Here is a 72,089-nt window from a genome sequence, read left to right as displayed (position 1 = left end):
ATATAGATGGCCTCGTCGAAGGTAACATCCAATAAGTTATCGGCCTCCTCCTTTTCCTGGCGGGTCGTCTCATGCGCCGCCTTCTCCTGAAGCAGGGAGTCGCCCAATTCGCAAACTTGGGCTTTCAGGGCCAGGATCTCCTCCTTGTCCAGGGCGGACTGTGCCGCGGCCGTCTCCAAGAGCGTCGCCCTCTCATCGGCTACTCTTCTCTTCCGGGACAGCTCCTCTTCCAGCCCAGCCTTGGCGCAGCCAATCTCCTCGCGCTCCGCCTTCAGGCGGGCCATTTCTTCCTGGAGATGGGCCGTTTCCCGGCTAAAGGTCTCCTTGACGGCCTCCCTCTGGTTCACGGCCGCCTCCAGCTCCAGCTTGGCCGTCTCCATCTTTATGGCAAGCTCGGCTACTAGGTCGGCACTCCTCTGGGACAGTAAGTCAACCTGGAGCAAAGAAAAGTTAGAAAATAAAACCAACAAATGACGGAAGGAATGTAAGTGAAGCGAACATTACCGCGGTGGCCTGGTGGCGGAGAGCCTGAGAGATGAACAGCACGTCCGGGTTAGCTATCGTGGCGTACCTCTTCAGCTGAAGGTTGGACATAGTGCTCCCAACCTGATCCAGCAAGTCAGCAGCCATGGGGGCGATGTCTTGGCCCAGCTTGGGGCGGAAGCCCGCCTCGGCGGCTAGCCGATCCATGATCGGCTCGGGAGCGCTGAACTCGGCAAGACGGTCCGAGAACTCGACCTGACGACGGATTGTTAGGGCCTTGTAAGCGTCGTCCCTCCAGCACCGGCCATTTTCGCAGGTCCGGTTGATCAGCCGGGACTGTTCGTCCCGCAGGGCGATCTCCCCCTCCTCGAGAAGAGTTGGGCGAAGGGGAAGGACTGGCGGAGCGGGGATCTCTTTCGTGGTTAGCCGACTCTCCCCATGCGACTCCTCAGTTGTTTCCGACCGTGTCGTCCGGGGCCTCTTCGCGCATTCGCCTTCCCTGGCGTCGTCTTCCGGGCCCCTCTTTCCTGAGCTCCGGCTTACGGCGTCGCCCGCCTCCAAATCAATCACCGGGGGCCGGTCCGAAAGGACGTCTGCGGCCGGCTCCACGGCCTGGAAGGGGACCACTGCCAGAGCCTCGCCGGGACAGGGCACTGACCCGGGTGTTTCACTGGTGGGGAGGGGCTCCGAGCCTGCCACGACGTTTGACCTCCTGGCTGACCTTTCCTTGATGAGCCTCCTCATCTCGCTAGCCGGGTTAGACATATCGGAATCCTCTGCAAAAGTACAGGAGAAAAGAGTTAGTATGATAAGCCAGACAGGAAAACACAGCAGTAAAAAAAGAACAGCCCGGGACGAACCCTCATCTAGGCCCCGGGCGAGACTCAATTCCCTTAAAGCGAATGAGTATATCCGGTCTCCTACGTCATCCGGGGTTAGAAACCCCCCATATTGGAGGAACCCGGACAGGAACATTAGGATCCCTGATCCTACAGGGACGGGAGATGAAGGCCTCATCTCCCCATCAGCCCTAAACGCGGGGTCCGGCGGCTCTAGCCTATCCCTAACTAAGTCCCCGACTTGGGGAGCATAAGTTAAGATCAAAGGGGAGTTACCTCGCCCCGATACACTAGCCCCGGGGGTCCCGGCGTTTGGTAAGGCGTCTTCGAAAAGCTCATCCAGCTCTTCCGAGGCGGCCTCTTCCGCCGGAAGCTGATTCTTCTTACGCTGGGCTGCCGTGGCCCGCGCCGCTCTCACCACCTCGGCGATGTGGTCGAGGGCCAACTGCTCTCGGACCTCGTTGTCCTTCTCGCACGGGATGCCTCGGAAGCTTGGGACGACAATGGTCTGGGTGGCCGCCAGCAACCCTATTAGCCGGAGGTTTTTATCATTGACATAGCCCCCAACGTCCAGCTCCTCCACGGTCAGCTTGGCATAGAACCTCCTCCTTTCCAGGAGAAACTCGGTAAGGGGGGTTTGAATGAAGGGACCTGCGATCCGGAAGATACGATAAGAGGTGGAAGCAAAAGATGAGTAAAAGAGAGGGTCCGGGGGAATACTTACCCACTCCCTGGAAGTCTAGCAGCAGCGTGGGGTTCTTGTCAATAAGGAACCCGGATGTCATGAACCAGTAATGCCTGACATCCGGAGGGTGCTTCCAGGTGCTGGTAGGAGCAGGGTAGCCACTCCGCGGCTGCAGCCTGTAAAATCCGTCCAAGCTCTTGTTTTTAACATTGACTTGCGGCACCAACTTGTAAAAGTACAAGACTTCCGCCGGAGTGGGCTCCGCGATCTCCTTTGCGACACAAAACACCTTCCACCCAGCAAGCAGACGGTACGCTTGCGGCAGCAGTTGGAAAGGTGCGATCCTCACGTATGTCAGGAACCGCACGAAGTAGTCATGAAGTGGGAGCGTAGCTCACGCGCTAATATGTCCGGCGCTCCAAGCCCCGAATCCATCCACGGACGTATGCGCCCGTTCCTCTAGCCTAGCCATGCGATTGTGGAAGAGGCCCGGAGTCGATTCGATGCCCAGCTTCGTCTCTAGGAGCAGCATCATCCAGTAGTTCCGGAACGAGTTGGCCGTTACGTCCATTTCCCACCTGTTGCCTGTGGGCGTCTTGGATCCGGGAGCGACTACAGGGGCCCTATTGACCTCTTCTTCGGAATGGAGTGTAACGCCCGTGGCAATGATTGACGATATGGGAACAGAGAAAGAATGACCAAGCAGTCAATACCTAAACCCAAAAAAGTCAGTCGAGGTACAGGGAGTCTCCTAAGGACTGCTTGGAGTCCCGTCGGACCAGGCCCGGGACCCCGAAAATCCCCGGGTCCCTGATCGGGAGAGAAGGCTACTAGGGTCCACCCCTTGTCCGGGAAGCATCCGAGCACGGTGCCACCCAAACCAGGCAGCCTCCCTAACAAATTCTAAAGCACAGGGCCTAGGTGCATGCATCTAGAGAGCATAAGTTCACAAAGTTGGTAACGGAATTAGAAAAGACTTACTGTGTGGTGTCGACCGCTGAGGCTGGTGGCTGTCCGATCGTAAGGATGGCAGAACTTCGTTCTTGAAGTGGCACAGCCGATGCAGTAATTCGTCGACGGGACAAACCCGAGAAACGCCGTCAGGTTGAGGAACGAAGGTTGAGGCTCTGGGGAACAGGCGGTGGCGCAGAACTAGCAAGCGACGGAGTAGTTCGTCGGCGAGGTCGGACATGCAAAGCTCTAACAAGCGTTTGGGTTTTTTTTCTTAAGCTGGTTCGAATATGGAAAAGTGCCAAATGTTGTTCTCTGGGAGTCTTTGTATCAGCCCCCAAATTCGGGCCCACGATCCAACGGTCGGGTGCCTCTTCATCCGACGATCAAGAATCGCGCAGGGGGCATTTATGAGTCCTTTTGGTCTGGATCCTTGACGTCTAAAATCCGACGGCCCAGGAGTGGCGAATGCTAAAGGACGCCCCATCCTATGGTCCACCTCGTTCCAGGGACATTAATGATGACTCCCCCCCGTGCGGATGTGACGCCTTGTGACATGCGCTGACCCCTAGTCTAGGCCTAGCGGTCTCTGGGAGGCCTAGGCGACTCTTCAAGGCCCTTGCAACAATCACATGGCGACACGTGTGTCGTTTTTCTTAAAGCAGGCCAAGGGTAAACATCCCCGGATCACGGTAAACGATTCGGGCTGAGCAATCTATCACTGCCACGGCCTTTCGGCCAAGCCTCCTAGCTCGGGCAGGAACTGGGGAGACAACTTGGAGAGCGCCGCGAGGGGGATGCAACCCTCCTCCCGGCAAGCCCGGGTGAAGGTTTGGGGGGTAAATGTTATCCCCATTTCCTGGAAGGGCCTTGGGCTTTCGCCCTGGCCCACGGTCAAAGGACCGGATTGGCGTATGGGCCTGGCCCATAGTCCCTTGGTTTGAATATCGCCCAATGGAATTGGTACTGACCAGGGACCCTAGACTGGGCCCGTCTGGAGGGGTCCGGGACGTACCTCCGGGTTCGTCTTCATCTTAAACGGTCCCGGCGATGTCCAGAGCGCCCGGACCGTCGCGGCCTACGCGTCCCTATCCCGGAGCCTGGTATGGTCCGGGCCCGAGGTAAACGGAGCGGGCCAACGGTAAACGGATCTGGATCACCTCCTCCCCAGTTGAAGGGCCAGGCGTCCAGGGTCCTGAAACCGCCTCATTTCGCGTGGGTATTGTCCCCCACTTTTCGCCTGCGGAAAAGGTCGCCTCGGGATTGCCCACTGGAGTGTCAGGACTGCGCAGCCAAGTACCCTGACCGGTCTTGTCTCTTGAATCAGCCTCGTGACTCGAAGTGGTCAGAGCCAAAGCGTTGTTTTGTCGGGCGAAGGCTTGTGTCACAGGTCAACTAATTGGGCCTTAGCTGGTTTGAATTTTGTGTATTGTATACCTTTTTATATTGGGCCTCCCCTAGAAAGACCCCTGGGGCACATTCCTCTGATGGGCCCAGGTCGGATACGGCCCAGACCCGGTGTCCCCCACAGCTTATAAATATAAGCTGTAGAACAACGTAAGAAAGGGGGAAAAGGAGGGAGAAGGCAAAAACTCTGTTCAGATATAATGAGAAAACTCCATTGTAAAAGCTTCTTCTAGCTCTAATATATGGACTCGTGGACTAAGGCTAGTTAACGCCCCAACCACGTAAAAACCTCGTGTCGATCTTCCACTTTCATTATTATTACTAGTAAATATCATTCATTAATACAGTTGCCGAAAATCTCGGTTAACAGGAATGTCTCCCTATTTCACCTTCAATTGATGGTACCCGGATCGCAGATCAATCTTCGAGAATACTGCTACCCCTTGTAGTTGATCAAAAAGGCCATCTACCCTAGGAAAAGGATATTTGTTCTTAATGGTGAACTTGTTGAGTTCTCGGTAATCGATGCACGTCCTCATGCTCCTGACCTTCTTTTCACAAATATGACTGGTGCTCCCCATGGTGAATGGCTAGGTCTTATGAACCCCTTGTCCAACAACTCTTGTAGATGGTTCTTAAGTTCCTTGAATTTCGTAGGTGCCATTCATTAGGGGCGCTTTAGAGATCGGTGATGTTTCTGGTGCAAGCTCGATCACAAACTCAATTTCTCTGTCCGGGGGTAATCCTGGTAATTCTTCGGGAAACACCTCCAGGAACTCACAAAAAATATGCACATTTTCCGATTTTAGTTCTGACTCCTTGGATTTATCCACCACACTAGCTAGGAACGCTGATCAACCGTGTTGCATCATATTCTGTGCTTCCAATGCAGATATTATAGGTGTTCAAAAACTCGCTACTTCTCCACAGTCTTCTTCCGACAATTTATTATCGCCCCATGTTTGGATAACCAATCCATGCCAAGTATGACATCATAATCTGGTATACTCATTTCTATTAGGTCTCCTAGGCACTCCCTGCCCCTTATCGTTACAGGCACTGATGGTAACCACCTAGTTGACAACATCATGTCTCCCGATGGCAACATTGTACTAAAGTTATTCTCAAACAATTTATAGGGCATACTCAGCTTATCAATCACATTCATGGAAACATAAGAGTGAGTCGCTCTGGAATCAATAAGAACTATAATGACCCAACTATTTCTAAGACCTTGGACCATTAAAACTACTAGACATAATTACTACTTTTGGAGAAAACATACAGAAGAAATAATCATAACTTTATTAAAAACTCAAAATATTGTATCAATTACACGATAATATAAAATATGGCATGGGTACCCATTGTTTAAAAGAAAAACATAAACTTTAATTTAATTGTTTAAAAACTAAATGTGGAAAAACATGATTTAAAAGACTAAAAATAAATAACTTCATCCTCGATCGACAAGCAGTCTATTCATTCCATTCATCCTCAATACACAAGCCAAGCTACCAAGAATCCTTCTGCCTTCCATATCATTTTCCTGCATCACACTAAAAAATAAAGGAATGAGCCTAATGCCCAGCAAGGAAAACCTACTAAAAACATACATCATATATCATAAGCATAAAACTACATCATAAACATAAACTATAAAACATATGACTATAAAAACATATATCATATAAGACTACAATGGCCATCATTCTTCTTGGGGCTTGCTATCTAGGGAATCATATGCCCATAAATTTACGAGGCTTGTTATCTAAACAAGTCATATAAATTTTGGGGCTTGTTATCTGAACAAATCATATGCTCAAGGAATATATTCTTGGGGCTTATTATCTGAACAAGTTATATGCTTGTTATCTAAACAAATCATATACCCAAGAACTAAAAACATATCATACATATACATATCATAATATAAACATATTATAACATAAACATAACATATAAGCACATAAAATCTATCCTATTTTCCTTACCAAAAGTCGGGATATTTGAGAACAGGATTAGAAAACTCCTATAAACCAACAGTAGAAAAAGGTGAGAATCTCTAAGAATAAAGATGAATATGAAAACTAAACCATCAAGAAAAAATTTACCAAGAAGGACCTTAAGTTTCAAGAACTTAAATACCTAATCAAGAATCATAACAAGAGTTAGGATCTGAATAAAAGAAACTAAAGGATTATAAAGAACTGAACTTAAGGAATAGGAATACCTTGGTTGATCTTATAGATTGATCTAAACCTCAACACTGAAATCACACTATATCTCACTTCCCAAGTGTTTAGAAAGCTTAGAATGATAAAGCTTTTATCCCAAACTCAAGTGTATCTCTCTATACTGATACTAGCACCTTGGAGGCTCTGATCAAGCACTTGAAGAATGAAGAAAATGGCTGAGCACTAGGTCCTATTTATAGAGTTTGAGGAGTGAAACTATCCTATTAAAAAAATACTTAAATCCTTAAATAAATATGATTATGACAAGTGTCATGCTCTTAATGGTTCTGGAAGGTTCTAGAGTTTCTAGATCTTTCTTTTATTTAAAAAAAATACTTAATTTCATTCTAACTATAATCCAAATTTAAATTTAAATAAAATAGAATCCTAACTTCTGTAGAAAATATCTCTAAATTATCTTATTAATATTTTTATTAAATAATTGAGGAATAATCTAACATAAAAAAAAATATCCCAACCTCTAACTTCCTAAATCTCGTAACTCTAAACTCACATGTATTAAAATCAACATAACTGGAGCTGTAAGATTCCGATTTAGATCATCTTTCTACCATTAGAAAACTAATTCAATTATCTACAACTTTCTCGAAATACTATTTTTTGAAATTCATAATATAACTGGGTCAAAAATAAGTTGGAAGTTACAGTACTCTAAAGTTACGAAAAATCTATTTAATTATCTAAATAACAACTTAATCCACAAATATCTTAACTAACCATAAAATAACAAACTCTAATTCCCTAGGCTAATTTCGAATTTACTAAGCCCAAAATCTTATTGGGCTTTTGGGTTTTATGTAGGCTCGATCCATAACACTTTTTAATAATATCATAATTAATTTATTCTTATGCAATCACCCCTTTTTCCACAAACAAGGCTACTAATATCATAAACCTATACTATACTATAATAATCATAACTACTAAAAAAAAAATAAACCTTATGTTATAATTAATATTCTTAAACTATAGGTTAAACTTATAAAATTCATAACTGTTGCCACGAATTTCCAACTAAGTCCCAACTTGAACCAAAATCCACGGAATCTAACATACTACAAACTAATACAAATTACGTAGCTAGTTAAGTAAATATTCTGGGACTCTACAAGAACTCTACACATCATACCAGATATAGGGAGCTGACATGTGACTACGATGTTGCTATTGGCTGCTTCATTCTGAGTTAAGGAAAAAACTCTTGCTGGCACCAGATTGTTGTTATTATTCTGTCCCGCCTTCCATTGTGGGCAATTCTTCCTCAGATGTCCTGCCTAACCGCACTTAAAACATTTATTGGTGTCGGCCTGGAATTCTCCCAGGTGTCTTTTCAAGCATTAGGACAGATGGGGTGCTCTACTCGGTTGCCTTGATGATTCCCACGGTTCCAGTCATTGAAGTGATTATTGCGGTTGTTGTGATTCTGAGTGTTATGGCTGTTGTTATTCGTGGCTGGAGGTCTTGGTCTCTTATCAGTGCCATTGTTCTGCCCTTCATTAGCTTTCCTTTTGTTACCCTCATTGAAGCCCTTGTTTTGTTAGTTCTCCCTTCTAGCAACATTATCCTTCCATATCCGATCTTCCAAATATTCAGCTTCAAGTGCTCTATCAAGTACTTCTGCGTAACTGACCACTTCTGCATTGGTCATCATAACATCCCTAGCGATCATCGGATTGAGTCCCCTTACAAACCTTTGGATTCGCAGAGTTTCAGTTGGCACAACTTCAGGAGTAAATTTTGCCAACCTATCGAACTTTTGTGCATAATCAGTGACAGATAGTTTTCATTGTACTAGAGTTTCAAACTCATTTACCTTGGTTGGTAGCACGGTCGCACTGTAATACTTCTTGTTAAAAGCATGGACAAATTATGCCCAAGTCATGGTATTCAAGTCACGGGTCTGTTTAATTACATCCCACCATATCTGTGCATCCATCTTGAGTAAATAAACTGCACAGGAGACTCTCTGGCGATCATTCAACTCCATATGATTGAAAATGGCCTCGACCAATCTTAACTAATCCGCTACCACTATTGGATCAACTTTCCCTTCAAAGGTTGGTGGGGCTTGTTTTCTGAAACGTTCATACACTGGCTCAAACCCATAAGTTACAGGCAGTGGTGCAGGTGGTGGGGTTGGCGGCTGAGGCTACGCTACTGGCACTTAAGGCACTTGGGACGTTTGGGGCATTTGCGGTGCTTGCCTAGCATGTTCCAATTCCTCATCTCTCAGCCTCAATTGTTCTCTCAACCTTACTACCCCTACAGCTAGGTCCACAGATGGTGTTGCTGGAGCTGCAGGTTGAACTGATGGCATTTCTATGTCAGGGGTTGTTGTGGTTTTAGACCTTGTGGAGACACCCTTTCCTCAGCCTCCTCCTTTTCCCATGCCTCTTCTTCCTCTAGTCGACATTATGAGATTCTAAGGCAAACAAAGGAAAATCATAAGGAAGGAACATCGCATAATGGTTTGATAGGTATTTGCAAAATCATACATTCAAACCACGTCATTTAGAGTTTGCAAAAATATTAAACCATAGCATTCAAAGTGTTCAAATTATTCCAAAAATTTAAACAATCCCATAAAGTGTTTAATGACCGAAACATAAATCCTTTAAGGTCTAAAATATTCCATCTTAATTATTTGGGTCTCATGGAACGATTTACGCGACGGACTCTAGTCCTCAACCGTGGACTCGTCCCCTGAGCTGTAATCAAAGACGTCTTCTGGGATGTGAAAGTAACCGGGAGTGCTCGCCATTATCCTCATCCTAGCGATCACGTGTGGTATAGCTCGAGTTACTTCCTCAATTTCGAAGGCTCCTTCCACATCCTGTACAGTCTCCAAATGCTCTTCTATATGTCCGTCATCCGTCTTCACCAACACCAGCTCCAAACGACTAAAATTGTAGTTGTCTATAAGATCGTAGATTACGTATTCCATGGTACTAAACTCTAGGTCATCTTGAATGATGTCGTGCCATGCTCTGTCCAACTGGAGAAGAGCCTCAGAGTACATTGACAGTGCTTCCCTCAACACCCAATATTGCTCCCTGGGCCAAAGCAAAGCTCCTCTTTTGTTCATGATCCCTTGAATACGATCACAAACCACTATTGTCATTTTTAACACCGCAATCTTCCAATCGTAGGATTCCTCCTCAAGCTGGACCTTGGGTATTGCGCGAATTTCCTTGTGTAGTTGTTTCTTAGTAGTTTTCAAAACGGGAGGCATCTTACTATACTACAGTTACAAAACTATAAAATTAAATAAAACAGAAACAAGTAATAGCGCATAAGACAAAAACTTATGACGCGGTGAGGTGAGATTTTCCCATCTTTAGCGTGTATGGGGAGGGTCCTTAGAAACATGGACGACTAACTCTGATACCATTTGTAAAACGCCCTAGTCTAATACTTTGTAAATTATTTGCATGCACGTAAGTTACAAAAGAAAAGCCACTTATTATAAAAAGTCCTAGTGGGGCCTTGCTAAAACAAGCAAGTTGGGCCCAATAGTTTAAAAGAAAAATAATAGTTTTCATGCAATGTTTCTAAAAATAACTAAAATTCAAGTCCCACTGATAAGTTCTAAAAAATTAAAATAACATAACATTATTCTTTAGAAATTGGCATTTAAACTGAACGTTTCTCGTCCATAGGATGCCCCATGCCATACACACTGTAATGACCCAAATTTCTTAATAAGGTTTAGGACCTTGATTAAAAGGCCGGGAGGGCCATAATTGATTTATTACGCCATTAAATTATTATATGCATGTTTATGTAAATTATATTATTATATGATGATAAATGCATGCATTTGGGTCCACTTTTAATTATAAGAGCATTTTGGTAATTTGGCCTGTTAAGGGCGTAATTGTGTATTTTCATGCATGTTGGTGAATTATGAATAAGACCACATCATAATGTGGATTTGTTTGAGCCATTTGGCATGAGACGCTCTTTGTGACAGTCAGAATCCCGTGATCCGTGGGGGGGGGGGGGGGGGAAGACCAGGTAAGAAGCTGTGCAATCCCACACCGCCTGGGGATGGTCAAGTGTGATGATTATAAGACTGTGTAGGTATGGGACTACACAGTTGAAGAGGGCTTAAATGGATTGATGGGTACTACCTATATCAATAACATGCATCTTCTTTTCGGTAGCCCATCACTTGAGAACTCCAAAGTTAAGCGTGCTTGACTTGGAGTAATCTCAAGATGGGTGACCTCCTGGGAAGTTTTCCCAGGAAGCGTGCGAGTGAGGACAAAGCACGCTGGAAAGACTCGTGTTGGTTTGTAAGGCCAGTCGTCATTCTAGAAAGCAGCCATAGTGGCGTGGGGCGTTACAATCTTTAAAGACAAGTTATCAGTCTGGTCATAACGGCGTTAATTTTGGGGCTCAGGGTGAGTCTCGGGGTAATTTGATGATTAGAACATTACCGAGAATAAAATGGTGATTGGATATGATTTATTAGCATTTGATAATATTGGGAATAATGGGAATTGGAGGGTGTTAATTATGATTAACGTAATAGGCAGGAAAGGACGATTTTACCCTTGGTGGCAATTAAGGGTTTTAAATAGGCTTGGGGGCATTTTAGTCTTTTCACCTAAGGATAGATATAAACCTTTGAGAAGGTTGTGGAAAGCTAAGAAAAATATAGCATCACCTTCTCTTCCCCCGTTCATCATTTTCTTCTTCATTTCTCTTTGAATTTTAAAGCTCTTTTTGAGGAACCAAGCTAGGGAACCAAGCTTTGATGGTCTAGGGTTACGTTATACCATTGAAGAGGGTGTGATTCTGAGATTGAGGTGAGTTTCTATCCATTTAAACTTTGGTTCTTGCTCTGTTTTCTTATTGAGTTTCAGTTGAGATTTTTGGTTTGAAAGTTGAGAATTCAATGGGGTTTTTGGCAAAGTTTGGTTAGTTTATGATGCCTAGGACTTGTGTATATGGTTTTTGGGTTCATTTGGGAGTTTAAATGAGGTTTGGAAGCTTGTTTTGAAGGTTGGAAATGGAGGAGTCGAAGGAGGGAAAAACCAGGGTTGAAAACCCTGGTTGTAGTGCTATAGCGCCCAGCTATGGGCCCTACAGCGCTAGCCAGGGGAATTCTACCCTGCTTGTAGCGTTGGGGCGCTAGGGAGATAGCATTGTAGCATTACCCTGCCTTTCTAGATTCCTGTTTTGGGCACTTTTTAGGGTTTTTGGCTCGAGGTTTCAATTCCTAAGGCTCGAGATCGAATCTACTCACCGTTTGGGTACGATTCAGGGTTCCGGGAGTGAGGTTTAGGTCAATAACCTTTTATTGTTGATTTCATTAATTGGAATCCATATTTGGTTACGACTAGGTGACCGTTAAGGAATCAAAGGATCGATTGTTCTCAAGGGTCATTCATTTGTTATTTCTCGCTCAAACTAGAGGTAAGAAAACTGCACCCAGTATGTGATGCATGTGATGCATGAGAAACATGTGATTAGGGCATGACATGAATATTGATTATGAGAGTGATCAGAGCTTGAGTCTCTATATTTGTGCATGATCATAATTATGCTAGTGATTGTTAAGTAAGCATGCAGAATGCCCTACATTTGGATATTTGACAGATCATATATGTCTGGTTGCATTGCTTACTTGTGTATGGCAATGACCCATGAGTCAGAAATCGGAAATGGTGTCAGTATTAACTGTGAAGCTGTGACTCATTAGTCAAGTTCGTCAGTAGTACTGATCACTGGTCATATGGTATTGGCTTAAGATTCAAGAACGGTTTTTGCGTGTTTAACGTAAGCCGAAAAGATTAGATCTAATCGACATCAGCATTGAATGACTCAACAAGAGCATTAATGCCGGACCGACCTCAAGTTCGATGAAAACTATAAGTGCTTCTCTAGTCTAATGGCTAGTCATTTAGTGCCAAGGCCAAAAGGCCCAGGTGACTGCATTGTCACGTGGCTATGGGCTTCAAGCCTCAGCATGGTTATCAGAACCTCAAAGTGTTAAATCACTCATCTGATTAGGGCTATACGCTCCAGCATGGTTATCAGAATCTCAAAGTGTTAAATCACTCATCTGATTAAGGCTATACACTCCAGCATGGTTATCAGAACCTCAAAGTGTTAAATCACTCATCTGATTAGGGCTATACGCTCCATCATGGTTATCAGAACCTCAAAGTGTTAAATCACTCATCTGCTCATGGGTGCAATGTGGTGCAGGTAAAGGCAAAAGAAAGTTGGACCATCCATGAGTTAGAGAGCTTAGGTGACAATGTGTACATATGCGGCTGCTCGACCGCCACAGTCGAGGGTTTAAAGAGGAACTAGGGTTAAACCCTATTTTTCTGCTTAGGTCGGCTGGTTGTAAATATTTTGTTGTAATTAACCTTTAAATTATATTTTTGGGATCTCAATGTATATAGTAAACATTTTAGTGAAACGTTGTATCTTAACCAAAAATTTTAACCCTAAACTGCTAATCATAATTAGTTACACAATTATGTCCAAATGACTCGATTAGCGAGTTTAGCACTGTTTAAAATGCACACAGTAACGGTCCCTAGGTAGTAGGGCGTTACAACTTGATATCAGAGCGAGCCAAGGTTAAGGGTTCTTGAAGACAAGTTGGGCATGTACACTCGTCATCAAAGATAGGTGCAATAAGGGAATGGTAACTATTTCTGTAGTTATGTACTTAACTGTAACACCCCGGTTACCCCAGGACAGTTACGGTGAACGATGAACCGTGAATTTAACTCGCTACCCGAGTTCTTTGGTTAAAAACGTGCTTCTATATGTTATTAACAGGTTAAGGTGAAAAATCAATCAAAAGGGAAGGATATATTTTATTTAAAACATAAAACTGTTCATGTGCCCATAAAAACGTTTACAAGTTATTTACAACTCAAAATGGTCATTACAGTTTAAATTTACAACCCGCCAACCTAAGCGGCAAAAATAGGGTAAACCCCCTAGTTCCTCTGAGAACTCCTTGGCCGTGGTGGTCAAGCGGCCGCATATGTACACAGCACCACCTAAGCTTTCCACTCAAGGCTGGGTGAGCTTTTCTTTCCCTTTACCTGCACCACATAGCACCCATGAGCCAAAGCCCAGCAAGAAAACACAATAACGCATGAATATAATATCAACAATGATCATAATAATCATTCAGGACTTTTAGTCCAAAATAAAGGAGTGACAATTGGAAAAGTCACTAAAGTGGGTTCCGTTCTCATTAGCCATGTGACGATAGGGTCACCTGGGCTTTAAAAATAAGTGATCCTTTCACTAGCTTATCAAGATAGGTGCTCGATGAACTAGTCACCAAAATAACCTACCGCATGACCATAGAGTCACAACCATGGGATTCCGCTCCCTAGCCACGTGACAAGCAGTCACCTAGGCCTGAGGCCCTGGCTCTGAGTAACTAGTCCTAGACTAGTCAAGCGCTTATAATTTTCATCGACCTTAGGGTTGGTCCAGCATTAATGCTCCTAGAGTCATTAAATGTTGATATCGATTAGATCTAATCTTTTATCGGCTCTGCGTTCTCAACGCTTATGTCGTTCCTGACTCTTAGGTCAGTAATATGCGACCAGTGCCAATTCCAAATAGTCAGTGCCATACACAGATAAGCAAGATTTGCTAATCATTTAATATGAAATCAATGTCCACATTTAATAACCAACATGCCTCAACAACAACCATGCATGTCATATACTCAGGGTGTAGTTTTCTTACCTCTGGTTTGAGCGAGAATGAATAAAGGAACGACCCTTGAGAATGATCTGACTTTAAGTCCTTTAGCGGTCACCTAGTCATAACCAAATATAACCTCCATTAATTAAAATCAACAATGAAAGGGTCTTGACCTAACCCCACTCTCGGGACCCCAAAACGTACCCACACGGTGAGTAGATTTAATCCCGGGCCTTAAGGATTGAAACCCCGAGCCAAAAACCCTGAAAAACACTCAAAACGGGATTTTTTAGGAACATAGTTGTACTACAGCGCTACTCACTAGTGCCCCAGCGCTAATCTCAGTACCAAAAACCACCCAAGCCTCCCCTGGGTAGCGCTGTAGCGCCCCCTTGTGGGCACTGTAACACTACACCCAGCCAGATTTGCCCCTGAATCTTCCTCCTTCAACTCATTCATTCCCAACCTGATTCCAATGCTTCCAAACCTCAAATTAAATGCCAAATGAACCCTAAAACCATCACCACAAGCCCTAAGCATCACAACCACAAGAACCCTAGCCAAAAACTCCCAACAAAACCAATTAACCAACCTAGAAATCTCAACTGAATTCCATAACTAAAATAGAACAAACCAGAGATTTAGTGGCTAGAAACTTACCTCAAGCTTAGCTTATGATGCTCTTCAATGGTGGAACACACTCCCAAGCTCTCAAGACTTATTTCCCAAGCTTGATTCCTCAACTTAAGCTCAAAAATCCAAGAAGAAAAAGAGAGAAAATAGGTACGGGAGAAGGTGCTTTCTATGCTCTGTTTTCTTCAGGTTTCTACAGCCTTCATGGCTTAATACTATCCTAGGGGTGAAAAGACCAAAATACCCCTAAGTCAAATAAAGGTTTCTAAAGGCTCCCAAGGGCAAAATCAACATTTTCCACCTATATCATTAATCATAATTAACGCTCTCGGATTCCCGTTAATCTCAATATTCTCAAATACCAATAATTCATATCCCGTTACCCTTTAATTCTCGACAACGTTCTAATCATTAAAATCACCCCGAGACTCACCCCGAGTCTCATGCCGAATAGCTCGAACAAATCCACATTATAATGTGGTCTCAACAATATGTCACCTACATGCATACAAATATACAATTACGCCCTCAACGAGCCAAATTACCAAAACACTCCTGTAATGAAATGTGGACCCACATGCATGTATTTAACATCATATTATAATATAATTCACATAAACATGCATATAATCATTTAATGGCATAATAAAACAATTATGGCCCTCCCAGCCTACTAATCCAGCCATTAAACCACATTAGGGATTTTGGGGCATTACATTAACTGCTTAAATAGAATGTAAATGCTTTACCTACACATTGTATTAGGGAGCATGAGATTTTGATAGAGCCTGGCTCTTGACTATATGATTACCTGCTCCATGAATATATATAAATGTGATAATTGCATGCTGGAGTTGGAGGCATGGTATGAATGTTGGAAGAGCAAGGATTATGATTGATGTATGAATGCCATGAGCATGTGTTTACCACTATAGTGGGTTTGTGAATGTAGTGTGGTAAGATTGTTCCCGTGGGGAAAGCTCTCGATATGCTCATCATATTTAATAGGTCAAGTTATTGACTGTAGATTCAATCAGAGGTATGTATCCAAGGCAGATAATGAGACCCGGTGATGATTATACAGAGGCTGGGAGTTTCAACCAGGGTTTGAGTTCTTCATCTGCCCCTTAGAATTTTTAGCAAATGTCTACAGATTTTCAATTAAGATTTCAGAGGCAAGAGGAAGAGATTAGGTGTTTGAAGCAACAGCGAAACCTGTCGGGGAACACATCTTCCTTTGTTACTCCAGGAGTGGCACCAGTTTTGGCTCAGCCTAGGGTTGAGAACAGATGGGAATTTCTCTGTGGAAGATTCCAGGAGTATTACCCTCCAGTCTTTGAGGGAGGCCTAGATCCATTTAGAGATGAGCAATGGATGGGCTTGATCAGTTCCATTCTCGATGGTATGGGGCTGGTGGGTCACGATAGGGTGATCTATGCGAAATATGTATTGCGGGATGATGCCCGGACATGGTGGGAAGTAGTATCCCAAACACGAGATACAACTGTGATGGACTGGAAAGAATTTAGGCAGCTGTTCAATGAAAGATATTACTGTGATGCAGCCAAGACTGCTAAGATGAATGAGTTTATGAACCTCGTTCAAGGAAATGCAACAGTAACCGAGTACGTTAACGGATTTGATGGTCCAAGTTTTCTTTTGATATGGTACCCATAGATGTAGCTCGGAGGAAAGATTTATCCAGGGATTGAATCCCAGAATAGCTCAGGGCATTAGAGTTTCCCCAGTGCTGAAATATCTACCTACACTCAGGTGGTAGGGAAGGCTTTTGATGTTGAAAGCACAGGAAATGAAACTATAAAGGAAAGTGCTGGAGAGCACAAATCTCAGATAATGGCACCTTCGATTATTGGAGCGAGCAAGAATAAGAATTGGAGGACTTATCCAATATGCGCTCAGTGCAAGAGGCGTCATTTGAAAGGGTGCCGACCAAATACATGTTTCTTATGTGGAATGGTTGGGCATATCAAGAGGGGTTGCCCAAATCGAGAGACAGAGGAGAAAAAGGGAATGGACAGCTCAACTCCAGCTTGAGTGTTCATTCCGAGGCAGTCAGAGTCGGAGACTGAGACTGAGGCTGGTTCCTCAGGGGTGGCAGGTCAGCTTTCTAGTTTGATTCTTTTTGTATTATGCTAGCTGGTTTTGGTATCGTGTTGTTTCTTTGCTTGTTGCATATAGAGAGGCATAGAGATGATATGCAGATTGCATGGTTATGTTGTGATGGGAATGTGATACTCTATTGATAAATTCTAAGAGATGAGGTAGATTATGGTGGAAAGGACTCATCAGTGGTTTTGATAAAGTTGGTTATGACTGACTTTAGTATGATCCTGGATTTGGATTGGTTAGCCAAGTGTGAGGCAATGCTAGATTGCAAGGAAACGATAGTAACTCTTGGGTTTGAGAGTCGGAAGCCCTTGTGGTAGTTGGCACTGTGCATGGATCTTGTATGCTGATGACATCTGTATTGAGAGCTAGAGATCTATTGTAGGAGGATGCATAAAACTCTTAGCTAGTGTGGTGGATACCACTTAGGTTGTGCCAGTGAGACTAGGATAGACTGGATTAGTCTGTGAGTTTTTGGATGGATTTCCAAGGGATTTGCAAGGGTTGTCTTTAAACAAAGAGATAAATGGTGATTGGATTGGTGCCAGGGATGGAATCTAGTCTAGGGCACTGTATTGAATGGCTTTAGCAAAGTCGTAAGACCTAAAGGCTCAGTTATTGGATAAGGTGGTATTCTCCAAGATGGATCTTTGATCTGGTTAGTACCAGCTAAAGATCAGGGAGAAGGATAAGCAGAAGACTGACTATTGTATCAGATAATGGCACTAGGAGTGTTAAGTGATGTTTTGAGGAAATGGTTAATGCTAAGTTATGTTTGGATGGATTAGATGATTAGAGTATTCAAAGGTTATCTGAATTAGATTTGTGATCATTTTGATCGATGGTATTGTGATATATTCTTGGTTGGAAATTTGCTAAGGTCAAGGAACACCTCAGAAGGTAGGAGTTTCCTTGGATGGGCAGGATATTATATGTGCTTTAGGAAAGAGTTCTGAGTCTTCTTGCAGATCAGAATAAGTTTATAGGTTGTTATGACACCTCAGTGATAGGGAAAAAGTAATTGCCTATCCATCATGTTAGTTAAACAATCTGACCAGGACTAGAGTAAAGTATCTAGTGGGCCAGGTGGCCAGTTGTATACTTGAGTTTACTCTTGTAGAGAGGATCAAAGGAAAGACCGTTAAGTGAACCACAGATAGGAAAATTGAGGGGAATGTCTTAGCTGGATTAGCTAAGGATTATACAGTGTCAGGTATTGGTTTATTGTGGTATAAGGATCGAATTTGAGATATGATGGACATTGGGATTAAATGGGAGATTCTGGATGAATCTCATACTACTCTCTTATTATTTTCATCCATACGTCAAGAGAAGGTATCAGTGTCTGAAAGCTTTATATTGATGGCCTAGGATGGAGAGGAATGTAACAAAATATGTGGCAAAGTTCTTAACCTGTTAGTAGGTCAAGACAGAGTATCAGAAACCAGTAAGGCTATTTTAGCCTTTGAGTATTCCATAGTGGAAGTAAGAAAACATCGCGATAGGTTTCGCAGTGGGGCTGCCCAGGATGGTGGGTCAGCATAAGTTGGTCTAGATCATTATGGACTAGTATTTAAAGTGAATTCACTTCTATCAGTAAGGACAAGTAACATAGTTGATCAGTATTCAGATCTTTGTGTGAGAGAGATATTACACTTTCATGGAATTCGAGGTCTATCTTATCAAATGAAGACTCTGTTTTTACTTCCAGGTCTTGGAAAGGTTGAGGAAGGCGATGTGTGTACAGTTGGAATTTAACACAGTTTATTATCCTCAGACTGATGGTAAATTAGAGAAAGAGTTTATCCAGTTATTGGAAGGGCATTTATGAGATGCTGTATGATAGAGAATGTATATCACCATTCATTGGAATGAGATGGGTGAGATATTATGTAACGCCCTGGTTACCCCAGAACAGTTACGGTGAACAATGAATTAGAAATTTGACCTGCTACCCGAGTCCTTTGGTTAAAAACGTGATCTAAGTGCTATTACCAGGTTAAGGTGAAAAACCAGTAAAAAGGAAATGATATATTTCATTAAGGATATAAACTTGTAACGCCCTGGATAGCCAGGACCGCTACACTGTGTGTTTATAAAGTGCTAGACTTGCTAATCAAGTCAATTTATTGAAGACGTGTTACTGAAACTATAAAGGAACTAGGGTTAAAATGTTTTGGCCTCAAAAGCCACGTTTTCATTATGAAACATTTCCTGTTTACACGGGATCCCAAAAATTATAAGTTTAAAGACCGTTTACAAAAGTCATAAGGTTTAGATACAATAACTAGCCATATTAAGGCAAAACAAACAGTTAGGCAATCCCTGTCCTAATCCACTCCTCGACCATGGTGATCGAACAGCTGGCTATGTACATTCCACCCCGCGGCCCTCCACCTCAGGGTTGGTCCAACTTGCCTTTGCCTTTACCTGCACCACGTAGCACCCGTGAGCCAAGGCCCAGCAAGAAAACACAACAACAGAGCATAAGCAATCAACAGACAAATCAATATCTCATATCGCATCACATATTCTCAACCATATAATCATTCAGTATAATCAAGTGTTCAACATACAAAACATATCAACTCATATCATATATCAGTTCACAGATGATAACTAGGGCTAGCGCCCTCAGGCCGCTCCCTCCGTTATCCCACTGACTCCGGCCCGCTTAAACCGAGCTCAGTGAATATTAAGCTGTCCTCGGCTACCAGTGGCCAAGCCGCGCCCTGTGCACAAATATTGTGTACGGCACCCTTAGGCTGCTATCACATGTCCCATGGTGTGATACTATCATTGACATAATACAAATATCGGGAGCACTTAGTCCCATCACAAGCATATAGTCGGGTGCAATTTTCTTACCTTTCGATACGCTAGCTTTGATCACTCGACTCCTTGAGCACGATCCCCCTCGAGCCCTAGCGCTCACCTATACACAGCCATAGGCCAAAGTCATCATCAAACCTCAAGTCCAAAACCTATCCTCGGGACCAATCCCGAGCCCCCGGGAAGTCCTAGTTCCACCAAACAAGGTGGTGGAATCAAACCCCAAACCCTTGGTCAAAAACCCTTGCAAACAACCCTAAAATCCCCTTCAGAAAACAGGGTAGCGCTACAGTGCTCATGGGAGGGCGCTACAGCGCTACAAACAAAAGCAAAATCCCCTCAGCATGCATGGCCTAGCGCTACAGCGCCCAAAGGCTAGCGCTGTAGCGCTAGTCATAGACAAACAAACACCAGTTTTCCCTTCCTGCGATTTCCTCAAACCAACCTCAACCAAAACTTCTCCAAACCTTTACTAAAGTCAAAAACAACCTTATTAACATACTCCACTCATCCCAAGCACCCCAAATACTCAAAACCCAATCACATGCATCTCTAATCCCAAAATTCACCATAGTTATCCCTAAGCTCAGAAACTCAGCAAAACCAGTCAAAACATCAGAGTTAGAGGCTTAGAATTTATACCTTTGATGGAACTTCGACCTCAAGTTGTCTCTAGACCTCCTTGGCTTGCTTTTCCTCAACCCTTGGGTCCAACTTTCCTAGAATTCCCCATCAACAGAGCTTAGATATCTTTGCTAAACACCAAAACCAGAACTGAAGGAACTTACAGAATTTTACCTCAAGTGTTGATGAGTTCTTGCTAAACCGCTGCCAATTCCTCAAACCTAGCTTAGGATCCTTGATGCTCAGCCTAACCCAGCTCTCCTCTGAACTTTGCTCCAAAAATCCTCAAGAAACTGATGAAGGAATCATAAACCGACCTTAGAAAACTCTCTCTGTTTTCTCCCTTTCTTTTTCTCCCTTTTCCTTATTTTCTCTCTCTCAGACTTCTACACTTTTCTACAATTTCCACTAACATAAAGCCTCAGTAATTCCCATCTTTAGAAAGCCAAATGACCTTAGTGCCCTCCCCTTTATTTCTAACCCTTTAATCCACTTAAGGGCATTTTAGTCATTTTACCCAATTCCCGCTAATTCCTCGAGTGTCTCTAATATTTCCCGCTTAACTCCCGATACCTAATTAATCACCAATAATATTCCTCAATGTCAAGATAGACTCCAGTATACTCACTAAATTCCCATTTATACCCCTAGGCTCACCCCGAGCCAGGTATAAATCCCCGCCTCGACTTTTTCGCTACTTTTGCTCACTAGGATCGTCTCGAGTCACAGATCATGAATATATCCACATAATAATGTCGTCTCAACAATTATCACATATATCAAAGCAGTTATGCCCATAATGGCCAAAATTACGATTATGCCCTTCTAACCTAATCAGGGCTTACATGCATACTAATACACATAGTCATGCATTCAAATATTCAAATAGTCATATAACATGCTTTAAATCATAATCATGCATTTTACTCATTAAAGTCACACATAATTCCCATTATGCCCTCCAGGCACACTAATCAAGGCCCTTAAGCCTTATTAGCAAATTTGGGTCGTTACAAAACTACTCATGAGCCATTCAAAACGTTTACAAGTTATTTATAGTACAAAATGGTATCTACTGTTTCAAATTTACAATCCCCGCTGACCTAAGCGGCAAAAATAGGGTAAACCCCCTAGTCCCTCTGAGAACTCCTTGGCCGTGGTGGTCAAGCGGCCGCATATGTACACAACACCACCTAAGCTCTCCACTCAAGGTTGGGTGAGTTTCTCTTTCCCTTTACCTGCACCACATAGCACCCATGAGACAAGGCCCAGCAAGAAAACACAATATAACATGATATAATATCAACAATGATCGTAACAGTTATTCAAGACTTTCAGTTCAAACGAATAGGTGACAGTCACAAAAGTCACAAATATGGGGACAACTCCCTTTAGCCATGTGACGATAGGATCACCAGGGCTAAACAGATAAGTGAAAATTTCACTAGCTTTAACAGGATAGGTGCATGGTGATTAGTCACCAACATAACCTTCCTCATGACTCTAGAGTCATAACTATGGAACATCGTTCCCTAGCCATGTGACAAGCAGTCACCCGGGCCTTATGCCCTGGCTCTCAGTAACTAGTCTTAGACTAGCCAAGCGCTTATAAATTCATCGACCTTAGGGTCAGTCCAGCATTAATGCCATAGAGCCATTCAATGCTGATATCGATTAGATATAATCTTCATTTGGCTCGACGTTCATGACGCTATGCCATTTCTGACTCTTAGGTCAGTATCCCTGACTAATCAGTGCCATAAACAAGTAAGCAACATTCTCTAGCATTTAATATGCAATCGATGTCCACATTTCTCAACCAACATGACTCAATAACAAATCACGCATGTCATATACATATACAGGGTGCAACTGTATTCATACACTGTTTTCTTACCTCTGGTTCGAGTGAAAATTAATATAAGAACGACCCTTGAGAATGATCAATCTTTTAATTCCTTGACGGTCACCTGGTCATAACCAAAATATAGGTTTTATCAATGAAAATTAATAACAGAAGGTCCCAAACCAAAACCTAGCCTCCGAGACATCGAATCCTACTAAACCGAGTAGTAGGATCGATCCCGAGGCCTAAGGCTTGAATCCCCAAGCTAAAAACTCATTTCTGGCCAAAAATTCCCTTATGGGCTGCGGCTCACTAAAGCCATGCCACGACTCACCCCTCTGACAAAGGCATTTCCCCCACAGAAATCAACACAGGCCGCGGCTCACCATAGCCGTGCCGCGGCCCTTTACGCAAAACAGCAAGCAACAACTTTTCTTCCCCTGCGTTTTTCCCTCGAAACCAAACCTTCATACCAGTCCCAAACATCATTCAAACACTCAATCCAACCCCTAAACATCATCTATATCAAACCCTCATCAAAACCCAAGTTGAACATCAATCAAAACTTCCATTAATCCAAACTATCCTCAACACAATCATAAGCTGAAAATTAAAAGAAAAACAGGGTATGGCTAAAAACTCAGGTTCAATTCCTTACCTCAAGTTGGTTTGAATCCTTCCCAATGGCTGAACTAAGTCTATAATCCCCAAGCTTTGATTCCCTAGCTTGTTTCTTCAGTTTGGGACCAAAAACCTCCAAGGGTAAGAAGAGGAGATGATGCACGGGTGAGAAAGATGTAAGGGCTCTGTTTTTGTTCTATTTTTTCTACAGCCTTCAAAGTCAATATAAATCCAAACCTAATGACCTGAATTCCCCTAGGTCATTAAAAGTTTCTAAAGCCTTCCCAAGGGGAAAATTTTCCTTTCCAACCTATACCGTTAATTATAATTAACGCTCTCCAATTCCTGCTAATCCCGCTAATCTCAAACACCAATAATTCATATCCCGTTACCCTATAATTCCTGGTAACGCTTTAATCATTAAAATCGTTCCGAGACTCACCCCGAGCCCCGAGCTTAAACCTGTTATGACCAAACCGATAAATTATATTTAAAGATCGTCTCATGCCGAATAACCTGAACCAATCCACATTATAATGTAGCCTCACAATATATCATTGATATGCAAACAAATATCCAATTATACCCTCAATGGGCCAAATTACCAAAACACCCCTGTAAACAAATGTGGACCTACATGCATACATTTAACATCATATTATAATATAATTCTCATAAACATGCATATATTCATTTAATGGCATAATTAAACAGTTATGGCCCTCTCGGCCTACTAATCCAGCCATTAAACCATATTAGGGATTCCGGGGTATTACATGTTATATCTGGATCCTGAGGTAGTTCAGGGGATCATTGAGGTTATTGAAAAGGTTAGAGCTTGGATGCTCACTTCATAGAGTAAATGGAGAAGTTTGGTTGAATTGAAAAGCAGGAACATGGAGTTCCAAGTAGAATATTGTATCTCCCTTAAAGTATCACCACGAAAAGGGGTGAGGAGATAAGGGCAAGTTGAACCCTAGATTAATATGACTGTTTGAATCCTGGATAGGATCGGTCAGGTTACCTTTGGATTGGATTTATCTTTGGCACTGTTTGATGTACACAGTGTATTTTATATTTCCATGTTGAAGACATGGGTTAGAAGAAACTCATGAGTTGAGTTATGAGAATCTAGAGATTGAGGCTAAGTTTTCCTTTGAGGAGTAGCCAGTTTAGATTTTAACAGAATGAATAAGGTTATGAGAAACAAAATTGTACCTTGAGTTAAGGTATGTTACAGAAACAGTGAAGTCGAGGGAACGACCTGGGAAACTGGAATTAGTTGTGCGAAATTTATATTTCGAGAGGTTCAGATAAATTTCGAGGACGAAATTTTTGTAAGGAGGGGATAGTTGTAATGACCCAAATTTTCTAATAAGGTTTAGGACCTTGATTAGGAGGCCGGGAGGGCCATAATTGATTTATTACGCCATTAAATAATTATATGCATGTTTATGTGAATTATATTATTATAGGATGATAAATGCATGCATTTGGGTCCACTTTTAATTATAAGGGCATTTTGGTAATTTGGCCTGTTAAGGGCGTAATTGTGTATTTTCATGCATGTTGGTGAATTATGAATAAGACCAAATCATAATGTGGATTTTTTCGATCCATTCAGCATGAGACGATATTTAAAGACAAGTTATCAGTCTGATCATAACGGGGTTAATTTCGGGGCTCGGGGTGAGTCTCGGGTAATTTTGTGATTAGAACATTATCGGGAATAAAAGGGTAATGGGATATGATTTATCAGCATTTGAGAATATTGGGAATAATGGGAATTGGAGGGTGTTAATTATGATTAACGAGATAGGCGGGAAATGACGATTTTGCCCTTGGTGGATGTTAAGGGTTTTAAATAGGCTTGGAGGCATTTTAGTCTTTTCACCTAAGGATAGATATAAACCTTTGAGAAGGTTGTGGAATGCTAAGCAAAACAAAGCATCACCTTCTCTTCTCCCGTTCATCATTTTCTTCTTCATTTCTCTTTGAATTTAGAAGCTCTTTTTGAGGAACCAAGCTTTGATGATCTAGGGTTATGTTCTACCATTGAAGAGGGTGTGATTCTGAGATTGAGGTGAGTTTCTAGCCATTTAAACTTTGGTTCTTGCTCTGTTTTCTTATTGAGTTTCAGTTGAGATTTTTGGCTTGAAAGTTGAGAATTCAATGGGGTTTTTGGCAAAGTTTGGTTAGGTTATGATGCCTAGGACTTGTGTATATGGTTTTGGGGTTCATTTGGGAGTTTAAATGAGGTTTTGAAGCTTGTTTTGAAGGTTGTAAATGGAGGAGTTGAAGGCGGTAAAAACCAGGGTTGAAAACCCTGGTTGTAGCGCTACAGTACCCAGCTATGGGCGCTATACCACTAGCCAGGGGCATTTTGCCCTGCTTGTAGCGTTGGGGCGCTAGGGGGGTAGCGCTGTAGCGCTACCCTGCTTTTCCAGATTCCTGTTTTGGGCACTTTTGAGGGTTTTTGGCTCGAGGTTTCAATTCCTAAGGCTCGAGATCGAATCTACTCGTCGTTTGGGTACAATTGGTGGTTCCGGGAGTGAGGTATAGGTCAAGAACCTTTTATTGTTGATTTCATTAATTGGATTCCATATTTTTTTATGACTAGGTGACCATTAAGGAATCAAAGGATCGAATGTTCTCAAGGGTCGTTCATTTGTTATTTCTCGCTCAAACTAGAGGTAAGAAAACTACACCCAGTATGTGATGCATGAGAAACATGTGATTAGGGCATGACATGAATATTGAATATGAGATTGATCAGAGCTTGAGTCTCTGTATTTGTGCATGATCATAATTATGTTAGTGATTGTTAAGTAAGCATGCGGAATGCCCTACATTTGGATATTTGGCAGATGATATATGCCTAGTTGCATTGCTTACTTGTGTATGGCACTGACCCAGGCAATGGTGTCAGTATTAACTGTGAAGTTGTGACTCATTAGTCAAGTTCGGCAGTAGTACTAAGCATTGGTCGTATGGTATTGGCTTAAGAGTCAAGAACAGTTTTTGCATGTTTAAAGCAAGCCGAAAAGATTAGATCTAATCGACATCAGCATTGAATGACTCATCATGAGCATTAATGCCGGACCGACCTCAAGTTCGTTGAAAACTATAAGCGCTTGTCTAGTATAATGGCTAGTCATTTAGTGCCAGGGCTAGAAGGCCCAGGTGACTGCATCGTCACATGGCTATGGGCTTCAAGCCCCAGCATGGTTATCAAAACCTCAAAGTGTTAAATCACTCATCTGATTAGGGCTATATGCTCCAACATGGTTATTAGAACCTCAAAGTGTTAAATCACTCATCTGATTAAGGCTATACGCTCCATCATGGTTATCAGAACCTTAAAGTGTTAAATCACTCATCTGATTAGGGCTATACGCTCCAACATGGTTATCAGAACCTCAAAGTGTTAAATCACTCATTTGATTAGGATTGCTTGATAGTCATCCTTACAGGAGGGCAGGATCCACAACCATCATTGTTTGGACTTATTTGCATGCATGACTAGGGATATTATTGCTAGGCATGCCTGTTATGATTTGGTAACATGTTATTACTGTTCATGAGCATATTGAGTTTTCTTGCTGAGCTTCGGCTCACGGGTGCTATGTGGTGCAGGTAAAGGCAAAAGAAAGCTGGACCATCCTTGAGTTGGAGAGCTTAGGTGACGATGTGTGCATATGCGACTGCTCGACTGCCACGGCCGAGGGTTTAAAGAGGAACTAAGGTTAAACCCTATTTTGCCGCTTAGGTCGGCTGGTTGTAAATATTTTGTTGTAATTAACCTTTAAATTATATTTTTGGGATCCCAATGTATATAGTAAACGTTTTAGTGAAACGTTGTATCCTAACCAAAGTTTTTAACCCTAAATTGTGAATCATACTTAGTTACACGATTATGGCCAAATGACTCAATTAGCGAGTTTAGCACTATTTAAAATGCATACCGTAACGGTCCCTGGGTAGTAGGGCGTTACACACACCCTGACGATAGAACTCCTCACATCATCACGCGTGCCAAAGATAGCCTAATGAACATAATGGGTAAGTTTCCTACTTTTGTATATTTTATTTTTATTTTATTTTATTTTATTTTATTTTAATTGGTATGAAATAAAGATGATAACATCTCTTCCATTTCTAACTAAAATTCACCCAAATAAAATAGGAATTGAAATCCTCCTTTCCCACTATGCTTACACGTCCAAGACCCTTTCCCTTTCCTTTTTTTTCAATTTAACTAATTAAATAAATCTAGATTTAAATTCCAAGATCCTACAGATGATTATTCTCGATTTTCTTGGGTTAGATTTCTTAGATAAATATCTGACTCTTTTGAGAATTTTAAAGGATTGTGTCTCCTTTGCAAGCTGATATGGTTGAAAATATCAAGAAAGTGATTCTTCTTCGAAGTGACCGTGGCAAGGAATTTGAAAACAACATATTCGCCAATTTTTGCAATCTAGAAGGGATAGCTCATGAGTTCTCAATGCCCAAAACTCCTCAGCAAAATGGAGTTCTAGAAAGAAAAAAATTGAACTCTTCAAGGAATGGCTCATGTTATGTTGAATGCAAAGAAATTATCCAAGAGACTTTGGGCTGAAGGGGTGAGCACAACTTGCTACATTAGCAATAGGGTGCATCTTCATCCTAACACTAAACAAACATCTTATGAGCTGTGGAAAGGCAAAACAACAAATTTGGCTTATCTTCATGTGTTTGGTTGCAAGTGTTACATTCTCAATGATAGAGAAAAGCTTGGAAACTTTGACGCCAAGAGTGATGAAGGAGTGTTTTGGGGGTTACATTCTCAATGCTCATTGAAAAATTGCACAATTTTTTTGGGTAGTTGGCGGTTGCCATTTTTAATTGTCCATGATATATATATATATATCTTAAAAACTTTGTTTTATATGGCTTGAAATATATATATAAATATTATTTAAAAAACGTATATATTAAAACCGTATATATTAAAATTTATATATGTTTATATATTTATATATATAATATAAAAGTTAGTTAAGATATATTTTTTGTTTTTGTTTTGCTAAATAAATATCTAAGTATTCAATTTTAAAAATATGAGATATTTTCTTTTATGATAATTAAATTAATTTTATGTTTAATATATTAGGTTGTAATTTTTCAATTGGGAAAAACTTTATGGTAATTAATTAATAAATTAATTAAATTTGATAACTCAATTAGTTGTTTTAGATATTGATTGATTTATTTATTTTAGCAATTGATTTATTTATTTTGTTGATAAATGTAATGATGCATAAAGTTGTGTAATATGCCATATATGTTTTCATGCTAGGCCCAATTAATATATCTAGCTTCATTATTGAGTTATTTTTTTCATTTGGGATTTAAATATAAGTATAGTGGTGACCCATTTTTTTGTTTAGAAAAATGTGGGAAAACTCAAATAAAACTTTCATAAAATATTAGGTTTTATTTGGGCCCAATTGAACATGTAAAGTTTAAATTTCTCTCTTGTGGGTGATCCCACTTGTGAATGCCCATTTGCTTTGCATTACTAGATTGAGCTTAATCAATTGAATAACAATTAATAAAACGAAGGTTCATAATCCTATCTTTCTAGGCTTTGTGTGGAAGTTAGGGAGCCTTAGTAGTGGGTCCGACATACTGAACTCAGCTCTCCTCCATGCAAGCTCGAATTGTTAATGATCATTTACCTAAGTTGAACTTAATTGTATTAGGTTATTCTTTTAGTTGGACCTAATAATTAATTAGAAACAAATTAATTCTAATTTTTGGATTAATTTTCAATGGTAATTTTAGAATTAATCGAAAAATTATAAACTATGATTTATTAATTTGGCAAACCTAAGTTGGTTTATTGATTATTTTTATAATTTGGCAAACCTAAGTTGATATTTTTCAAAAAGAATAAAATACTAAAATATTTAACAATGAGTTTTAAAAATTTGAATTCGATCTCCACCGTTGATTTAACAATGTTAGAGTTCAGTGGAGCCTCATGGCGCTTTGATTTCGTCTCCCTACGGAAGGTGTTCACTAAACTTCTTAACTTGGTTAAATTTCTTAGGATAGATGGTTATAGATGGACCTTCTATAGACTCATCCCTATGGTGACTATAGGAATTAAGTCTATAATAATCGAAATCATGGGTTAAACTCATAAAGTAAGAAATATTTGTGACTATCGCCTACCGGGACACAAGAGTTTTTGTTACTTTGATCGGATGGAATAGGTAGTTAATAAAAGTCTATGACGTTTTATTAATTGAGATGTTTCTCTATTTAACTAAGTGAATATTTGTGACTGTCGCTTACCGGGACACAAGTGTTTTAGTATTTTGCTTATCTCAAAACATTTTGTATGTTATGCTATTTCTAAAAATTTAATGAATAAATGTTTGTTAAGCAATGCGTTGATTTCTACTTAGTTGATAATCGTAGCTCTAGGCTTCCCACCTCATACTCTCTCTAATCTCTAAAAGGTTACTTTATGGTGAGAACCTCACAAAATGTTTGTCCAACACCAACATGGTGTTTATTATGGACAACATCGAATTCGTGATAATCAAAGATATTCCTATTTTTCCTATGCAAAGATCACTAATCCTACAAAAAGGATTATTGATGGTGATTCGAGCAAAGGAAAGAATGTTAATACTACTAAACAAGCTCAAGGAGAAGATGCTTTAAGCTTCATCTTCAAAGAGCAAGAGAGGAAGAAATTCATAAAAAAAAAAAAAAAAAAACAAGAAGTCCATTGGCAAGGCACCAAATGCTGCAAAGTATCTTGGAGCAAGGCCTGATTATAAGTACACAAAAAAGGGGAGTATTTCCAATTGCAAGGAGATTGGGAATTGGAACAAGATTGCCCAACACTCAAGGCATATGGAACCCAAGATAATTAAATTTGTCTTGGATGCATGTTATTTTAGAGGATGATACTTCGGTTTTGGATCGCTGAATCAAAATTTACTAAACATGCATATACCTTTTTACAATTTTTTAGCACTAGGAATGCCATGAAGGATAAAAAGCCACAACTTGGAATCCATCAAGGGTTGTTCGTATCAAACAAGGCAAAAGGATAAGTTTGAATGAATTTTGGAAATAAATATATTGTTTTAAGACAATGTTTATTTTATTCCGATTTTAAATGGAAATTTTTAATTTCAGTTTTTCTTATTACTTCAACAACAATTTGTGGTTACTTTCACAAGTAATAAAATCCTATTGCTTTAAATGGATGTGAATTGTGCGGTGGATGTATGAAAAACGTGCTATACCTATTGCAACTAAACAAACCCTATGTTCTAAATAATGAGTTGTTTAAGATAGCTAAATCTAGGACCGTTAAATGACAAAAGGACAATAACGTTAGAAATGACGTATCTTTGGCATTTTCACTTTGGTCATATTTGCTATGATAGGATTCAAAGACTAACAAAGGTTGGGCCTTTGAGGGAACTCGCCTAGAGTGACCTACCTGTTTGTGAATCTAGTCTTGAGGGCAGAATGAAAAAGTGTCCATTCTTTGTGATAGGAGAAAGGGCCAAAGAACCACTAGAGCTAGTATGTTCAAATGTCTCGGGACAAATGAATGTTCAAGTGAAGGGTGGTTATGAGTATTTCGTCACCTTCATCGACAATTTCTCTAGAGACTCGTGTAAGTACCTAAAGCATAGGAATTCTAAGAATTTGTTAAGAAGTTCAAAGAATTCAATGCTATGGCTTTAAAACCAAATTAGGTAAAATGTTAAATATCTTGCTATCTGATAGGGGTGGAGGATATTTGGATAATCAGAACCAAGATCATTTAATTGAACTTGGAGAATTGTCTAAAGCAACTGCCCCACGGACTTCACAACAGAATAGTGTTGTTGAGCGATGTAAATTGCACATTTATGAAAATGTGTGTTCTATGATAGGCTATTCAACTCTACCAACTTCTTACCCAAATCTTTTCTGGAGACATACTACCTAGACCGCACGTGACATTTTTTAAATGTTGTGTCGTCTCAAAAGATGTCTCCAAAACACCACTAGAATTATGAAATGGTCGTGAACCTGATTTATGTCATTATGGAATTTAGGGGTGTCTTGTTTATGTCATGAGGAAAAAGGTAGGAAATCTAGAACAACGAACTGAGGTTTGCTTGTTTGTTGGCTATTCTAAAGGTACTCAGGGTGGTTTGTTTTATAGTCCAGTAGACAAGAAAGTGTTTGGCTCTACAAATGCTACTTTTCTGGATAAAGACTACATAATGAATTTCAAGTCTCATAGCAAAATAGTATTAGATGGAAAAATGATCAACTATTGTTCCATCCTCACCGATGCAGGTCGATGAAAACAAGGTAGATTTAGAAACCACTAATCCAAGTCAGAAAGATACGATGCCTCGTCATAGTGGGAAGGTTTCTCGGAACCCGGTACCTATGAAATGGATAGTGAAAACCACAAGCTTGTTGGGGACACAAGTAACAATGATATGTTGGCCTTTAAACAGGTAATGGATAAGTCTAAAAGGGATCTTTGACTCGATGCCAAGTACCAGGAAATAGAGTTTAAGTACTCTTAATTTGTCTGAGATCTTGTAGATGTGACATTGGACTTTAAGCCCATGGGGTGCCAGTGGATCTATAAGAAGAAGAAGAAGAAGAGAGGAGTTGATGGAAAGGTCGAGACATTTAAGGCTTGACTCGAGGCAGAGAGGGAAAGTTGACTTAGAGAAAACTTTTTCTCCGGTAGCCATGTTAAAATTCATTTAGTATACTCTTATCCATAGCCACAACTCTTGATTAAGAGATAAGGCAAATGTACATCAAAGAAGCATTTTTAATAACTATCTTGATGAGACCATTAACATGGATCAATTAGAAGGATTTAAAGTAGTTGGAAAAGAAAGTCGGCAAGCTGAGTAGGTCAATCTATGGACTTAAACAAGCTTCGCGCTCCTGGAGCATAAGGTTAAATGATAAAATTAAGACCTGAGGTTTTGAACAAAATGTAGTTGACTCGTGTGTTTGACAACTTAGGGAAAAAGACATTGTGGTGTTATTAATCCTTTATGCAGATGATATTTTACTCATTGGAAACAATGTCAAGAACTTATCAAACATAAGGAACTGTCTGGAAACGAAATTCCAGATTTCGTTGTAGCAAGTTGTGTTCTTGGTATCCAGAACATCAGGGATAGAAATAACTGAATTTTGGCTCTAACTCAAGCGACTTACTTAGGTGAGGTGCTTGTCGTTACTCTTTAACATATTCCAAGAGATGATGTTTAGCGTCTTGACATAGAATTTATTTTTCTAACCAGCAGTCTCCACAAACTCCTCGAGAGAAAGAAAAGATGTAACGAATTCCTGATGCATTTGCAATTAGAAGTCTAATGCATACTATGTTATGTGTTGTGACTGGAGATCTGCTGTGCAGTGGGAGTGGTGAGCAAGTGTCTGTAAAACCTTGGAAATGAACAATAGATGGAGTTTGGTATCTTTGATGGACTAGAGACTATATGTTAGTCTTTTCAGTTGGATCTTTGAACCTGTTAGGCTACACAAATGCAGATTTTAGACTGATGTTGATGACAAGAAGTCTACTTCTGAAAAAGGTGTTTACTCTTGGGGGTGGAGCTATGATTTGGAAAAGTAATAGGTTGTCTGCCATCTCAGTAGCTGTGATTTGGAAAAACATTAAGCTATCTGCCATTTCAGAATCCACCTTGGAGGCTAAGTACATGATGTGTCTATGGCGACTAAGGAAACAGTCTGGCTAAGGAAATCTATACGGATCTCGATGTTATTCAAGAAATGGATAAACCACTTATTTTGTCTAGTTACAATAATGAGGCAATAGAAAATTTGAAAGAACCTCGAAGCTACAAAAGAGCAAAGCATATAGAGAGAAAGCACCTAGAGAGAAAGCACCACATTATCGAGGATGTGTGGAGAAGGTGTGATGTGAAGGTGATGAAGATAGCATTGGAAGGCAATCTTTTATATCCCTTTACAAAGATATCAGTAGAGAGCATAATTGTGAAGCATGTAGAATGCATGGTTTTGAGAAACATGTCCCATTTGTTTTAAAAGGACAAGTGGGAGTTTGTTGGGTTTTATGCCCTTATAAAACCATGTCAGACATGTAATACGATTTTATATTGTCGATAAAAGTAGTTGAAATCATTTAGTTTGACAACCGTGTTGCTTGCTTGTTTTATTACATGATTATTGAAACAATACAAACATTTATAAAATCCCAAACATATGGATAGATACAATTATAGTGACTAGGTCACAGTGGATTATAGTTGTAATTATATGTTCAAAAGAACAAGTCCTAAGATTAGGTTAGTGCATTGGATTTTCACTGATTAGGCAATCTACGTTATGATATACTTACACATTCGGGGTGTGATGTCTTGTCCAAGGCATTGACCAAGTAGATATGATCGGATGTATTTGGTTACATTGGACTAGGACCGATATTGATTATTGATTGATATATAAGTATCATTGTTATCGAATCTAATCATGTCACAACGTTGACTATAGGTTAATTCGATCTTAATTATGAGTCATAATATTCTGCTAATTATATTATTTAAATCTGTTGACTTATTCGTTACCAGCTTACCCTACGGTCTAGCCCATACTTACATCTTGGAGATTTAGTAGTGTAATTGAGTGGGAATATTATTCATAGATATGAAATCTATAACTTCTGTATGAGAAGTGAAAAGATGATTTCCTTAATTGCTTTGTTCAAAAGGTTAAATGATTGATATCTAATTTCTGTGATTAAGTTCACGGAAATATCATTTATAAGGAACTTAGTACGAGTTAAGGATAAAATACTGATGAGGGGTAAAACAGTAATTTGCACCCATCTCGTTAGTAAGTCATCGATAGAGGATTTACTGACTGTAATGGTTATAACAATGGATAACATATTTATGGTTTGGAAAATACATTCTATGAATTCAAGAGTTCAATTCTGAGTCTATAGTGGAGTCACGAGGAATTAATAAGGTAGTGAAATTATTCGTAATTAAATGCACGGTAACTTATTGGAGCTTGATTTCATGAATCCATGGTCCCTGCATCACCTTTGAGTAAATAATCTAGAATGTCTTGATTTAATTATCAATTAGGATTTTTAAAGTTGACTAGGTCAATTTTGGAAAATTTAAAGAGATATGAGATTTAGAGAATAAAAGAGAATCTTTGGGTAAATTTATTAATATTGATAAATTGGTATCAATATAAATAAATAATAGTAAATCAAGTTTCAAATTATAATTAGTTAATTTGAATAAGGATTTAATTAATTAATTAAAAATAAATAAATAAATAATAGGTTTTGAATTTAGGCCCAATTGAGATTTAAATTCAAAACAAAGAGATTAGGTCAAAGTTCATTTATGACAGCCCAAGGCTTTTTTATTATTATTATTTTTACTTAATTTAAATAAAGCCCATTAAGTTGCTTATATAAGGAATATGATATCTAGGGTTTTCATAAGGAAGTGAGTTTCAACTGATTGGTAAGTGAAAACCTAGACAATCTAACATTTCTTAGCCACTCTCTCTTCTTCTTCTCTTCTAGATCTCTATCTCATGTGTTGAGAACCAGCCCACACTAGTTCTAGGTTGATCAAAGGCTTGGTGAGGAAGACTGTGTTGTTGATCTAGTTCAATCTCTTGATAATACTCTGCCACAGAAAGGAATCAAGGGTTAGAGAGATTGAAGGATGGAGTTGTTCTAGTTCCGATGTGTATTCGTAATCTTCTACATCATTGTGTTTATGTTAATTTATGAATCTAATGTTCATATGTATGTCATGTTATTCTATGTTTCAATTATGTGTTTGGAAAAATAATAGGAATCATGCATCTAGATTTAAATTCTAAGATCCTACAGAAGATTATTCTCGATTTTCTTGGGTTAGATTTCTTAGAGAAATATCTGACTCTTTTGAGAATTTTAAAGGATTGTGTGTTTCTTTGCAAGCTGAAAAGGTTGAAAATATCAAGAAAGTGATTCGTCTTCGAAGTGACCATGGCAAGGAATTTGAAAACAACATATTCGCTGATTTTTGCAATCTAGAAGGGATAGCTCATGAGTTCTCAACGCCCAAAACTCCTCAGCAAAATGGAGTTGTGGAAAGAAAAAAAATCTAACTCTTCAAGGAATGGCTCATGTTATATTGAATGCAAAGAAATTATCCAAGAGACTTTGGGCTGAAGCGATGAACACAACTTGCTACATTAGCAATAGGGTGCATCTTCTTCCTGACACTAAACAAACCTCTTATGAGTTGTGCAAAGGAAAAACGTCAAATTTGGCTTATCTTCATGTGTTTGGTTGCAAGTGTTACATTCTCAATGATAGAGAAAAGCTTGGAAAGTTTGACACCAAGAGTGATGAAGGAGTGTTTTGGGAGTACTCTGCCAATAGTCGTGCTTACAGAGTCTACAACATGAGGACAAAGGCAGTTATGGAATCCATCAATGTGGTTTTTACTGACTTGGAAGACTTTGCTAGTTACTCAGAAGAAGAAGAAGAAATAAACACTCTTGTCGAGACATTTATTCTGCATGTTGCATCATAAACTACAGATGAACCAAGCAGGTCCAAAATTGAGGAAAGTGATGCTACCACTGAAACCTCTGAAGCTTCTTATGTGCCTTCCATTCTAGAGAATGTTGTTCCTTCAGATACAGAAGTACATAAGAAAAAGGGACCACCCACATGGATTCCCAAAATTTATCCTTTATCCTCCATTGTTGGAAATCCAAATGAGGTAATGGTCACTCGAAAGAAACTAGCTAATGAGATTGCTAATGCTTGTTATCTTTCTACAGTGAAGCCAAAATCAGTCAAGGATGTCCTTAAAGATGAGCAATTGATATATGACATGCAAGATGAGCTTCAACAATTTTCTCGTCCTTTGGGTGCCAACATCATTAGTACTAAGTGGATATTTAGAAATAAGACTGATGAAGTGGGAAATAATAAAATTAATAATAAATATTAATTGCATAAGTAATGATAGAAATAATAAAACTCAAATATTTGAACATTAAAACACTTTTATAAATAAAAAGATTACAAAATACAAAGTTTCACCCCTGTCCTCACCAAAAGAAAACTCTAGCCTAGGTTAAAAGTCATTCTCATATTTTCCATTGAAAATGTGAGAAGGCTAGGCTTAGAGATAGAGTAAAAAGATGGTAGGGGGAAAAGTGTGTAGAGAATGTGTGTTTTACAAATGAAAACTACATCCTATTTATAGGTGTAGAATATAAATAAACTTAAGTGGAAATAACATGTGGCAAGCTACCATTGGTTGAGAAGGAAGCACATAGATTGCTAATTTTTGTTTAAAAAAAGACAATTCTATTGGTTAAAAATAAAGCACATGGATTGTCAATGTTTGTTGGAATGAGTTGTAATTGACATCTCTTATTGGTGGAGAAGAAATTGTATGGATTGGTAACATGGCATCTTCATGAATTGGGTTTGGCTTTTTCAATTTGGACTTGACTTCTTCAAAATGTCAACTTTCTTCATTTTCTTCTACTTTTACTTCCTTTTCTTTTTGCTTAATTTTATTCAACCAAAATTGTATCATTTTCCTACAAAATGAAAACAAATTAAATCCAAATTAAATATTTTCATTTATAAAATATATCACATTAGTTCCATGAAAATTTTATTTTGACAATTAAAATCAATAAATGTGCATTTTTTACCCTTAATCAGTCTATATGTTGATGATATATCGATATTAAGTAATGGCATGAAATGCATAATAGAAACGAAGAGGATTTTGTTAGTATTAAAAATAGCAAACTAGAGATACGTAGCGGGGAAATGGTCATTTTTAATAATTATTAATACCAGTCAAGATCATACACACACACACACATATATATATATATATTAAATTACATACAATGAGATTAGAGATTACCTCTTACAGCCTATCAAGTGTCATCGAATTTTTTTGTATAAAATCAACAATCTTCCTATCCAAGTTCTGAAGACTCGCATCTTGATCTTTCAGACCAATCCTCAAACACATAAGGACGTGTGTAGGCACGTATGATTCAAAATGTTGATTTATATCTCTCTAGATGTACTCAACACATGAGGTCTAGAGAGTTTTGATAGAGAGAAGAGGAATTGAATAGTTTTCAGGTTTAGGAAAACTACTCTTCTGTTTCTAAGAGAGAGTCTGTGTCTAATAATAATTTCTTTTTAGGTTTATAAAAATAATTAACTTATTGAATTAATCTTTATTTCATTAAAATAAAATCGATCAGTTATAATCTTATTTAATTATTTAATTTAAATTATATTTAAAACAAATAATTAAATATATATAACTAAATAAACAAATTATTTGAAATTCAAATCCTAGGCATAGAAATATCCCTATGTGGCGCCACTCACTGTACTCCACTCACTATACAGTACAGTGAGTGGCGTGAGCCGCATTAGGATTTTTCTTAATTTTCTCATTTGTTTATTTAATTAACATTTAAGACAATATATTTATCCCAAAATAAATATCAGTCAAGTCAAAATTAACTTTATCTTAAAATATAAGTTTTAAATAAATAAATAAATATCTTATTCTAAATAAGATAATTATTAATCTCTCTTTATATATTAATCCAAACAAGATTGATATTTAATTTAACCTATAGTTTTTCAAAACAAAAACTATATAGTTAAATAATTAATTAATTCATAATTAATCAATTGTGTAGTGTCCCAGAATTTTTACTTAGCTAGATAGTAGTAGTTTGTAGTATGTTAGTTTCCGTGGATTTTGGTTCAAGTCAAGACTTAGTTGGAAACTCATAGCTACAGTTATGGATTTTATAAGTTTAACCTATAGTTTAGAAATATTAATTATAACATAAGGTTTGATTAATATTGCTGGTCTTAGAAATATTATTTATTATAACCTAAGGTTTAGATATAATTATTAAGAATATGACACTTGTCATAATCATATTTATTAAGGATTTAAGTATTTTTTATGAATAGTTTAAATAAAAGAAAGATCTAGAAGCTATAGAACCTTCCAGTAGCTGTTAGGATCACGTTTTGACTCAGTCAAAACTGTTTAATCAATTCAAAATATGTTGAAAAAGTGAAAATATGTGTTTTATATATCAACATATGTCGATATATCGCAACTATAGGGGTCGATATATCGCCTACGAAAGATACGGAAAACACGTCGACTTTGCACGAACGAACGAACGGGGCTCGGGATATAGGTCTAGGCGATATATCGCCCAGGGTAGGCGATATATCGCCCCTGGCATGTATTTTTGGAAGCTTGAGGTTTTTAAATTTAAAAACAGCGTTAACCACCTAGACCTGCCCTTAAACGATTTTGACTGAGTTCTGAGCATCTACTAAACGAAAATTCAAATATTTTTCATTTTATATTCATTCTAAAAGGGGTTAGTTTCACTCTTTGAACTCTATAAATAGGACATAGTACTCAGCCATTTCATTCATCATTCAAGCATTGTTCAAAGCCTCCAAGCTGCTAAGTTTACTATAGAGAGAAACACTTGGGTTTTGGGATAAAAACTTTTCTAATCTAAGCTTTTCTAAACACTTGGGAAGTAAGATATAGAGTTATTTCGGTATCGAGGTATAGATCAAGTCATAAGATCATTCAAGGTATTCCTATCCTTAAGTTCAGTTCTTCATAGTTCCTTTATTCCATTTTCTTTCAGATCCTAACTCTTGTTTATGATTCTTGGTTAGGTGTATAAGTTCCTTGAACATTAAGATTTTTGGTAAGTTTCTACTTGGGTGGTTTAGTTCTCTTTTTCATCTCTTTTCTTTAGAAGCTCATGATTCTTACTGTTGGTTTTAGGAGTGTTCCAAAATCCTGTTCTTGTCTCCATATCCCGGTTTTTGGTAAGGAAAATAGGATAGATTATGTGTGTTTATATGTTTTGATGTTTTATGCTATGATATGTGCTATGTATATATGTATAAATATGTTTTGTAGTCACTTGGGGCTTATAGTTGCTTAGATAGCAAACCCCAATAATTTTTATCATTTTCATGGTTTAGAGTTATGATTTACCCTACCTCGATTAGTAGACAGAGGACCTAGATGGGCTATCATATACTATAGGTGTGATCTAACCTACCTCGATTAGTAGACAGAGGACCTAGATAGTTTTATCACATACCATGTTAATGAGTTAATGGCCAATAATATTGTAGTCCTATATGATATACGTTTTTATAGTCCTATGTTTTATAGTATATGTTTATGATATAGTCTTATGTTTATGATTTATGATATATGTTGTTAGTAGATTTTCCTTATTGGGCATTAGGCTCATTCCTTTCTTTTAGAATGATGCAGGAAAATGAATATGGAAGGCAGGAAGGATTCGTGGCAGCTTGGCATGTGTGTTGAGGATGAATGGACTGAGTGGACTGTTGAAAAATCAAGGATGAAGGCTTTTGTTTTATGTCTTTATGTATTTCCGAACCTAGTTTTTTTTTTAAACATTTGATCAAAGTTATGATGTTTTTTATGTTTTTATGTACTAAACAATGGGTACCCATACCGTATTTTATATTTCATACTTACTTTGTATTTTGCACAATATTTTGGGTTTTAAATATAGATATGTTATTTCTTATATATGTATTCAACTTGGTAGCTATGTCTTAGTAGATTTTAATGGTCTGAAGTCTTAGAAATAGTCGAGTCATTACAAATTGCCCATAACTATCACATAATTATTTCATTGCTCTGGAAAATTAATTCCTTTGCAATTAAGTTCTTCTCTCTACAAATTTTTCTTTTGACATCCTTACCCTTGACAGTGTAGGACAGAGGTGATCTAGGAACCATGGACCTATAATACAAAGCTCCAATAAACCAGATTATTAATTAAACTCTTTAATCCAATAATCTTATTTATTAATTCCATGATTACTCTATTATAAATATGGAATTGTACTCTATGTATTTATAGAATTATATTTACAAAGTTTTTTCTTGTAGTCCATTGATATAATCAATAAATGTAGTTATGTCCTCCATTTATTGGTTCATTAATTAGAGCTAGTCAAGATTACCTTTTTACCCTTCTAATTACCTCTTGATCCGTAAGTACCATTAATTCACTAGCGAATAATTAATCTATAATCAAATTATAGATTTGAGCTCAATAACTATTCAGTTCCAGAATTAACCCTTAAGGGAACCATTATTCGATCCGTTAGGAAAGTATGGATTCCATTATTGTAATTCATGTTCCCAGCCATTCATAATATTGAATTTTCAAAACAAAAGTCATTAGCCTCATTATACTAAGAAACCTTAACTAGTGAACCAAAAGATCCAATAAACACAAACAGAAGTTTATGAATATTCAGGATTTAGACTGATCTACAAATGATCGTCTATTATGATAAGAATCAAATCTTTATGTCAAACGGTAAGTTTATAAAGATAATTAATTCTTATTAGTCCAGTCATATATAATCTCTATTATATACAACACATTTACTAAAATATCTATCCACATTAGTAATATGAATCTAGATCACTTGCATCCCATATGCTTAGTAAACCGCACTAGTAACCATTCATTAAAGATTCCTTACTTTAATATTTTATTGACTATTTTACTCATTATATATGATCTTAATTCTTTCGTACTAATACAAGATCATATATTCATGAATGAATAAGGAATTTTCTTGATATTATCCTATAATTAATTCAAACTATAATTATAATATTCAAATATAATAAAATTGTTATTTTTATTTAATTCAATAAAATGTATGTACATGCTTTTAGGGCATTAATCCTAACAGTTTCCATCTTCTAATTTCAAGAAGAAGGGTCTTGGAGAGGTTGATACCATTCTACGTATCAAAGTTATAAAAAATGTGGATGGATATGCCTTTTAGGAAAACTTATACAGGATCTTGTTTATTTTCATGTAAATCTTATATTAAACAAATTAATATGAGACAACCTAGAACATGTTTCTATAATTAAATTAAAACTGAAATAATGATAAGAACACTTAAATTATACGCAGCGAAATGAATAAGTTATTCCTTCAGTTTCTCTAACTCTTGTATCCTTTCTTTCAGAGGGTATCACAAAGAAACAAAACCAATCTTCAAATTTCTTCACAGTCTTTCAAAGTATCCTTAGAATGACCTAGACTAGAGTGGGAAATTCTCAACACATGAGATATATAAAAAGAGAAGAAGAATAGAAGAGAATATTGAGGCTTAGAAAAAGACTTATGCTGGAGAGAGAATCTAAAACCTAGAGCATCAATAATAGATCTTCTAATCTTCAGTCAGATAGTCTTTCTGTAATTTAAACATGTATGTTTTCAACTCTCACTTAACATTCATTTTATAGACTCAATTATGTCACTTATTTTAATTAAAAAAATCAATAAAATAATATATAATATCAGCCATTAAGTCAAAATTATCATGGACTTTAGGTTCGTGAAATTTCACATTTAATTATAAGGTCATTGGACTTAAAATCAAGGTCTATATTATTTTCTATTGATTAATTAATTAAATAATTATTTAAATCATTTATCAAATTAATTATTTATAATTTGAACATTGATTTAAACTTGTTTATTAATTTAGACACCAATTTGTCTTGATTAATAAATCTGCCCTAAAATCTATTTTCTTCTCTAAATTGTATAACTTTGTAAAACTATCCAAAATTGACCTGGTAAACTTTGATAATTAAATCAATTAATTGAGAATATCTAAATGATTTTATCCTAGGTACAGTGGGGACCATGAGTCTATGAATCAACCTCCAATAAGTTATTATAAATTTAACAAATAAATTTACTAACTTATTAATACTTCGTGACTTCACTAAAGACTCAGAAATGCACTTTTGAATTCATAGAACGCTTTATAACCAATATAGATACGTTATTAATTATCCATTGTTACAACTATAATTGTCACTCAATCCTCTATAGACGGTCTACAATGAGATGGCAGTAAAAATATCGTTTTACCTCTCATTGTATTTTATCCTTAAAACACTTAGTTCCTTGTAAATGATATTTCAGTAAACTAATATTAATTACTGAAATGAGATCTCTTCATTTAGTACCTTGAACCAAACTAAAAAGAAACCATCATTTTACTTATTCATCAGAAGCTATAGATGTTCATATATATGATTAACACTCCCACTCAATTATACTACCAAGTTCACAAGATGTAAGTATGGGCTAGTCCGTAGGGTAAGCTGGTAACGAACAAGTCAAAGAACTCAAATAATACAATCAATTAGAATACTAACCACTCAGAATTGAGATTGAATTGACCTATGGTCAATTATATGATAAGACTAGAATAGATAATAATGGTATGTTTACTTGTCCTATCTACTGTCAATATCGGTCCAGTCCGATATAACAAATACATCTGATATTATCTACTTTGCTAATGTTCTGGAAATAATATAACACTACAATGTGTAAGTAGATTATATTGTAGATTGACAAGTCAGTGTAAATCATGTGCACTGACTAATCTTAGGACTGCTTATGCTTGAACATATAATCATATTTATATTCCACTATGATTACGTCACTATAAATACGATTAGCTATATGCTCGGGATTTAATAAAAGTTTATATTAAACAAATAATCATGAAAATAAAACATGTGAGCAAAGTGATTGACTAAGTCAAAAAATTATTTTTGTTCTTTTATTGATAATAAAATGAGATTGCAAAGAAATTTAGTTTTAACTAGGGCATAAAACCTCAACAATGTCTTAGGTCAAGCTCATTATGTTGAGAAAATGCTTGACAAGTTTGGTCATCTTAATATCAAAGAGGCAAACACACCCTTCGATTCAAGTCTAAAGCTTGAAAAGAATAAAGGAAGAGTGGTGGCTCAACTAAAATGCAAGTGCAATGTATGCCGCTCATTGTACTAGAGCAGGCATTGCATTTGCAGTTAGTAAACTAGGTAGGTTTACTAGCAACCCAAGTATCTTACATTGGAAGGTCGTGTAAAGAGTATTTGGATAGTTTAAAATGTCCAAAGAATTATGCCTCCAATATTCTAAGTTTCCTAAGATACTTGAGATATATTACGGCGCAAGTTGGATATCTTATGTAGGAGATAATCTCTCCACAACCGGTTGGGTGTTCACTATTGGTGGGGGTGTCGTTTCTTGGGGATCTAAGAAACAAACATGTATATGTCACTCAACCATGGAGTCTAAGTTTGTAGTTTTAGCATCAACCGACAAAGAGGCTGAGTGGCTAAGAGATCTCATGTTGGAGATACTGAAAACTGTGGATGATGTATCGATGATTTCGATACATTGTGATAATCAAACCATTTTTATTAGAGCTTACAACAAGATATATAATAGGAAGTCTAGACATATAAGTACATGATTATGTGAGGGAATTGATTGATAAGAGTGTCATATCAATTTCATTTGCAAAATCTTGTGAGAACTTCACAGATCCGTTTACCAAACCTCTTGGGAGTGATTTGGTAAGTTCCACAAATAGAAGGATGAGACTAAAACTCATTGACCAATAAATTTGGTTATATACATGGTGAAATTAGTTATGCATAAATATGTTCAAAAATCATAATGATCTCACAAAAGTCAATATGTGTCTTTCAGTATAGGCATTTATAAATCATCTTTATGGGTCTAAAGACTTTGGAGTATATGAATACCCAAAAAGTTTGGGAAACTTTGGAGTATATGAGTACCCAAAAAGTTTGGAAACATTTAAAGATGTCTTGAGACAAGTTTTGAAGTACCAAGTCAGTGGCGTCGGTGGTGCATCGCCAATAAGATAGAATTTGGATGTGATAAGCCTTTGAATTCCTCAAGAGCAACTTTCTTGATGAATTTTAGAGAGAATGCAAAGGTGTGATCAAGACCTTTGAACACTCTAAATCCATTTATACGAGCATAATATTATGTGCGGGAGGTTTGGCTACCAAGTGAATCCCATTATTTAGTTTAATTTTAGGATAATCTTAACCCCCACGCACTTTTCATATTCCGTACATCAAAGGATTAGGTACATGTGAATGGTTAAAACTGAGATCCTGATCCAATATTTACTGTTCCAAAAATAAAAAGTGCCACATGTTGCTGCTAAAAGATATGTATTACCGGTGACACATTTTTATTCTAACAAGTTGTATTACCAGTGTCGCTTTATCAAGACGGGTCATATAACTGTGTTCTCCATGAGGGAAATAAAGTGGGCCATTTCATTATTAAACTTATAAATGCCTTTGGACTCTAGATAAATCCGTATTTATGTAGCTGGATGCAATTGTAGTAGTACTCAATCTCTAGCAGAGGGTTTGCCTCCTAATTACGCAATCATTCCTTTCTCAAAAAAAAACTCTACTACTAAATAAATTTAAAGTTAATAACTTAGTTCAACAATACATGCCCCTAAGGTGAACTTGACCTATTACTAGTTTACCAACAATACCACAATGAGTCGAACAAAAATAAATTCAACCAAAACTGTAATTGCATAGGTAGAAAACCAATGAGATAAAGAGATATTAATGATAGGTGCACACAAAGGAGATATATCACTTGATCCAAGACATTCTTTGTAATGCCAGCCTAACGAACTATCGGAGAGTTCAAGTCTCACAGTCCAGTAAAAGCCTTTTTCCCACCACCTGATGATCCAGCAGGAACCACCTTCAAAACATTGAACCTCACTGTCTTTGACAATGGCCTGCAAAATTGGGAAAGAACCAAACAAAAACAAAAATGAGAACACGCAATATTATAATGAGAACACAAGTCAATCTGATTTGGCCTCAAACTAAGATTATAAATAAAAGGCTTTGGAATAGAATCTATAGATACATTACCTGCATTGCCCAATAATCACATGATCACCTTCTTTCACACGGAAGCAAGGTGAGATGTGAGCTGGGATATTCGAGTGCCTCTTCTCATACCTGAAACAAGCAACAAAAAGATATAAAAATTTGATTGATGGAATAGAAAAATCCCACTATAATGAGTAACATTCTAATGAAAAGGAAATGAAACAGGATCATTTTAAATTCATACCTTTGGTATTTCTTGACAAAATGAAGATAGTTCCGCCGAACAATGATGGTCCTAACCATCTTAGCACTATGGCAAGTTCCAGCTAAAATACGTCCCCTAACAGAAACAGTTCCGGTAAATGGGCACTTCTTGTCGATATAAGTTCCTGCGCGAAAATAATAAAGAAGCTATAATCAGAAAATTGCGTACTTACAATGTTGAATAACTTGTTGAAAGAACTAAGCTAAATTAGGAAGAGAAGCCATGACCAATTAGTAGTGTAAAACGATCCCATACAAACTAGTCCAAAAACCATTTTTTTTATATTGGGTATAGACTACAAATCTATGAAAGACGGGAAAGTAGAAAACTATAACAAATTACTAGGTTATTTCAACGATTAATGGAATCAAATACTCCATGGAAGCAGACCACTCAACCTACACCCCTACTCAATCATTCATTCCATGCGTTCAAGCAGTAGTCTCCCTCTTTAGATTCCAAAAATAGCCGGTACTTAAATAAGCTAACGTTTTATTCATTCTTTAAGCTTATATATGCGGAAGGAAAAAGAAGTAAACACTAAATACAGATTTACACAAAATATATGGCAAAAGAAAAACAAGTAAACACATTTACATATTTAATTATGAATGTGTACTGAGAAGAATACCATCAATGGCTTCCCTGGGGGTCTTAAAACCCAATCCAACGCTTTTCCAGAAACGATTCCCTCCCTTTCCAGGTCTCTTCCCCTTGGAAGATTTCTTGGAGCTGAAAATTTGATTATATAAAAAAAAACTAAAACATAAATATACAAACTTGAATATATAAATATAGACGGAAAAAATGGTTTCTTTTTGTTCTACAACATACCTTAGAAACACCTTGGGTTGCTTAAGAAACGCCTTCTCGGTCTGCAACGAAATAGATTGTTAGAATTTTCGAAGTGCAGAGTTTAAGAGGCAGAGCAGAGAAAGAGAAATGGAGTTGAAAAGTGAGAGAGATCTGGTACGAACCTGCTCGGCCATGGTTGCGGAGTGTAGAGAGGTTGTGCGCTAGCAAATTCGCAGAGGAGGCGTTGTAGGGATACTTCAGCTCAAAGTGACGAAAACCCTAATCTAAGCTCAGAGATATTGACGGGGGAAACGGGCCTTTTATGCGTGTGGGCTTCAATGAAGGCATATGGGCTCGATTGATTTTAAATGTTTTTTTTTTTCGGAAATTACATATTCATATGGTTTTCTTTCTTACAAATTTGATGTGATATGATTTTTTTTAGGGAAATTTTTATATATACGGCATTTCACTAAAAGAATTCGAAAAATATTGTAATCCATATTTCTTACAATATTACGGTAAAAGTGAAGCCCACAAGTCACGGAAGACCCAACCCAATACGGAAGACCCAATTTCACACCATTATATACAGAAGACCCAACCCAACCATTACAACTCAGCCAATGTTTATGTAACAAACTGTACTCAATAAATATTCAGAGATCTCCAAGCATTTCAGCTTACAAAACCGAGAAAACTGGGAAAAAATGAGAAATTTTCTTCTGCAATCTACTGTAAAATTTCTGAATCGATGGGTCTACAAAAACAATTACACAACATCTGTTTTGTGGTAAGTTTCCTTGTTCTTCTATTTTGTTCTTGGAACATAATTTATAGCTTTCGAAAATCACTAAGATAAATCTAGCAAAACATATATTTTAACACAAATCTCCACGGAATCATATACAAATTTTACCATAGAAACATTTGAAAACCCTAAAAACCTTTTATAAAAACAAAACTGTTACAATATTATAAAGATGTTTCTTAGATTGTCTCATCTTTAAGTTATTTGCTCTTGCTTGTGCAGAATTTGGTCATTTAAAAACCAATAAAGGGAGGAGTTTATATGCTAAATTCTCGTTTTATTAGGGGATGTGTTAATGAATAGCTTGTGCTGGATTGGGTAGTTTATAACCCATAAGGTATTTGTCTTTGCTAAATCTGTGATGCTCCTATTTTGTTTTATAATGAAAATATAAAGAATTCTACATATCAATCTAATTTTTCTTTTTATTCATCTGCAGACATGAATCCAATAACATATTTGCTATATTATGATGGTCATTGGAATGAAAATAATGTGTATGAGGATTTCAAAATGCTGGGAGTGTTAATACCATTAGATTGCTCATTTACAACACTAATGAATATCTTGTCTATAGAGTTGTCTACCATTCTGTCAACAGAAAATGCAACAATTGAGTACCAGATTGCAGAAACATTGCCTCCATTGAAGATCAATAGTGATAGATCTATACAATTCTACTTGGAGTGCAAAAGAAATGACAGAACACTCACAAAATACCCTTTGATAGTTTCTGTAACAGAGAACAACCAAACAATTACCTGTGGAGCACTTCAAAAGATGAGTTCTACTGTTGCTTCAAGTAGTAATAATATAGAGAATGATATTTCGGACACATCGACATTCTCTATAGATGAACCTCAAGAACTACCAAATTTTATTCAATTGGCAGATCAAATTACAGATTTGATTTTGGAGAAGGAACGACATGAATCAATTCCTGAACATATCGGAACAGAAACTACAGTTATAACTCATGCAATTTCTGATGGAATAAGAGAAAAACAGGTATATAAAAACAAAGAGGTTCTTACAACAACAATTGGTCTCTATGCCATAAAAAACAATTTTCAGTTCAAGGTCCACAAATCTTGCAAAAAAGAATATCAGTTGAAGTGCCTTGATTTAGAATGTACGTGGTCATTTCGTGCAGCAAGATATGGAAAGACAGATATGTTCCAACGTAGGAAGTTCAATCGTGCCCACACATGTTCCTTGGACATTATTCTTGGAGATCACCGACAAGCTTCAAGTAGTATGGTTGGGAATGTTGTGAAGACCAAGTTCACAGATCCAAAAACAAATTATAGACCTAAAGATATAGCTAAAGACATGTTGGACAGATATGGAGTTTCCATGAGTTACCAAAAAGCATGGCGATCTAAGGAAAAAGCAGTTAATTATGTACATGGTTCAAGTCAAGATTCCTACCGAGACATTCCACGATATCTGCACATTTTGAAGCACAAAAATCCAGGTACTGTAACAGATTTGGAAATTGATAGTCTAAACAGATTTAAATATCTTTATATGGCTATGGGACAATCAATTCTAGGTTGGAAACATTGCATTCCAGTAATTGTTGTTGATGGAACATTCCTAAAAGCTGCATTTGGCGGTACACTTCTCACAGCTTCAACACAAGATGCAAATAGACACATCTTCCCATTGGCTTTTGCTATAACAGATTCGGAAAACAATGATTCATGGGAGTGGTTCTTCAGAAAAATAAAAGAATGTTATGGAGAAAGAGAAGAGTTGTGTATAGTTTCAGATAGACATGAAAGCATAGAGAATGCTATAAAAAATGTCTTTCCAAATGTAACTCATGGAGTGTGCTCCTACCATCTTTTCTGCAACATAAAGACCAAGTTTAGAACAGATGCAGAGGCAACTAGTATTGCATTTCATGCTGCTGCAAAAGCTTATAACATGGAAGATTTTGAAAAATACATGAAGGACTTGGACAGTTTACATGAAGGAATCCGTCCTTTTCTGGCGAATGAGGTTAAATATGAAAAGTGGGCAAGAATCCACTCCAAAAGTCGTAGATATGCAGCTATGACTTCAAACATAGCTGAATCCATTAGTGCAGCACTAAAAGAAATGAGAGAGCTTCCAGTAACAACATTACTCGAGTGCCTTAGAAACCTGATTCAAAAATGGAGCTACAACAACAAAAAAGAAGCAGAAGCAACGTTTACAGAATTGCCAAAGAAACAAGAGGAATACTTAAGAAAGAACTTTGTCAAGTCATTAAGAATGACTGTAAGTACAACTATTTCGTTTATTTATAAATACCTCTGTATTAATATACTTCCTTGTTCATTATTATAATTTCATTGCAGGTAGAACCAGCTAGCACACTCATTTACAGTGTACACAGTGGTTTAACAACAAACATTGTTGACATTGCAAAGAAATCTTGCACTTGTAACAAGTTTGATTTGGATGAATTACCTTGTGAACATGCCATGGCAGTCATTAGAAAGATGAACCTTCAGTATAAAAAATATTGCTCATATTATTTCACAAAACAAGCCATGTTGAACACCTATAATGCATCAATACATCCATTGGGAGATCCAAAAACATGGAGAGTTCCACCTAATGTTGAGGAAATAGAAGTACCACCTCCAAAGGGAAACAGAAAAAGTGGAAGGCCAAGGAAAAAAAGGTTTGTTTCAGCAAGAGAAGGCTCTTATCAACTTAAATGTGGAAGGTGTGGAGAGCTTGGGCACAACCGAAAAACCTGCACAAACCAGCCTCTATTGAGAACAAAAAAACAAAAAAGCACTCAAAGCTTATAGATTGAAAATACTTTTTATTTGAATTTTAGAACTTTGTATGTTTCAGTACAGTGATTGGAACATTACTTATCACTATTACTTGTGATAAAGAATTATGAAATTTTATTGAATATATGGAATATTATAAAAACTTAGGAAAAAATTTGCATCAATATATCAGAATTAATGTTCAGGGCGTTATCTGTAAATTTTTGTTACATATTTGATACAGATATATCTGAAATGAATATTAATGTAACATTTTGTTACATAATTGTTACAGATATGTTACTAGTTTCTCACAGACACTTCCAACATCAAATAAATAGGAAATAAGTTCTTTTATCAGCTTATGTTACAGTTTTGAAACAAAAATATTTGATTTTCATTTGTAAATTTCCAGTCCATTTAAAAGGATTAACTTCAAAAGTTTGAAACGATTTGATACATATTTGAAACTGAAGTTATCGTGACTATTAATAGACGTTAAGTAATGCTACGCAATTTTGCATGAACTTAGGTTACAAACTTTTAACAGATGTTACCTAAAACATGAAATATAAAAATAAAGTTGTGAACTCAAGTTACAAACTTGAGACACCTCTGTACAACATTCCTCATAAAAAAGGGCTAATATCAAAATTCATTGATATGCCACAGTATTCAAAATATTCAAACATGATACTTGCTTGAAAGTTTGCAAAACAAAAACACAAAAGTTATCTTGCCATAAGTATGTATCGTCTTTACAAGATAAAAGCCAAAATGTTAACTACTTTGATGCTCTCATACTTCCATTGCATTAATATTCAACATCTTCTTGCTCATTCTTCCTCTGAACTCCCCATCAGATAGATAGCCTTCATCTTTCTTTCTTTTAGCATGGACATATAGCTCGACTGCAATTTTGTTTCTCTGGAAACTAACATTCAGAGGATTGGGGATATTTTCAATAAGTCCATGCATAATAAATTCAGCAAACTTTATGATAAAAATCCCACAATCGCTACAAAAAAAAAAAAAAAAACTCAAAATCAGTAACACATAAATGCATATAAACAAAATCATGCAACCAAAAAATAACAATAACTAAAAAAAAACCACTTACTTGTTACTCTGTTGTGGAACCTCATCATCAAACACAATGTCCAACGGATGACACATATCAATGCCCTTAAATGCTTGTGCATTTAGATCAATATCTTCCCTTGACTCATAAAAATTATTTAAAGAAAGAAACAAGGGCAACAAAGTAGAATATGCTTTAACAACTTTCAACACTTTCTTATCCATAACTCTATTCCTCATTGAGTTGTAGACTTTAAAAAATCTCTGCTTCACGTTGAACTCCCCAAGAATCCAATGATTACAGCCAACAGCAGTCATATTAATAGGGAATAAAACAAAATCTACTAGCGACCAAGGGGTGTTACAAAGCATTTTATAACCACAAATATACTAAAAAAGAACACTGTTATTCGATATAACAGATCGATCACAGTCACTTGACAGATACACATCATACAGAGCAGTGATAACTTGATCAAAAGAGTTATCTGTAGTAGTAACTCTAACCTTTATCAACTCACAATACTTGGCTTTTTTTCTAAGGTAATAAAATGCCACATTAATATGCTGAAAAAACAAGAAGCAAACCATAATAAGAATAATGAAAACAGAAAAACTAAAACAACTTAATAATAATAAGGGAAAAAAATACCTCATTGTCCAAATCCCTCCCATCTTTAACTAAATCATAAAACCAAAATTTTCTCTCAATCTCAGTTACACAAAACTGAAATGGCTCCTTAATGATACTATTATTATCATCAAATTTCTTATACCTATAACAAATATAAACATTTAAAAGTGAATTATGGTGAAACTGAAACTGAAATACAAAATAAATAAAAAAACAATTAAAAAATAGAAGCATACTTATTATTTTTTCTCAGCCCCAGAGAAAACCACTTGTTAAAAGAGTCTTGGTCAATTTGATTAGGCAGATCCAAAAGATTGTCTCCAAAAGCATATCGTCCCACAACCTTCCTTTTAGACTTCACAACCTCCAAATGTTTCATATCCTCAGAAGAAGATGATCCAAATTGGTTCACAAAAGGAGATTGCAAAACTGGAGTAGGCTTTGGATTCCTTTTGCCAACAACAGGAGTAGACACAACTACTGGATTCATCAAAGAACCAGCAATGGGTGTTGCCATAACAACTTCCTAGAAACAAAAATAATATGAAAAACTCAATAATACAACTATTGGAAAATATTGCAAAAAGAAAAAAAAATACAATATCTGCCTTGTTTAGTTACCTTTTTTTTTGCCAAATCACCAACAGCTACATGAACAACTTTATCAAAAATCTCCACATTCATGTTGTTAAAAATATGAGCCTCTTCTTCTAGATCTTTAACAACATCAGCTACATCATCATGAGGTTTGACAATATTCTATGGAAAAACAAAATTTTAGAAATTAATACAGAAATACACGAATACATTACCTTGAAAACATACAAATCATGAAACCAAAATAACCTGGTCATAGCTCTAGAAAAAAAAGTTGTAGATATAATAAAAAAGAATAATTGCCAAACAAAACATTCCAAAATTCATAAGTTTACAAAAACATAACAGAGTTTATACATGCTCTGGAAAAGTCTTGTACAAAACTAACTTAGAAATTAAAAGTTTACAAATTAATAACAAAAGGTTTACAAAACAAGAATTCTAAACTTTCTCTTCCACTTCTCATACTCCAATGGAAACAAAATCAGATTCCTATCAAAAAGGGAAAACAAAAATTAATAAAAAGAAAATATTAATTATATATATTAACAGAAATATAAACATCTATAAAATATAAAATAAAAAATAACAAACCAACCAAGCAATAAAATTAATATTTAGATACGTATACATACCATTGTTTCTTCAACATCATTCCCAGTAGTCTTCTCATTCTCATTTACTGTATCATTCTTATCATCTGCAATTACCATATCTCCAGCAGCATCTTCTTGCATTGCTTGAATGCATTCATCAAAAACTTGGGTAAAACTTTCATTCTCAAAAAACTTATCCTTTTCCTTTAAAACACCACCACCACCAGAAGTATCACCAACATCAGCTCCCACAAAACCAACATCAACAGGATCAATATCATCATTAATACCACATGATTTTGGCCTCAACTCACCTAACATTTCCATAACTTCCTTGTGTTTTAAATCTTGATCGTTTTTCAAATTAACCAACATCTCCATCAATGCCCTATGTCTAGATTCACTAGCAGACTTTAAAAATGCAATTTCCTTAGACATAATGTTACACTTCTTCTGACATTCATCCACAATAATTTTCATATCAGAAAAACCAAATGTCACACAAGGAACATAGGATGATGAAGGAGCCTCACTGGTTGGTTTCTTTGGAGGAGCAACAAAATCATCATCCTCAAAATCAGCAACATTCAAATCCTTGTTGCACTGGAAAAAACCTTCAAGCTTGAAGGCATTGTTCTCTTCATCAGTGGGCAAAACTTTAACAATTTTGGTCTGCAAATAACAACACAGAAAAATCAGTTTACAATATTAAAAAAATCAAATAAATTCATATATAAAGAAAAGCAAAAAGAATAAAAATTACCTTATGTAATGAAAACACATTCCTCTCAGGCTCCTTATGAGATGGGATTGCAACTGATGACCAATTTATAATCCTAGGCAGACCACAACTAACCTTCTCACAATAAGTTCCCTCTAAACTAGGAATTGATTCGTAAATGAAAACTTGGAAAACAAATGGCAAACCATTCAACTTATAGGTTGGGTAAGAACCTTGTCGAGTAATAACAACTTCATTTTCCCTTAAAGCATCTCTCAAAGATGAGAGAGTCACATTAAAAATATCCTTTCCCCATGGAAAATGATTAAAACCACCACTATCACAAAGATACAAGTCAGTTTTTTCAATGTTCTTCTCTTTTTGCCAAGCATACAAAAAGTTAGTGATCAGGTAAAGTACAGCCATCCTAACAGCCTCATTATCATTATCAAAATTGGCAGCCTTAAACCTTTCTTCAACAATAATTCTTGAAATGCCCCTTGTATGGTCACCAAAAAATTTAGAATACAATCCAATGGGATTACTATTCTTAATTCCACCTTTATCAATGTCACCAAACACATTTAACCCAGACAATAACCCAAATTCACCCAAAGAAAACCTAATCAGCTTTCCACAAACTTTAAACCACATTTCATTTAAGTTTGGCTGGTTAACTTCTCTCAACAAAACATGGTGAACCAATTTAGCTTGATTAGCATAAGATTTAAGGTTTAGAAAACGACCAAAGCAAGTCTTACTAAACAAAACCTTTTGAGAGTCAGTCAATTTTTCTGAGATCACATTGATCTTCTCAAAACGACAGTGAAAATTGACTCTTGCTCTATAATGATCCTCATGTTTGATAAAACATTCCATATGATGCATAGAATAATAGACAACCAATATTAACAAACTTGTAACATAAATTTACAAAATAATAAAATATATCATCAAACTTGAAAAATATAATCCACATTGTTGGGTATGATACCTGAGTCAAGAACAAAATTTTAAAACAAGACAAATCAATGATTAGATGACAAGAAAAACACAAATTGATGAATTGAAATTAAAACATATAGAATCAAAACTTGAAAAAATGAAAACATATTTCAATAATATAAAACCTATTATCTTTAAATACAAAAACTACCAAATTGGAACCTGTAACATATGTTTACAGAAAATAAAAACATATTTACAACATCGGTAAGAACATTAACAACCTTGTAACACTTCGTTGCAAAAACTAACAATATAGGACCTGTAACATATGTTTACAAAAAAACAAAAACATGGTTACAAGATCAGTAATACCATTAACAAACATGTAACATATAGGTACAAAAACCTAACAAAAATTAACAAAATTAAAAACATAACTCAGATCAGAGCATTAACAACATAGAAAACATATTTCAAGAATATAAAACCTAATATATAAAATACACAAACTACCAAATTAGAACCTGTAACATATGTTTACAGAAAAGAAAAACATATTTACAACATCGGTAAGAACATTAACAACCTTGTAACACTTCGTTACAAAACTACCAAATTATGACTTGTAACATATGTTTACAAAAATGGAAAACAAGGTTACAACATCGGTAATACCATTAACAAACCTGTAACACTTTGATACAAAAAAATAACAAATGTTAACAACAACAAGACAAAAAGACCCATAAAAACAGATTCAAAAACAAATAAAAAAGATCAAAACGAATTTAAACGAAACAACCATAAATACCTTCGGTTTATCCAGTAAACCAACATTCTTCTTCGCAATTTTTCTGTTAGCCTTGCACTTTACTCGACTAGAACCTCCAATCGATAGTTTCTTGGATTTCTTCGCACTGACTTTGCTCTTTGACAATGCAACATGTTTTCGCTTCAACTTTTTCCCAATTAAGTCAGCACTCGCATGCATGTCACCCTCCTTCAACTCATTTGAACCACCAACATCATCCTCGATCACATTAGGAAGGGGAGAATCCGATGAATACTTTAAAACAGCTTTCCCTTTAGACAATGGAGAAAGATTACTCTTCAGAAGTTTCCCCTTCGTTTCGGCAGACTCTTGATCCTCGGATTGCTTCGAGGCTCCTAGGCCAGAGAACGCAGCACCCGACTGAGCAGGAGATGCAGACCCCGCACGAGTGACAACCATTGTTTAACCAGTCAATGCCAAACGATTTTGAAAAAAAATGAAGAAACTCAGTTAGGTTTTCGGATGAAGAAAAAGAAAAAATGAGAAACAAGGGAGAATGAAACAGATGAAAGAGAAAGAGAATACAATAAAACTTCGGGGTTTGAAATTTGAAAAAAAGACTTTATAAAAAACCGTAAATTTGGAATAAAAAACCGTATAAAAGTAGGAAACCGTATATTTCAAATTTTTTTGCTTTATACGGTGTATTATGTAATTTTCCCTTTTTTTATTTAAGTTTTTAAAAGAGGGGAATTTTAACTTTGTGCACTCTTTATGGATTTTTCAGTCTTTTACATTTTTATGGTTTTTTTTCTCATATATAAAGCAATGATATGTGGACTCAAAATATGCACATAAATATTACATATGGTGTTATGGCACTACTTTTTAAAATAGTGGGTCCTAATTTAGATAAATATAATTAGTTGACAAAAATTGTCACGTTACTGTGTGTAATGTTTAGGTGCACATAACATTACACACCAAATATGTCTTTAAACATTATACAGTGCCAACTTTTTAAAACAGTGAATCTCAGTTTAGATAAATATGATTGATTGACGGAAGTTGTCATGTCACTTTGTGTAATATTTAGGTGCACATATATAGTTTTAGTAGTTGGTTTTAATATGTTTTGAAGTTATTTTTATAATTTTAGTATAGCTGTAATATTTTTTACCATTCATATTTTATAAAAACGTATTTTTTTTTTCCTTTTTTATATATATTTTAAAAAAGAATTGAGATAGTGTCTCTTCGTTTCTGCTATGTAGGTAGTTGAATACCTATACACCCTACTTCAGTAGCTTGCTTCATCACCACTCTATCAAAATAGTTTTGATTTTTTTTAATGATAAAGTGGTAACTGGTTACCACTATGAAATTAGTTTCTATTTTTATGTTGGTAATTAGTTATCACTATCAAAATTATTTTTATTTTTTTGTGATATTGTGATAACTGGTTACCAGTATAAAATAATTTTGAAGAATCGCTATAAAACTAGATGGCTTTTGCCTTTAGCTCTTTCGCCACCCTCAACTTCTTGATTGTTGTCCGTGGCACATATAATATCTCGAACTGGCTGAGTTCGATGGCCCATTTTAACAGACGTCCTAACGTTTCAGGTTTTTGCAAAAACTGTCTTAAAGGTTGGTCAGTTAAGACGTGAATAGAATGTGATTGGAAGTATGGCCTGAGTTTCCTTGAAGCCAAAATTAGACAGAATGCAAGCTTTTCTATCAATGGGTACTGTGCCTCAGCTCCGAGAAGTCTCTTAGTTACATAATATACGAGTTTCTGCACCCGATTTTTTTCTCGAACTAACACAACACTAACTGCGTTTTCTATCACGACCAAATATAGAAACAGACATTCTCCGAACGTCGGTTTTGATAGTATGAGGGGTTCATCTAGATGCATTCTCAGGCTGCTAAATTTCTTTTCGTATTGTTCAGTCCATTCAAACTTCTTGTTTCCTCTGAGCAAGTTGTAGAATGGTAGACATTTGTCAGTGGATTTTGAAACGAAGCGGTTTAAAGCTACCACTTTTCCAGTTAGGCTTTGTACTTCCTTACACAACCTAGGCGAAGGCATTTCTAACAATGACCTAATTTTTTCAGGATTCGCCTCTATCCCCCTATGTTAACTATAAACCCTAGAAACTTTCTCGACCCAACTCCGAAAGTGCACTTCTGGGGATTAAGCTTCATGTCGTACTTTCTCAATATGCCAAAACATTCTTCCAGGTCGGATACATGGTTACTCGTAGTCTTTGATTTGACGAGCATATCATTGACATACACCTCCATGTTTCTCCCCATCTAGTTAGCGAACATTTTGTTGACTAACCATTGGTATGTAGCTCCAGCATTTTTCAGCTCGAATGGCATAACTTTGTAGCAATATATGTTATGCTCAATCATGAAGCCGGTGTGCTCTTGGTCTGTAGGGTTCATTGCAATATGGTTATATCTAGAATACGCGTCCATGAAAGACATGAGCTCGTGATCGGCCGTGGCGTCTACCACTTCCCGTTTGGCTTCGGGACCAGCACAAGGTTAGCAACCCAGGTCGGGTATTTTGCTTCCTTGATAAATCCGCATTTAAGTAGACAAGCTACTTCTTCTTCTTCTAACGCTTTAGATCGTACTATCCCCAAAAGCCTCCATTTTAGGGACTTTTCAGGCACATTCTTGTCCAAGTTTAAAGTATGCATTATTACACTCGAATTGATTCCCACCATGTCCCCATGTGACCAGGTGAAGACATCTAGATTCTTCCTCAAGAATTCGACCAGCTCCTTCTTCCTTCCGGCTTCAAGATTTTTTCCAATTTTGACAACTCTTGAAGGTGCTTCTGGGTCGATATTTACTTTCTCATGCTCTTCTATTGCTTTGAGCTCAGATCTATCCTCGCCTATTCGCGGATCAATGTCATCTCATTGGGCAACCTCATCGTTGCCTTCTCGAGGTTCTTCCGTCCCACGGGTAACTTTTGTTTCCCGATACTCCTCATTTCCTTCACCTATGACCATCGTTTGCTGCCCGGGTTGTGATATTCCCTTCATAGCAATGTTGTAGCATTCTCTAGCAGCGAGATGGTCTCCTTTTACTGTGCATATTCCAGAGGTTGAGGGAAACTTCATTGCCAGGTGTTAGATCGAGGTGATGGCTTCAAAAACCATCAGTGTGGGTCATCCCAAAATCACGTTATATGCGGCCGGACAATCGATTACCACAAAATCAAGTATTTTAAAGATAGTTCGTGACTCTTATCCCAATGTAACCACCAGTCTGATCGTCCCTATGGCCATCGTTCCTTCACTTGAAAATCTGTATAGAGTCATTGAGGTCGCCTTCAAATCGATTACGGACAATCCCATCTTTTCAAGGGTGGACCTGAAAAGCACATTTACAGAACTTCCATTATCCACTAGTATCCTCATTATCCTTCGGTTAGCGAGCTACACGGTTACCACCAGCGGGTCGTTATGTAGGAATTGAACGTGGCTAGCGTCCTCTTCCATGAAAATGATTGGTTGTTTTTCCAACCGCTGTTGTTTCGATAACCCCTGCTCTGAGACAAACTCCACACTGTTATGAGTTTTCAACTCATTAATATACCTATTTTGGGCCTCACTGCTCATTCCTGCCAAATGAGATCCTCTGGCAATAGTAGCTATATCTCCACCTACTATCGGGGGAGAGTCAACCTGATTCATCTGAGCTCCAGGCTGACCTGTTGGGGCTTCCAGAGCTGGATGAGGATTTTGCCCAACAGGTTGATTGGGAACTACCCGATTTTGGGCATACTAGGCTAATGGTCCAGCTTGAATGAGAGTCTTAATCTCATCCTTCAACTGTTGGCAATCATCGGTGTTATGACCGATGTCATTGTGGAATCGGAAACACTTTGAAGGATCTCTCCTTGCCCTCTGATGCCTTAAAGGGTTTGGCTTCTTCCACGGGAGGCGATTACAATTTGTCAGGAAGATATGTTCCCAGGTGTCTATTAGGTCAATGTAGGTGGCATAAACGGGCTTGAATTTCTCCACAGACTTGTTCTTCTTCGTGTCGTTCTGGTCGCCCTCACCATTCCCTTCCTCTTGTTGTTTCCCGCTTGGTTATTCTAGGTAACAGGTTGAGTCGTAGCTACAACATCTGTCACGGCTTCAGCGGGTTGGATAGGCTCCTCGCTGGTTCCTGCGACAGTAGATCGCGCCTTCCAGGTTTATCCACTCCTGAGCTCGGGCCATGAACTCATCTACACTTTTAACTCCTTTTCGTTGGATTTCTTGCCATAGGTCGCCTCCCACCAGGATTCCTGTCCTCATCATCATGAGCTTGGAGCTATCATCAGCATTCCTAGCTCATACTGCAACATTGGCGAATATGCTCAGATATGATTTCAGTGATTCACCGGGTTATAGTTTTACATTGGCCAATGAATCGACCTCTACACGAGCTGCCTATGAAGCTCGGAATGCTCTCTTAAACTCGAAAGACAACTTCTTCCATGAGCTTATTGAATGCTTCTTGTACTGTTTAAACCACTGTCTGGCAGGTCCAACCAGAGTCGCAGGGAGCAAGATACACCTTAGATCAAGCCCAACATTGTGGGCCATAATCATTGTGTTGAACATCCCGGGGTGATCATATGAATCTGTATTTCCATCAAATGTCGGCATGTTCGGCATCCTAAAGCCAATAGGATACGAAGTTGTTGTAATGTTTGGAGTGAAAGGTTTGAGCTCCTCATCTGAGTCGCAGTCGTCCGCCCTCTTTCTAGATAAGAGCCTCTTCATTTGTTCCTCCATCAAGGTCAGTCGATCAAGGGTTAATTCCTTGGTCTCTAGGTTAGCTGGGGGTTGTTCAACAGCTCTGATCCTATTGTACGCGTTTGATGGCTTGTTGTCCCTCCAAGTTTGAGCTTGGTTAGGTGAGACATTCCCATTGTCGTGTACGATGGACGAACCTCCCTCATGTCGAGTATAACTAACATCCTCATTACGAGTTGAATATCTTCTTTGTGAGTTCAAATGATCGCACAGGTCGGGCTGTGAATCATACCGATGACTTTGTGCTGAGCTTAGATGATTTCTCGGGTCACTCTCAGATCTGCCTCCACATTGGCTCCCCGTTCAGTAACATCCATTTGCAAAACTTACGGCCCGCGGCTGAGATCGAGGACCTGAATTCTCAGCACGTGCCCTTGGGGCGTAAGTATCTATTAACGGGGGAGGATTTCTCATACTGTTCTCATGAGCTAGAGCATCTCGTTGTGGGCAAGGTGGTGTAGGATGTCAAATCAGTGGTGGCAGATGCCTTATTGGCGAGGCTATCCTTGTTCCATCAGGACGAACTAAATTAGCCCACCTCGGATCTACCCCAATGTCTCGAGTTTTCTGTGCCTAGGGTTCTTATCGTGGCACAGGAGGATTAGCTTAAGCATTTTGCCTCCGTGAACTTGTCCCAGCCCGCCCTGGTGGGTTATTGTGGGCACTCCTTGGATTTTGTGAAGAAGGCACAGAGCTGGGGGTTGCAGTTATGATCGACCGACTGACATGCTGATGATGACTTCTATGATTGTTTATGCCCTTATAAAACCATGTTGGACATGTAACACGATTTCATATTGTCAATAAAAGTAGTAGCAATCATTTAGTTTGACAACCGTGTTGCTTCCATATTTTATTACATGATTATTGAAATAATACATACATTTATAAAATCTTGAACATATGGATAGTTACAATTATAGTGACTAGGCCACAGTAGATTATAGTTGTAATTATATGTTCAAAAGAACGAGTCCTAAGATTAGATCAGTGCATTGGATTTTCACTGATTAGGCAATCTACGATATGATTTAATCACACATTCGGGGTGTGATGTCTTGTCCAAGGCATTGACCAAGTAGATAAGATTGGATGTATTTGGTTACATCGGACTAGGACTGATATTGATTATTGATTGATAAATAAGTATCGTTGTTATCAAATCTAATCAATGTCACAACATTGACCATAGGTTAAGTCGATCTTAATTCTGAATGATAATATTCTGCTAATTATATCATTTAAATCTTTTGACTTGTTCGTTACGAATTTACCCTACGGTATAGCCCATACTTACATCTTGGAGATTTAGTAGTGTAATTGAGTGGGAGTATTATTCGTAGATATGAAATCTATAACTTCTGTATGATAAGTGAAAAGATGATTTCCTTAATTTCTTTGTTCAAAAGGTTAAATGATTGAGATCTCATTTCTGTGATTGAGTTCACGGAAATATCATTTATAAGGAACTTAGTGGGAGTTAGGGATAAAATACTGATGAGGGGTAAAACGGTAATTTGCACCCATCTCGTTTTTAAGTCATCGATAGTGGATTGACTAACTGTAATGGTTATATCAATAGATAACGCATTTATGGTTTGGAAAATATGTTCTATGAATTCAAGAGTTCAATTCCGAGTCTATAGTGGAGTCACGATGAATTAATAAGGTAGTGAAATTATTCGTAAATAAATTCACAATAACTTATTGGAGCTTGATTTCATGGATCCATGGTCCCCGCATCACCTTTGAGTAAATCATCTAGAATGTCTCAATTAATTGATTTAATTATCAATTGGGATGTTTAAAGTTGACTGGGTCAATTTTGGAAAATTTAAAGAGATGTGAGATTTAGAGAATAAAAGAGAATCTTTGGGTAATGTTGACACGGTTTTTCGTCAACAATGTATTACGAAAATTAGCTGGAATGAACTAGTGCTTAAGGATAAACCGTAATGAGAATAATCACTCTTTAAGGTACTTAGAATGATATAGTAAGAATACTCATTCCTTTTTACGTGGTTCAGAGGTTAAAATCCCCTAGTCCACGAGTCAATATTATTGTTGTATATCTCTTCCTATTTTTACAGAGTATTTGCATTACAGGAAGAATCCAACCCCTTGCATTACCCAGGGTCTTGGTATTTATAGGAGAATGATCTCTAGGTTGGTGTTGGGGTCATCCTGTGATCTCTTAATCCTTCACATCATCTCTGTGACATTGATGATTAATATCTAAATTTTATATTGAAGTGTGGTCTAATCAATAGGTAAAATGGATAATGGGCCGCATGGCCTAAATCAAGCGTGTGATGTCTGATCACGCACGTTTATATTGCGTATCTGGGAATTCGGGAATAAAACAGACACATGATGTCTGTTTTACGCACGTTTATATTGCGTGGTCAACTTTATAAAGATCCTGGGGTACGTCAGACCTTTGGTGTACCACGAGTTTAACGTAATGTTAGCACGTGCCTTTTGATGTTCATATTACACAAAATGGTTCCAGGTGGTAAGTTGCTAAATGACTCATCAGCTCGAGCTATTTGTCTAGGGGATCGTACCGAATTTCCTCGGATGAAAGGTGAACACATGGTGCATCAATTATGACTTTTTGCTAGTCCGCTGTACCCGAGCTGCCTCAACAAGGTACGTGCTGATTTTCAGGGCGTACAGGTAAATTTATTAATATTGATAAATTGGTGTCAATATAAATAAATAATATTAAATCAAGTTTCAAATTATAATTAGTTAATTTGAATAAAGATTTAATTAATTAATTAATTAATAAAAGATTTTGAATTTAGGCCCAATTGGGATTTAAATTCAAAACAAAGAGATTGGGCCCAAGTCCATTTATCACAGCCCAAGGCTTTTTTTTTGTTTATTATTTTTAATTAATTAAAATTTAAATATAAATTTAAATAAAACTCATTGATTTGCCTATATAATGAATATGATATCTAGGATTTTTATAAGGAAGTGAGTTTCAGTTGATTGGTAAGTGAAAACCTAGACAGTCTAACCTTTCTTGGCCACTCTCTCTTCTTCTTCTCTTCAAGATCTCTATCTCATGTGTTGAGAACCAGCCCACACTAGTTCTAGGTTGATCAAAGGCTTGGTGAGGAAGACTTTGTTACTGATCTTGTTCAATCTCTTGATAATACTCTGCTATAGAAAGGAATCAAGGGTTAGAGAGATTGAAGGATGGAGTTGTTCCAGTTCCACTGCGTAATGTAAATTTTTACTTTACTCTGTATTTGTATCAATTTCATAGGAGCATGTTCTATGAATTTGCATGTTTGTTTGATAATATGTAAATTGCATGAAAATAAATAAAGATCCTGCAATAAGTATTTCCTACAATGATGACCAGTGGGTTGAGTACTTTTGTGGTTTTGCTCTGAAGGTACATAGCTTGGAGTGGCAGTCTTGACAAAACGACTAGGTTTAGACCGGTTATTCCTGTGAGACTTATGAGACTCACTTTGCCTCTTTCCGACATCAACGTTGGTTGTAAGAGGGGGTAACCAAGCCAAGACCTCATCGATCTGTCTGTTTTCCCTAGCGAGATGGCTCATTAATTGGGTGTTTTCCATCTCGATGACAATCAAATATCCTGGATTAGAATTTGGTGGGAGTGACGCTGAACTCCCAGCTAGAGCTGTAAATGTGGGCCGACCCAGCCCACATTTTTGTGCCTCCGAATAATTCGGGCCGGGCCGGGCCGGACCCGTATTCTATTCGTGCCGGGCCGGGCCGGCCTATTTTTGAAAGAGTAGACCCAGCACGGCCCATGGGCCCGGCCCATGTTGTGCCGTGCCGGGCTGGCCCACTTTCCTTATTCGGGCCAGCTCACTTTCTTTATTTGGGCCCACTTTTAGGCCCATTTTATTATTGCCAAAAAATTTGAGGATGGGGAATTGAACCCTCCACCTCATCTTTAACAATCAATGGACTTACCACCAATCCAAATACAATTCTTTCTTTAAATTATAGTTTTAGATATTTGTATATATTTTTTAATAATACTTTACACAAAATTATATCAAAGATAATTATTAGAATTTGAATACCTACTAATAAATGCTAAAAAATTTAACTCACAAATCTTAAAATAAATTAATATAATTATAAAAATATAAACATTGAGAAAAATAAGACTTTTATTATCATTTTAATTTATAGATAATTGACAAATAAAAATTTATTATCATTATTAATGTCCAAATATCGGGTTTTTTATCGTGTCGTGCTTTCGGGCTAGTTTGTTCGTGCTTTCGTGTCGTGCTTTCGGGCTTGTCGTGTCATGCCATACCGTGTCGTGTCGTGCCGTGCCAATTTTCAATTCGTGTCGTGCCTGGCCCAAGCCCATATTTTTTCGTGTCGTGTCGTGTCGTGCTCGTGAAGATTTAATGCCGTGCCAGAAAGCCCGCCCCGTATTTACAGCTCTACTCCCAGCGTAGTCCTGACCCACCAGTTGCTTCCCAGGACATTGTTGAACATCTGGGCCCCTTTCAGTGGGAATAGCAGTATGGTGGGCCTCCTGCCCACCAGGCTGCTCCATCTCATTGTCGTGCATCGATCGAGTGATCACCATGATGAATGTCGACTGAAACTTGTGAAGCACTAATTTCCTCTCAATGAAAGCACCAAATTGTTGACGTGGTTTTTCGCCAACGGTAGATTAAGAAATCAATAGGGATATTAGTGCTAAATTGTAAATCATAACGAAATAATAAGAACCCTCTCTTACACACACACAACTTTTACGTGGTTCAGTGGTTAAAATCCACCTAGTCCACGAGACAGTATTATTGCTTTTCTCTCACAATTAATGCAGAGTTTTAGTAAATACAAAAAGGCAATCCCATTCCCTCTCCATTATCTCTAATATTTATAGGAAAATTTCCTTGACAGGTTTGGGTAACCGCGTGAATAAATAAGGTATACATTTAATACAAATTATTCCCATTTGCATGAGGGTATGATTTGATAACAGAATAGAATATACTCCTGCTATCCCAGATAATAAATTATAGATTTGCAATACAACCTCTGAATCTCTTGAGATCCTTCAATATGCATTATGACCAGGTTTCCACAAGCTAGATATCTCACCCGAGCTGGTGTTTAAAGACTATCTGAACCTTAGTTTGTATTAAGCTCAGAGCGCCCAAATGTGGATCTGGCCAATATAAGTCTCGAACTGGATTGTCATCCTAAGAGGCGATCTGATAACCATCTATACGTCTTGTTGTCAGTTCCCAAACTCAAGCTGCTCGTGTCATTGTTAACCAGATGTTCCACTTGGCTACTTTTCAACATATTCGTCTGCTAGCTGTACCCAAGGTGAGTAATTGAACTCGTGCTAATTTTAGGGTACATCAACTGCTATTGGAGCTATCAAGGCATCTATCTCAGAAGGCCCCGGCACCCTTTGACATTTCGACCGCACCAGATCAGAAAGGACCATACTTTTTGAATGAAGGAAATACACTAGTTCGTTCCAGAAATGAAAGAAAAATCACAACAAATAAAAGCGTGAGACAAAATATAAAAATCCTTGGGAGGCCCACCGCAATCAGGCTCCTCGGAGTGGAGGAGAGAATGAGTGAATTCGCGTATGAGTCGGCCCATCTCCTGCGTTAGGTTGGTCTCGTATTGACAAAACCAAGAGGCGTGCATGGTTGTCGTCTAGTCAAGAGGAACAAAGCCTTGAAAGTTCTTCTTCTTCCTCGGGTTACAAAGAAACACGTCAATGAGGTCCTGGTAGTCTTGATACTCCTCCTCGCCGAGACTTTACCGTACTCAAGAAGGGAGGGAGAAAAGGACGAATTATCGAGACTAGTTCTCTCCCCTACAGGCCTAGCATAATGAAGTATGATCGGAGATTTACCTTGAGGCATGGAAGACGATTCGACCCCCGCCTCAAGCTTCTCATCTTCCTTCGCCTCCGCAACTGCCTTGATGTTAAGGACGCTCTCCACATGCTCCTCGTGAAGACATTGTGTATATTGATGCTGCTCCTTGGCCGCCATATACTCCGTGTGTAGCCTTGCCGTATGCCGAGATTGCTTTGAATCCCGGAATTTGGTTAGGACCACTGAATTTATGCTCTGTCCTGACTGCAGCAGTCCGTACTGTCGGAGGTGGGCATTAGTGATGATGAAGGGGAGCTCTAGCTCCTCGTTGCGAATGGACTCCATCGCCCGAAGCCTTTCGTCAAAAGAATCAACGAAGGGAGTGCGGCGATATAGACTTGATTAAGATGACACGGACAGGGATTTTTCGCATGCTAAATACTATCATACTAACTTACGCGAGGACAAAAGTACTTACCAACTGTAGCGAAGTCCAGGAATAGAGTAGGATTAGCCCTCGTCGAGAACCCATCCGCCAAAAAGAACTAGTCCTTGTAGGCCCGAGCGTGATTCTCACTGTCGCTCGGGGCTTTATAGCCCCTCCCTAGGATCGTGTGCTTCATCAGGGTATAATATCCCCATTTCCCCCTCTTCTTTGAGCATTGTCGGAAACTGTAGATGTACAATATTTTGGCGGGGGACGAGGTAGGCCAGTTTTGCCTTTTGTACAGAATTTATAGCCCTTCCAGTACCCAATATCCATTCAGGGACAATTGGAAGGGAGTTATGCCGATGAACTTAAGAAAGTCGACATAGTATTGGTGCAGTGGCAGGGCTGCACCCACTCGAAGATGGGAGGCGCTCCAGGGCTCAAGCCCATGAATGCTCTCGTGCACCCTTTCGCCCTCCCGAGCCAGGCACACCAACATTTCACCATCATCTACCCCATTATTTTCGAGGATCCTCTATAGGGCGCCTCGGTGCCATAGCTTGCTCGGGATGTCTTCTGCCTCGAACCCTATGGTAGGGTAAGGGGAGTTTGATGGTGACGGGCCCGCATTGGCCTCTTCCTTCGAGAGACCAGCTCTGAGAGGTCTCGTCGCCGTCGAATCCGAGCTCTCCCGTACTGCTAGAGCGTGGCTGCTACCAGCCGTTTGTTTCCCCTTCACGAGGCACTGTCCCGATTCTCAGGCCATCTGAAGGATCTCGTTGTCAATGGTGTAGAAACCTTGTTGATGGAGCTAACGAAGCTCATCAGACATCTGAAACAAACACCAAGCAGTTAACACCTTGACCCAAAGAAAGCTAGGACAAAACGAGAACCCTTAAGACTACTGCTAGGGGAAAATGGAAGGAAAGAAAAACTAATGACATAGGAGTGTCCTTAGAGCCAGACACCTGGCGCCAGAGACACCACCGAAAAAGACGTTTCGGACTACGGACCTGACCCTTCATAATTGCACGAATTGATGGGCTCAACAATAGGGGCTCAGCACGTGGCAAGAAATATTTTAGTGATGTCAGAAGAAGTTCAAACGTCTCCATCCGAGGACCATTCGATTTCTCCCCAGTTTTAAGTCTCCACTGTCTGAGGACAAATAGAGACTTGGGCAGAAAATGTTGTCCGTGTTTTCGTCATAGGACGCGTGGCAATCTGAAATCAGTGTAGGTAGGGCACATGCCGAATAGGCACACCTTTTTAAGTGGCCATGCCCTAAGGGTTAGTCCTTGGAGGGTAAATGTCTCGGCTAAAGGTTGCGTCCCCCGGATATAGGGCATGGACGTCTCTCTGAGGTCATGCTCTGAGGACTTGTTAGTAGTCCTCGAACTCTTTACAAGCAGATGTCTTTCAGGTCAAGGACCTTGTCCTCGAGACCTAGAAGGATAGTCAGGTGTCAACCGGTGCAGGTTTGCAGCTTCAGAGGATGGTTCGACAACCTTTTCGGCAATCCATCCACAATGTTGTCAATTGTACGACTCGACAATTCCCACTCCCACTACGCCGCCTAACAAGGAAATACGTGCGGCATGCCCTGACAGTGCCAGGGGCATGTTCCCCATAAAGATGGTAACTTTATGCAGTGGGCCCCGCGTTTATTGCCTGGGCCATGGTCTCCAGTTAATGCAGTCCACTGCATTAAAGTAATATTAATACCCCAATATTGAGGAGAATATGTATTAATTACAAATAATTAGCATTAATGACCCCAACTTCTATAAACAGGGCTGAGAGTCTCTTTGTAATTAGTTCGAAATTTTTAGAGGAAGATAACCTTGTACTCAAAGCAATATAAACGCTGCTTGAGAAAACCCCATTGGAGATTGCCTTAGCAAGCTTCCAATCTCCTTAATACCAGAGACTCGTGGACTAAGGCTCTTTTATAGCTTGAACCACGTAAAAATTGTTGTGCTCTTGTTGTTTATTTATTTAATCTCTCATCTTTAGGTTGATAGCGAAAAAAGCAATCAACATAATTCCTTTTATTTTGTTATTTTTGAAAATTAATCTTAATTAATTATAATTGTAATTTCAAAAATTACATCTAATTAATTTTTTTTGAAAAATTAATAATTAATTCCTAATTAATTATTTGACATCAATTATCATATAATTGTATATTTGATCTAAAGAACAAATTTCTTCTAAAATAAGCCATTCACAGTTTTTACCTTGTATCAATTCTTCACTTTAATAGTGTTGATAGAGCCGCCTTGGGGACCTATGAACTTATAATTCCAAGCTCCAATAAATTTAGATCATTGATTAAATCTCTTTAATCCAATAATCATAATATATTAATCTCATGATTATTCCCACTACAAAAATAAGACTGCACTCTTGTTATTATAGACATTCATTTACTGAGTACTTTATAGTAACCTTAAAGTGTCCATTGATATAATAATTACATACAAATTAATCCTCTATTAATGGCTCATAATTAAGCGAGAATAAAATTACCGTTTTACCCTTTTAATTATGTCTTGTTCCTAGAGTACCATTGACTTTACTAGTGAAGGTTAATTCATAATCTAATTATGAATTTGAGCTCAATAACCTTTCAGTTCCAAAAGTCAACCCAATAGGGAACCATTATTCAATCTATTAGAAAGTACAGATTCCATATCTATATACTTTGTCCCCAGCCATATATGTCATTGAATCCCCAAAACAATAATTTTTAGCCTAATCATTTTGACAAACCCTAACACATGAATCAAAAGATCAGATGACATATATAGGAATTCATAGTAACATCAGGAATAAGATCAGCTTGTATATGATCATCGATTGATGTTTTTAATTAATACTATGAAACTGTATTTAATCAAGTATCAATAAGCACATCTGGTCTAGTTCTATATATTCTCAATATATAAAGTACCTCCACTAAAATGTCTTACTACACTAGTGACCCAGATCTAGGTCACATGTATTCATAATACTAGTGAACCATATGTAATGCCTTGGGTAGCCAAGACCGTTACGCTGTGTATTTATAAAGGTGCGGGACTTGCTAATCAAGTCATTTAGTTAAAAACGTGTCACTGATATCACTAATGAACTTGGGTTAAAAGGTTTTTGTAATTCCCTGGTTACACCAAGACCGTTACGGTGAACGATGAACCGTGAATTTAACTCGCTGCCCGAGTTCTTTGGTTAAAAACGTGCTTCTAGGTGTTATTGACAGGCTAAGGTGGAAAGTCAATCAAAAGGAAAGGATATATTTTATTTAAAACATAAAACTGTTAATGGGCCCATCAAAACGTTTACAAGTTATTTACAACTCAAAATGGTCATTACTGTTTAAATTTACAACCCGCCGACCTAAGCGGCAAAAATAGGGTAAACCCCCTAGTTCCTCTGAGAACTCCTTGGTCGTGGTAGTCAAGCGGCCGCATATGTACATAGCACCACCTAAGCTCTCCACTCAAGGTTGGGTGAGCTTTTCTTTCCCTTAACCTGCACCACATAGCACCCATGAGCCAAAGCCTAGCAAGAAAACACAATAACGCATGAATATAATATCAATAATGATCATAGTAATCATTTAGGACTTTCAGTCCAAAATAAAGGAGTGACAATTGGAAAAGTCACTAAAGTGGGTTCCGTTCCCATTAGCCATGTGATGATAGGGTCACTTGGGCTTTACAAATAAGTGATCCTTTCAGTAGCTTATCAAGATAGGTACTCGATGAACTAGTCACCAATATAACCTACCGCATGACCATAGAGTCACAACCATTGGATTCCGCTCCCTAGCCACGTGACAAGCAGTCACCTAGGCTTGAGGCCCTGGCTTTGAGTAACTAGTCCTAGACTAGTCAAGCGCTTATAATTTTCATCGACCTTAGGGTCGGTCCAGCATTAATGCTCCTAGATCCATTCAACGCTGATATCGATTAGATCTAATCTTTTATCGGCCATGCGTTCATGACACTTATGTCGTTTCTAACTCTCAGGTCAGTAATACGCGACCAGTGCCGACCCTAACTAATCAGTGCCATACACAAATAAGCAAGATTTGCTAAGCATTTAATATGCAATCAATGTCCACATTTAATAACCAACATGCATCAATAACAACTACGCATGTCATATACTCAGGGTGCAGTTTTCTTACCTTTGGTTCGAGCGAGAAATAGAACAAGAACAACCCCTGAGAACGATCGACCTTTTGATTCTTTAGCGGCTACCTAATCATAACCAATTATAATCTCCATTAATGAAAATCAACAATAATAGGGTCTTAACCCAAACCCACTCTCGGGACCCCTAAACGTACCCACACGGTGAGTAGATTTGATCCCGGGCCTCAAGGACTGAAACCCCGAGCCAAAACCCCTTAAAAACACTCAAAACGGGATTCTGAAGGAACACAGTAGCGCTACTCACTAGCGCCCCAGCACTAATCTCATAACCAAAAACTGCCCAAGCCTCCCCTGGGTAGCGCTGTAGCGCCCCCTTGTGGGCGCTGTAGCGCTACATCCAGCCAGATTTGCCCCTGAATCTTCTCCCTTCGACTTCTCCATTTCCAACTTGATTACAATGCTCCCAAACCTCAAATTAAGTGCCAAATGAACCCAAAAAACATCCCCACAAGTCCTAAGCATCACAACCCCAAGAACTCTAGCCAAAAACTCTAATCAAATCCATTCAACCTACCTAGAAATCTCAGCTGAATTCCAAGATAAAAACAGAGCAAACCAGAGATTTAGTGGCTAGAAACTTACATCAAGTTCAGATTATGATGCTCTTCAATGCTGGAACACTCTCCCAAGCTCTCAAGACTTACTTCCCAAGCTTGAATCCTCAAGTTAGGCTCAAAAATCACAAAGAAAAATAGAGAAAATAGGTACGGGAGAAGGTGCTTTCTATGCTCTGTTTTTTCCCTTCCTTCTACAGCCTTCAATGGCTTAAATCTATCCTAGGGGTGAAAAGACCAAAATACCCCTAGGTCAAATAAATATTTCTAAATGCTCCCAAGGGCAAAATCGACATTTTCCACCTATTTCGTTAATTATAATTAACGCTCTCAAATTCTCGTTATTCTCAAAATACTCAAACACCAATAATTCATATCACGTTACCCTTTAATTCCCGGCAACGCTCTAATCATTAAAATCACCCCGAGACTCATGATAACTCTACAAAATAGAGTTATTTTATCATATTTTATATGCTAATTGTTGCTTAGTTCTTGAGTTTTTAATTAATTTATTAAGTTTTTATGTAATTTTTAATTTATTAGTCTTATTGTAATTCTCTAGATTTTTGTATGTTTTTATAGATACTTTATTATAATATGTTGTAATTTAATTATTTAAAATTTGTGTTGTTAGATTTTAAGTTTAAAACATGTTATTGATCTTAATTGCCAAAGTAAATTAAATTTCAATTAGTATTTTCATGGTCTTAATTTGAGTTATTTTACAATTGAAAATATTTGATTCTAATTTAATGTTTACTTATTTTGTAGATAAATTGTTGCATTTTAATGCTCTTGAAAAGAGTAGGAAAAAATGTTACTTTTGAAAGAAAAGAAAGAAAAATTGATGTTTTTTCTTTAGCAAAGGCCCAAGCCAGCCTTCCTTCACAAGCCCACCAGGCCCAATTTATCCTCCTGCCAGCCGTGGGACTCTCAAACCTCATAGCTGAAGCTTTTCTCCACCAAGGCTGCATGCTTCCTTGTCGCCAGCTGTCACCCGAATCAGCCTCCCAGCCTCTTCAAGCAGCAAGCTCTCTTCCTCCCAGCCGTACGCCTGCCAGCTCTTTTCACCCAGCCCAAACGTGGGCTTTCTCTTCTGCCTAGCCAAGACCACCGTGGGCCTGTCCCCTTGTCCAGCCCAACCGGCCCAGGTCCCCAGCTCGCCCAGCAGGCCCCAAAGCCCCCAGCCGCCGGTTTCTGCCATACAACACCTCTTGA

At 37.9% G+C, this 72,089-nt stretch overlaps 3 protein-coding genes across 4 annotated transcripts; 1 reads left to right on the top strand and 2 right to left on the bottom strand.

Annotated features, from left to right (window-relative positions):
* Positions 1 to 44,494: 44,494 nt before the first annotated feature.
* Positions 44,495 to 46,357, bottom strand: LOC133782851 (small ribosomal subunit protein uS17). The gene is made up of 6 exons (XM_062222266.1): positions 46,203 to 46,357; positions 46,060 to 46,100; positions 45,857 to 45,957; positions 45,205 to 45,349; positions 45,000 to 45,089; positions 44,495 to 44,860 (listed from the first exon to the last, which is right to left on the bottom strand). The coding sequence occupies exons 1-6, from the start codon at positions 46,212 to 46,214 to the stop codon at positions 44,770 to 44,772; spliced, it is 480 nt and encodes a 159-aa protein (XP_062078250.1). The 5' UTR covers positions 46,215 to 46,357; the 3' UTR covers positions 44,495 to 44,769.
* A 915-nt stretch (positions 46,358 to 47,272) lies between these two features.
* Positions 47,273 to 49,949, top strand: LOC133785765 (uncharacterized). The gene is made up of 3 exons (XM_062224982.1): positions 47,273 to 49,099; positions 49,180 to 49,508; positions 49,904 to 49,949. The coding sequence occupies exons 1-3, from the start codon at positions 47,273 to 47,275 to the stop codon at positions 49,947 to 49,949; spliced, it is 2,202 nt and encodes a 733-aa protein (XP_062080966.1).
* Positions 49,950 to 50,795: 846 nt separating this feature from the next.
* LOC133784360 (uncharacterized) lies at positions 50,796 to 53,299 on the bottom strand. Of its 2 annotated transcripts, none has more exons than XM_062223736.1 (2): positions 52,555 to 53,299; positions 50,796 to 52,081 (listed from the first exon to the last, which is right to left on the bottom strand). In XM_062223736.1, exons 1-2 carry the CDS (start codon positions 52,993 to 52,995, stop codon positions 51,887 to 51,889), a joined length of 636 nt encoding a protein of 211 aa, XP_062079720.1. In that variant the 5' UTR covers positions 52,996 to 53,299; the 3' UTR covers positions 50,796 to 51,886. The 2 variants fall into 2 exon arrangements, with proteins under 2 accessions (XP_062079720.1, XP_062079722.1); XM_062223738.1 differs by lacking the exon at positions 50,796 to 52,081 and adding an exon at positions 52,099 to 52,411.
* Between the last annotated feature and the right edge of the window lie 18,790 nt (positions 53,300 to 72,089).

Source organism: Humulus lupulus, chromosome 6, assembly GCF_963169125.1.
Source record: "Humulus lupulus chromosome 6, drHumLupu1.1, whole genome shotgun sequence".
NCBI classification, from domain to species: Eukaryota; Viridiplantae; Streptophyta; class Magnoliopsida; order Rosales; family Cannabaceae; genus Humulus; species Humulus lupulus.
Note: the sequence above shows the minus strand (reverse complement) of the source record. Positions and strands in the feature narration are given on the sequence as shown.

Excerpts from the sequence above, each read along its gene's own strand:
- LOC133784360 (XM_062223736.1), bottom strand. The coding sequence starts at position 52,995 with ATGAAAATTATTGTGGATGAATGTCAGAAGAAGTGTAACATTATGTCT. Across the intron at positions 52,082-52,554 it reads ATGATGTTGAAGAAACAATG|AATATTGTCAAACCTCATGA; the intron begins GTATGTATACGT and ends GTTTTTCCATAG.
- LOC133782851 (XM_062222266.1), bottom strand. Across the intron at positions 45,090-45,204 it reads TTTGTCAAGAAATACCAAAG|GTATGAGAAGAGGCACTCGA; the intron begins GTATGAATTTAA and ends TGCTTGTTTCAG. Across the intron at positions 44,861-44,999 it reads GTGATTATTGGGCAATGCAG|GCCATTGTCAAAGACAGTGA; the intron begins GTAATGTATCTA and ends CCAATTTTGCAG.
- LOC133785765 (XM_062224982.1), top strand. The coding sequence starts at position 47,273 with ATGAATCCAATAACATATTTGCTATATTATGATGGTCATTGGAATGAA. Across the intron at positions 49,100-49,179 it reads TCAAGTCATTAAGAATGACT|GTAGAACCAGCTAGCACACT; the intron begins GTAAGTACAACT and ends ATTTCATTGCAG. Across the intron at positions 49,509-49,903 it reads GGAAGGCCAAGGAAAAAAAG|ATATGTTACTAGTTTCTCAC; the intron begins GTTTGTTTCAGC and ends TAATTGTTACAG.